Source organism: Henckelia pumila, chromosome 3, assembly GCF_033568475.1.
Source record: "Henckelia pumila isolate YLH828 chromosome 3, ASM3356847v2, whole genome shotgun sequence".
In the NCBI taxonomy this organism is placed as follows: Eukaryota; Viridiplantae; Streptophyta; class Magnoliopsida; order Lamiales; family Gesneriaceae; genus Henckelia; species Henckelia pumila.
Window position 1 is genome coordinate 115274919 of NC_133122.1, and position 72089 is coordinate 115347007.

Here is a 72089-nt window from a genome sequence, read left to right on the forward strand (position 1 = left end):
CATGTCCATTGGCTATGATCGGAAGCTCCGATCTGCACTTCGGAGGTTCCGATCTCCTGCATGTAGCTACATGTACAAACCCTAATGCCACATCCCGACTGATGCAAATCGGAAGCTCCGATCTCATGATTGGACGTTCCGATCTCTGACGTTGCTTCCGAACTGCTTCGTTGCTTCCGATATGATCGGACGTTCCGATTCTGGTTTGGAGGTTCCGATCCTATTTAGGCTCAATAAGCCCATTAAGCATTTTGCGGCATTCTGGATCCAATTCCTTGGTCCGTTAAATCATATTCAAATCCCTTTAATCATATTTTATTAACTTTAAACATTATTAGAAATTTAATCTTGTAAAATGGAACTGGGCAACTACACTTTCAAAAGCCCGTAATTATATATTACAAGATTTTAAAGTTTTAATCTAATAAATTAATGGGCTTAAAAGTTTTTGATTCAATTAAATATTAAAGTCTAGCCATTTGCCTACACAAATAAATAGTTTATTTTGTCCCTATTCTTCTTCAACCAATCTCATGACTACCATCATCCCTCATATCAGATTTCAGCCGCCTCACACAAACTTTCACACACTTTTTCACGTAGAGTTGAATAAAACTTGAGATTTGACGCCCCGTTCGTATCGAACAACGATCTACGCAACGGTATAGTATTTTCAAATGTATATAACGCAAAATCACGTTCTAAATCCCTTATTGCTCACCATTTAAATCATAATAAACTGATTTATGCATAAAATATCTGATGTTGCATGTTTATATGATTTTAGAATGAAAATCTCCATGTTCATGCAAAGACACTCACGTATTATTGACATTGGCACGTTTTAGCAAGTTACTGATCCAAGGGCTGCTCAAGGGGCTAACCAATGGTTCAAGGGTCGAGATAGGGTCCTTAGGTTCTGGTTTAGAGAGGTGTTTTGGCCCTGGTATGGCTGGAAAAAGGCAGAAACTAACCATGTACAGCAATAGCGCGCGCAGGTCAATGCTTGGGGTTTAGGGGCTTTGGCCGAGCCATGCAGGGATCGGCAAGGGCCAGGCCTGGTTCAACGGTTGTGCTGGGACCCTAAGAAGGTTCAGCCATAAGGGTTCCGGCCAGTGGTGGCTGGAACAGGTCGGAAAGTTAAGGTTTGTACAGACTGCTCAAGCTACGCGCAGGGTTAGGAAAGTGGATACTGTTTTGAGCCATGCAAGCCATGGCTTGGACCAGGGCCTTGTCCTTTGTGACCGGCAGGACCCTGGAAAGGTCTTGCCGATGGGGCTTCAGCCAGTGGTGGCTGGAGCACGGCGGTAGGAGGCGGAATTTGCAGGCTGTCGCGTGAGGGTTTGAAAGGGAGCTAGGGTTTTGGTTTTTGGGCAGGTTGGGCAGCTGGGTCAGGGGGCTCAGGCAGGGTGTTTTCGGGTTGGGTTAGGATGTTTCAGTGCCAAGTTATATGGGCACGGGTCCGTGTTATTTTATTTTGGGCTCGGTTAATTTCATTAGTTTTTTAAGTGATTAATTAATGGATCATGGGCTTGGTTGGTTTAAATGCATAATTGGGCTTAGATTAATGATTTAAGTGAGCTCATTAGTTTGTCATGGGCCTGGTGCTCCATGAGAATCATCGGGCAAAGTTATGTTGGACTAAGTTATTAATGGGCCAGACTAAGTGTTCACGGGCTAGTTTAAGTTATTAATGTGCTGGGTTAATTTAATGGGCCAACTTTAAGTTAATGGGTCATTCTAAGTGGTTAATGGGCTATTTATAATGGGTAAAGATTTTATTGGGTCAGTCTATAAATTTATGGGCTTAAGTTAAGGGAACAGCAGCTCGAACACGTTCTTGAAGAAAATATGTGATCTGTAAATATATATTTAATTCATGCATGTATTTCTATGATATACATGTAGCGACCCAACTCGGATCCACTACTAATCAAAGAATTAAAGCTTAATTAAGCATGCAATTAACACTAATAAGAAATACGCTGCGGAAAGATTAAATAAATGCTGACCGGAAGAATACATCCGGTTAAATAAATTTGATATACAATCCAATCAAATAAATATTAACAACAATAGAACCTACAACTAATCCTGTTGTCCTCTCTGGTCACCGACTACTCCAAGTCACTGAACGCACTACCTGCGCCTACACCTGCCCCGTCAAATGGGGTGTCTAGACATACAGAAAACACTGGACATGAGAGAATAATGCTCTATATGAAAGCAATTATATATAAACATATATGCAACATGTAAATGGATTTAAAACCCTGGTAAAATAGTCTGCTCAGGGGCGCCAATGAATTTACAGTACCGTGCTGGATAGCTTGTTCGCTGGGTACTCGTATACTCCCCTATCACTGTAGCGTCAATCCCCGCCGTTGCGGCATCTCCCGATGATAAACAAAACCATATGGGGCTGAGCCTCCCCTCATGACCCACATCCCAGGAGATGCTGTCGGATATAAATCATGCATGTGCTAAAGTAGTAAAACATGGAATACAAAGCACATACAAATACAATATATAAAAATATATATCATGTCGGCTATCTCGGTCAGTACTTACGTACCTCACTAAGGCAGTCCTAGAAACATCCATCTAGGTTCCAAGCCTATCATCCATTACTACAAGTCTACAGTGCAAAGTACCCATGCATCACTAAACATGCTCTCAAAGCCTTAACTAAGCTAATAGAAACTCCCTAATATTTTTAGGAAGCCAAAGCTATACCTACGTCCGTCGTCAGCCCGCTGATGGCGATAGTCCCAATACTTAGGCACAGCTCCGCTACTATTCCCGTAGCATCCCGCTAATTCTGGTTTTCCAATAGGATGCCTAGAAACCACTAAATGACTAAAATACTAGCTAGAATTGGAGAGGGAATTGGGACTCGGTGCACTCAAAATTGAGCCTCGGCACCCCTATTTATAGAGTGAGTTCGGACATTCCGATCCCACCTTTGAATCGTCTGATATCTGCATGCATGACATGTGTCACTGCCAGCACTTTGGATCGTCCAAAGATGCACTTCGGATCATCCGATCCCAATATTACATCATCCGTGGCGTCACCAATTCGGACACCTGGCTTGACCCTGTTCGGATCGTTCGAACCCTTACTTCAGAGTGTCCGAACTCCTACACCTAGCCAATCAAATTTTATTTCTTATCTTATCTTATCCAATGGAGATCGGATTATCCGATCCCTACCCCTCCAAACTAGATCAGGGCCTCCGAACTCCACCCCCTCGGACCGTCCGATCCTTATAGTTCGGACCTTCTGATCTCTCCGAGAGCTTGGACTCTCCCGGCCATTTTCAAGTGTTCTAGATCCATTTTTCAACTCCTTAGACCCGTTTGAAAATCTCTTAATAATTTTTTACAAAATCTAAACATGATTACTTAATTAATTACCACTTAATCATTAATTCTGAATACGGGTCACTACATTCTACCCCCCTTAAAAGATTACGTCCTCGAAATCTAGGGTAAACCAAGAACGTAACATAAATCTAAACTCATCATCTACACTGGTAGATCTGATTTGAAACATCGGGTCAAATAACTTTCAAATATTCAGACCTCGCTAAAACCTGCAATGGTCTAACCTTATCTGAGTCACATCACGACTTCTAAAGTCGGCTTAGAACTCAGTTTCTTTATTATAACCTCACATACATTGGCAATAATCTAGGATAATGCTGAATCCTACCTTATGACAATTGTCTTACCTTCCGCAATTTCCGCTGGAACTGTGAAACACCACTGACCACCGTCAGCAATTCACCGTCTATTGAAAACGATCTGATACCATCGACTGGTAATTACTTCAAAATCATGTGTCCGCCGACACATGAAAGGATCTTCTTTACAATTCAAGATATCAGTCTTCCTCTAACACGAGCTAACATGTCTAATGACTGATGCTGAATCTTGACACATTTCCAACCATGAGTCAGAAACGTCACTGTCTGCACAGTTATCGAAATTCTAATTCGTCCTACCGATTTCGCAAGATCATCTGAACTCTTATCAGATCACACAGGAGTTTACCTAGAACTCACTGTTCAACTAACTTATGTGATCTTAGTCACTAGTTGTGTAGTAATAGCTACTAGCTGGCTATTAACACAATCCCTTGGATATCTAACCCGAATATCACAAGGTTACTGTAGTCTCCTGACTACTCGTTGAATAATAATTCTGACTGCATCGCTGACTGCGAATCTTACTGATAACTCTTTTGCTAAGACCATAACTAGTCATTAACTATCTCTAGATACGCACAAACTCTTTCGCTGCCAAACGAGAAAACAAGAGACAAACACATTGTATCCCCAAATGGACTAATACTAACATCGCATCCCCGATGTTATCGCAATTGTTAGCCAACCGTCTAACAACTCTAATCTTAGCATTAATTACTAGAGATCCCTTATCAGAGTACTCACCCGAGTTAATCCCCTTCACTAAGGATAAAGTCTCGCTTCCAATCAGGAATATTTTGTAAAAAGGAATGGCCAATACCCTGCCACTCACTAGCAAAGTACCAACATTGCTGCATACAACTTTCTGTATCCGACAACCTCAGATTACATCTCTAGTGGTATGATCACAACTTGTGAAACACCCAACTGATCACGATCCATCTTGATCTGAATCTCGCTACCGGAGAGAGCATTCCAATCAATTACCACTGGTTATCCTGCCATGGATAACAGCGACCTTAAAACTCCCTAGAATCAGATTACGTACCTTTCGTACTTATCCCGCTCTATGCTGACTAATATTTCCCAAAAGAATATACCACGAAAACAAATGGCAAAACTCTTTGCCGATGAACACAAATTGTAAAAATTTCATTGTCCACAATCTCACTATAAAATTCTCAAGTCATCACCTCGAAAATACATTATCATCTCGCCGCACCTTAGATGGCTAACACCATCCTTGGCAGTGATAATCAAATGACTGCATCTGTCTCGTTCCTTGAGATACCATCTGAACTCATAAAAATGGTTATCCCACCATGGGTAACAAAAAACCCTTGTCAACTTGACTCACCACTGGAATGAACAAAAACTGTTTTACCTTGATCCTACACAAAATCCTCAATGCTTTTGACAATCCAGCTAACTCCTAGATCGATCCAATCCGATTCCATTATCTCAATGGCACGGCACATCCGAACACACTGAGAACTCAACGACAACAATCCCGCCAGACCCTGAAAACCAGGTCTCAGCTGTTGTCTCATCTCACAACTAAACAACTGATGTTAGTCCCACTAATGCTCATTGAAATCCACAACACTCGTCGTATCACAGCTCGATGGAACACTCTAAGACTATTGCTGGAAACACCTAATAAAAATATTAGACTGACAGTCGTCGAAAACTGTCGTTCACCAACAACATGGGTAATCGCTTAATCCCATCTCCACAACTAAATCACCCATTGCTAATTCCAAGCAATGCTCAGATCAAATATGTCCCTTCCTAACAAGAAATTACTTGTCCCCACGATCACTGATAACCTCAACAACGTTATCGGATTAGTCATGGCCACAAGAGTCACACCGTAACCACTTCCCGTGATCAGCAAAACCCAAAATTTATATCTCCTGCACCCTTGAATATCTCATATGACTAGGGAATTTTGAATGTACCTGAATCGCTTACCACTCTGAGGCATAACCAAGGAACAACTTCTAAGCACATCGGCTCATAGTACCGTCCCAAGTACCTCTCGATTCAATACATCCCAAGTCAACACTTATTGAAATAAACCTATCAATCACATTGATTCGATATGGCTTACGCTTAGCCTGACAGTATCAACCAAATTTAAGCAATCGCTCACCAGTCCTTGATTAATGACAACTTATATGGCTCGATCAACAACTATGATCTCGCTGCCATAAGTCTTCTAATCCCAAACACTTGTAATCATAATAATCACACCGGATTCAACACACCTTATCTCTGACAGAGTCATACAATAGTTAAGAGTAATCACTGGCAAAAATCCGCACCAGTCTGGGCATATTGCTAAATTCCTTGTCCATCTGAAATGAACACCAAGACTAGTTAAGCCCAAAACAGTTTACAATCCGCTACTTTGGATCATCCTATCTCAAGGAAACCCAATCGTTTCTCTGATTAAATCAGATTATACTCATAATAACCACTGGTAAAAGTACAACTACCTACTAGACCTTGTCGTCTAGTGATATCCCAAATATCAATGGTCAAAAGCCTATCTTCTCAGAACAATCACTTGTCAAGGAAAATCCCTCCCAAGACTAATTCTCATAGCAGAAATTCAAAACCTGCATCTCTGACAAAAAGCAAGACGATAACTAAACTCTCAATACCAAACCTGGTATCAATCCAAGGTAATACCCCGTTGTGACTGTTTCCAACCCCTAGACTGAAGTAGCCTTCCCCATACAGCCACTCTTGAAGCACTAAGGCTTCCAGGCCAACTTTGAAGTACGAAAGACTCCCAGAGTAACTGTAAAGCCCCGTTTTTATCTTAATTGAGCTTATTTGAGATAATCAGAGTTTCCAGAGTTAATGAGCCAACTTTTTATTGATCGGGGTCTATTTTGTAAATTTTGGAAATTTCAGGGACTAAAACGCAAAATTTGAATTTGTTATATTATATACTCTTGGAATTGGATTGACCAAGTCTCCTTTTCTCCTTCTTCTCCTTCTCCATTGGCTTCTCTCCATTGAAACGCCCCAAGCTTTCTCCAAGCTCCTAGATTTCAGTCCGAGCTCGATCCGTCCGTTGGAATTTATTTCTGAAGGCATATTATCGATCACTGCAGTGAGAGCTCTGTTATATCGTAAGTTCTTCTTCGATCCGATACATTCTAGTTTTTGGATGTTGTTAGAATCGTTCTAGATTCGAGTATGTTGTTCTTGACAGAATTCTGATCGTTTATTATCTGTCGGTTTTGAAATAGAGCGACGTTCGGAATTGTTATGATTTTTGGAAGCCATTTTCGAAAATCATGGTTTTGAGATTTGTTGGGTTTGCCTTGTTGTTGTTGTATTAGCATTGAATTGAGTTGTTATCGGTATTGAACTGCTGTCTGCGTTACCGGTTTGTTCAGTTTATAACCGTTATGCCGTCGGTTTGAGTTTTGGGGATTTCGAACCGTATTTGAGTTGTTGAACTAGACTTGTAAGTTGATCGTGGTTATTGATCATTCTTTTGTCTCCGTAACAGATTCTTTTGGAGGTACCAAGCCCAGAGTTAGCAGCTGTTTGATCGTTTCCGAGATTTGAACGAAGAACGGTATAGAGAATTTCCTTGAACCGTTGCCTCGTTGTTGTTAGATTGTATAGTTGTTGATACAATCTCTTTTGTAGCGTATCCAGAGTTGGGAGCTACTGCATTGAAAGGTAAAAGCAGTCATCATAGCGGGATAGCATACTCGGGACTGTGGTTCTCGAGTTTCCCCTTAGAAATCACATACTTGCATTTACACTTGTTCTAGCATGAGGAACTTGTGTCTTGTTTGATTGTATTGGCTTTTGTTAAATGACTTATGTGTTATGTTTATGTTATGCATTCATCTTGAGCCAATCTTGTTTTCAGCGGGCAGAACTGCCCTTTTTGTTTAGACGTTTGGGAACTATGATTGAGTGACCTAGGTCGTAGTCGTTTCGACTAGTGCTAGCATACTCATTATAGTTGCTCAAAGTCTAGAGGAGTGAGATACGTGGCACCACCTCGATTGGGAGAGTCGGTGAGTTGTTACTTGATCTTATCCTCGGGATCCCAAAAGCACAGCAGCAATCCCTCGTTTATCAGATTGATATCCCGGTTTAAAAGACATGCATTCATTATGTTGTTATTAAATTAATTGTTGTATTGAAAGCATGTTGATTGTTGTATTAATTGTTATGTTGCTTTTTCTGGGAATGTCGTTCTCACCGGTTATCCGGCTGTTGCTTTGTTTTGTATGTGTACTTGGCAACAGGTGGGGCAGGATCAAGTCAAAAGAGGCATGGTTAGCTCCGAGAGAAAGTTGTAGCAGTGAGACTCGGTTTAGAAGTCGTGTCAGCATGTCTACCTAGTGTTGTTAGAACATGTTTAGCTAACGAACTTCATTATTATGTTGTATTGTCATGCAAGCTTTGTCGTGTTGTTATCGTGGGATGTTCTATTTTGGAGTAGTTGTTAAACTCTAGAACTTCATGTATTAATCGGAGGAACTGCATTTATAATGTATGTGTTGATTTGGATTACATTGGAATAGTAATAGATGGAATTGCAAAGCATGTTTTCTGCTGTTCTGTTTCTGCTATAGGGGGCGCCCGAGCTGAAATTTTTAGCAGCCCGAGCGCACCCCACTCTGAGAAATCAGTAGCGCCTCTGTCCAGGGCGTGCTCGAGCGGCGGTTTTTGGCCGCCCGAGCGCGGCCCTCTTTAAAAAAAAAATTTTTTTTCCTTTGCTTTGCTTTTAGTTCTTAGATCTTGGATGTTTAATTATTGTTTACTCCTTAATTAGATGTTTAGAACCGAGGTCTCACATTAAGTGGTATCAGAGAGTTAAGATTCTTGGTTGAACTAGAGTGAGCGGGTAGATCGAGTCTGTGTATATTGGCTCCTCGCATGTGTTTGAATTATTTTAACTATGTACTTAATTCCATGCGAGCATGCTTTATTATTGAGAATTATTGAATTACATGGTTATGTGATTTAATTTATAAAGCATGATCTACTTGAAATATAATTGTTTCTGTTATCGACTGGTATCCGGTATTCCAAGCGGTTGTAAGGGCACTGATTGCAGCGATTGAGATATCTTGTGTCCTAACCTTTGATTATCAGATGGGTCCTCGTCGAGTGATAAACCGAAACACACCGCCAGTTATTCCTACGACTGAGCAAGCTAGCACTGAAGTTGATCAGTTGGATGCTTCAGCGACTCCTATGGAAACCTTGCTGAAGAGGTTTCAGTCGTTCAATCCGCCGTTGTTGATGGGTTCAGAAAATCCAGTTGACTGTGAGAGTTGGTTGGATGATATGGATCAGTTGTTTGATTCCATTGACTACACAGATGACCGCCGAATCAGGTTAGTAATTCATCAGCTGCGTGGTGGTGCTAAGAGCTGGTGGATCATGACAAAGAAAGCATTTGAGAGTAGAGGTACAGAGGTTACTTGGACTCTTTTTAAATCTGAGTTTTATAAGCGGTTTTTCCCTATCTCGTATCATAAGGATAAGGGAGCAGAGTTTGCAAATCTGAAGCAAGGGAATCTGAACATTGAAGAGTACGTGGCTAAGTTTGATAGTCTGTTGCGTTTTGCGCCGCTAATTGCCGGGAATGAAGAAGCTAAGGCAGATCAGTTCATCAATGGTTTGAACCCCGACGTCTTCACGTTGGTAAATACCAACAGGCCTAACAACTTTGCGGATGTCATGAATCACGCAAAGGGAGCAGAAGAAGGCTTGTGGAGGCAAAGAGGTAACCAGGTAGCACCTCAGCAGCAGAGGCAGTATCAGAACCCACCATCTCAGTATCAGAATTAGCCACCGCAGCATCAGAACCAGCAGCAGAGGTATGAAGGTGGAAACAGTGGGGGAAACAGAAAGGATGAGTACAAGGCAAGAGGTAAGCAGTTTAAGAGGCAAGGAAACAGTTCGTCCAGTTCCAGTGGTTCGAAGCAATTCGGTTCAGGACCGAGTTCTGGGTCATCATCCTTGTACTGCAGCAAGTGTGGAGGAAGACACTCACCGGATCAGTGTGTGGGAGTCTTTGGTAATTGTAACACCTGTCAGCAACCGGGACACTTCTCTAAGGTGTGCCCTCAGCGTAGCAGAGACAGAGCTCAGAGTGGGAGTTCGTCTAGACCTGCAGTTCAGCCGGAGAGGCAGTCGTCTACAGTGCACTCTTTCCAGCCTCAGCAGCAGAACAGACAGGGAGGTAATTCTAGTGCGAACCAGCCTCTGAGACAGCAAGCACGAGTCTTTGCTTTGACAGAGGATCAGGCTCAAGCAGCACCTGATGATGTTATAGCAGGTAACTGTTCGATTTTTGGTCATTCTGCTCATGTTTTGATAGATACAGGTGCTTCCCATTCCTTTATCTCTGAGAAATTTGTATTATTGCATGCTTTGCCAACTGAATTGTTGCCTACAGTAGTAGCTGTTACTTCACCTTTGGGTGGAGGAATTGTTTCTGTCAGATTAGTCAGGAATAGTGAGTTCTGTTTTGAGGGAAATTTTCTAGAATTCAACTGTATTGTGCTTGGACTGTCAGATTTTGATTGTATTGTCGGTATAGATGCTTTAACCAAGTACAGGGCAACAGTCGATTGTTTTCAGAAAGTTGTCAGGTTTAGACCTGAAATGGCAGACGAGTGGAAATTCTTTGGTAAGGGTTCTCGATCTAGAATTCCTTTGATTTCAGTGTTATCTATGACTCGTTTGCTACAGAAAGGTGCAGAAGGATTTTTGGTGTATGCAGTTGATGTACTGAAATCTAGCCCAGCTTTGGTAGATTTACCGGTGGTTAGAGAATTTGCTGATGTGTTCCCGGAAGATGTTCCTGGTTTGCCACCTATTCGAGAAATCGAATTCAGCATTGACTTAGTGCCAGGTACTCAACCTATTTCAAAAGCTCCTTATCGTATGGCACTTGTTGAATTGAGAGAGTTGAAAGAACAGCTTGAGGATTTGATTGCCAAGGGATATATCAGACCCAGTGTATCGCCTTGGGATGCTCCTGTTCTATTCGTTCGGAAGAAGGATGGTTCTATGCGACTCTGTATTGATTACCGCCAATTGAATCAGGCTACAGTCAAGAACAGGTATCCTTTACCCAGAATAGATGACCTTTTTGATCAACTGCAGGGTTCTTCTGTCTATTCTAAGATTGATCTGAGGTCAGGTTATCACCAGTTGAGAGTGCGAGAGGAAGATGTTCCTAAGACCGCTTTCAGAACCAGGTATGGTCACTTTGAGTTTATAGTCATGCCGTTCGGTTTGAGTAACGCTCCAGCGGTTTTTATGGGTTTGATGAACCGTATCTTTCAGCGTTATTTAGATGAGTTCGTCATTATCTTCATCGATGATATTCTTATCTACTCGAAGAACCGTACTGACCATGCAGAGCACTTGAGAATCGTCTTGCAGATTTTGCGAGTTGAGCAGTTGTTTGCCAAGCTGTCGAAATGTGAATTCTGGTTAGATCGAGTTGTCTTTCTCGGTCATATTATTTCTGAAGATGGGATTTCTGTCAATCCCAGCAAGATCGAAGCGGTTATGAATTGGCCTAGACCGACATCAGTACCTGAGATCCGAAGCTTTATGGGTTTAGCTGGTTATTACCGTCGTTTCATCAAGGGTTTCTCGTCCATTTCTAAACCGATTACCCAGCTGACTCAGAAGAATGCGCCTTTTGTCTGGACTGCAGATTGTGAAGTTAGCTTTGTTGATCTGAAAAGGAGACTGACCAGTGCTCCGATTCTTTCTATTCCAAAAGGTACTGGAGGTTTCACAATCTATTGTGATGCTTCTAACCGAGGTTTGGGTTGTGTTCTTATGCAGCATAAGCATGTGATAGCGTATGCCTCGAGACAGCTGAAACCGCATGAGACTCGTTATCCAGTTCACGATCTTGAACTAGCTGCAGTCGTCTTTGCACTGAAGATCTGGCGTCACTATCTTTATGGTGAGTCTTTCGAGATCTTTTCTGACCATAGGAGCCTCAATTACGTATTTTCGTAGGCAGAGCTGAATATGAGCCAGAGAAGATGGTTAGATCCGTTGAAAGATTTTGACTGTGAAATCAAGTATTATCCCGGGAAGTCAAATGCAGTTGCAGATGCCTTGAGCCGAAAGCTTTGTTCCTTATCTCTTTCTACTATTGTTGTTTCTCAGTTGATCGATGATTGTTGCACTTCTGGTTTAGAGTTTCAAACAGATAGGGAGACTATCAGAGTGTTTGCTATCCAGGCAGAGCCGGAGTTGTTTGTTGCAATCAGAGAAGCACAGAAGTCTGAGCCGAGCATTCAGGTTTCAGTAGAGAAAGTCAGATCTGGGCATCAGTCTGAATTCCAAGTTAGAGATGATGTACTGTGTGTGAATAACCGTATTGTTGTGCCTGATGTTGCGGAGTTGAGACAGCGTATTCTCCGAGAGGCTCATTGCAGTCGGTTCAGTATTCATCCTGGAGGTCGTAAGATGTACAACGATCTGAAGAGTCAGTTCTGGTGGAAGAGAATGAAGAGCGACGTAGCAAGATTTGTATCTCGGTGTTTGAATTGTCAGCAGGTGAAAGCAGAGCGGAAGCGACCAGGAGGTCTTTTGCACAGCCTATCTCTTCCTGAATGGAAATGGGATCACATTTCTATGGATTTCGTCACGAAGCTACCACGATCCGTTCGAGGATGCGATGATATTTGGGTAGTGATCGACCGATTGACGAAGTCTGCTTGTTTTATTCCGTATAGGATGACGTATCTTCACGATCAGATGGCTGAGCTTTATGTTATTAATGTTGTGAGATTGCATGGAGTGCCGAAGTCGATCGTTTCAGACAGAGACCCTAGATTCACCTCGCACTTCTGGCACAGTTTGCAAGAGGCACTTGGTACTCGTTTGCACCTGAGTACAGCTTACCACCCTCAGATAGATGGGCAGTCAGAGCGGACTATCCAGACGTTAGAGGATATGCTACGAGCGGTAGTGCTAGACTTTGGCACTAGTTGGCAGGATTCTTTGCCTCTTGTCGAATTCTCTTACAACAACAGCTTCCAAGCAAGTATCGGTATGGCGCCTTTTGAGGCATTGTATGGTAAAAATGCCGATCTCCGTTGTTTTGGGATGATTTGTCCAAGTCACCAGATTTGGGACCGGATATGCTTAGAGATATGACAGAGCAGGTTAAGATCATTCAGACCAGAATGAAGACAGCTCAAGATAGACAGGCAAAGTATGCGACTGTCAGACATCGACCTCTGAGTTTTGAGCAGGGAGACCGTGTTTTCCTTAAGATTTCTCCGTTCAGAGGCACAGTCAGATTCGGTAAGAGAGGAAAGTTATCTCCGAGATTCATCGGTCCGTACGAGATTCTCGAGAAGATAGGCGATCTTGCCTACAGACTTGCACTTCCTCCGTCTTTATCTGGTATTCACGACGTTTTTCACGTCTCTATGCTGCGAAAGTATCATCCAGATCCTACTCACATCCTTCAGCCTGACGAAGCCGAGTTAGACGAGACTCTGAGCTATTTTGAATGACCGATTCAGATCCTTGATTGGAAAGAGAAGCAACTCAGAACCAAGTTGATTTCATTAGTGAAAGTACAGTGGAGCCGTCACGGAGTCGAGGAAGCAACTTGGGAGACAGAGTCTGACATGAGACAGCGTTTTCCAGAGTTATTCAGTTGACGTGAGTTCTTCTTACTGTCTTTAGTTCTTTATTCTATCTTATGAGTTGTGGTTCTCGTTGATTTCGAGGATGAAATCTCTTCTTAGTGGGGGAGAATTGTAAAGCCCCATTTTTATCTTAATTGAGCTTATTTGAGATAATCAGAGTTTCCAGAGTTAATGAGCCGACTTTTTATTGATCGGGGTCTATTTTGTAAATTTTGGAAATTTCAGGGACTAAAACGCAAAATTTGAATTTGTTATATTATATACTCTTGGAATTGGATTGACCAAGTCTCCTTTTCTCCTTCTTCTCCTTCTCCATCGGCTTCTCTCCATTGAAACGCCCCAAGCTTTCTCCAAGCTCCTAGATTTCAGTCCGAGCTCGATCCGGCCGTTGGAATTTATTTCTGAAGGCAGATTATCGATCACTGCAGTGAGAGCTCTGTTATATCGTAAGTTCTTCTTCGATCCGATACATTCTAGTTTTTGGATATTGTTAGAATCGTTCTAGATTCGAGTATATTGTTCTTGACAGAATTCTGATCGTTTATTATCTGTCGGTTTTTAAATAGAGCGACGTTCGGAATTGTTATGATTTTTGGAAGCCATTTTCGAAAATCATGGTTTTGAGATTTGTTGGGTTTGCCTTGTTGTTGTTGTATTAGCATTGAATTGAGTTGTTATCGGTATTGAACTGCTGTCTGCGTTGCCGATTTGTTCAGTTTATAACCGTTATGCCGTCGGTTTGAGTTTTGGGTATTTCGAACCGTATTTGAGTTGTTGAACTAGACTTGTAAGTTGATCATGGTTATTGATCATTCTTTTGTCTCCGTAACAGATTCGTTTGGAGGTACCAAGCCCAGAGTTAGCAGCTGTTTGATCGTTTCCGAGATTTGAACGAAGAACGATATAGAGAATTTCCTTGAACCGTTGCCTCGTTGTTGTTAGATTGTATGGTTGTTGATACAATCTCTTTTGTAGCGTATCCAGAGTTGGGAGCTACTGCATTGAAAGGTAAAAGCAGTCATCGTAGCGGGATAGCATACTCGGGACTGTGGTTCTCGAGTTTCCCCTTTGAAATCACATACTTGCATTTACACTTGTTCTAGCATAAGGAACTTGTGTCTTGTTTGATTGAATTGGCTTTTGTTAAATGACTTATGTGTTATGTTTATGTTATGCATTCATCTTGAGCCAATCTTGTTTTCAGCGGGCAGAACCGCCCTTTTTGTTTAGATGTTTGGGAACTATGATTGAGTGGCCTAGGTCGTAGTCGTTTCTCCTAGTGCTAGCATACTCATTATAGTTGCTCAAAGTCTAGAGGAGTGAGATACGTGGCACCACCTCGATTGGGAGAGTCGGTGAGTTGTTACGTGATCTTATCCTCGGGATCCCAAAAGCACAGCAGCAATCCCTCGTTGATCAGATTGATATCCCGGTTTAAAAGACATGCATTCATTATGTTGTTATTAAATTAATTGTTGTATTGAAAGCATGTTGATTGTTGTATTAATTGTTATGTTGCTTTTTCTGGGAATGTCGTTCTCACCGGTTATCCGGCTGTTGCTTTGTTTTGTATGTGTACTTGGCAACAGGTGGGGCAGGATCAAGTCAAAAGAGGCATGGTTAGCTCCGAGAGAAAGTTGTAGCAGTGAGACTCGGTTTAGAAGTCGTGTCAGCATGTCTACCTAGTGTTGTTAGAACATGTTTAGCTAACGAACTTCATTATTATGTTGTATTGTCATGCAAGCTTTGCCGTGTTGTTATCGTGGCATGTTCTATTTTGGAGTAGTTGTTAAACTCTAGAACTTCATGTATTAATCGGAGGAACTGCATTTATAATGTATGTGTTGATTTGGATTACATTGGAATAGTTATAGATGGAATTGCAAAGCATGTTTTTTGTTGTTCTGTTTCTGCTGTAGGGGGCGCCCGAGCTGCAATTTTTAGCAGCCCGAGCGCACCCCACTCTGAGAAATCAGTAGCGCCTCTGTCCAGGGCGCGCTCGAGCGGCGGTTTTTGGCCGCCCGAGCGCGGCCCTCTTTAAAAAAAAAAAATTTTTTTTTCCTTTGCTTTGCTTTTAGTTCTTAGATCTTGGATGTTTAATTATTGTTTACTCCTTAATTAGATGTTTAGAACCGAGGTCTCACATTAAGTGGTATCAGAGAGTTAAGATTCTTGGTTGAACTAGAGTGAGCGGGTAGATCGAGTCTGCGTATATTGGCTCCTCGCATGTGTTTGAATTATTTTAACTATGTACTTAATTCCATGCGAGCATGCTTTATTATTGAGAATTATTGAATTACATGGTTATGTGATTTAATTTATAAAGCATGATCTACTTGAAATATAATTGTTTCTGTTATCGACTGGTATCCGGTATTCCAAGCGGTTGTAAGGGCACTGATTGTAGCGATTGAGATATCTTGTGTCCTAACCTTTGATTATCAGATGGGTCCTCGTCGAGTGATAAACCGAAACACACCGCCAGTTATTCCTACGACTGAGCAAGCTAGCACTGAAGTTGATCAGTTGGATGCTTCAGCGACTCCTATGGAAACCTTGCTGAAGAGGTTTCAGTCGTTCAATCCGCCGTTGTTGATGGGTTCAGAAAATCCAGTTGACTGTGAGAGTTGGTTGGATGATATGGATCAGTTGTTTGATTCCATTGACTACACAGATGACCGCCGAATCAGGTTAGTAATTCATCAGCTGCGTGGTGGTGCTAAGAGCTGGTGGATCATGACAAAGAAAGCATTTGAGAGTAGAGGTACAGAGGTTACTTGGACTCTTTTTAAATCTGAGTTTTATAAGCGGTTTTTCCCTATCTCGTATCATAAGGATAAGGGAGCAGAGTTTGCAAATCTGAAGCAAGGGAATCTGAACATTGAAGAGTACGTGGCTAAGTTTGATAGTCTGTTGCGTTTTGCGCCGCTAATTGCCGGGGATGAAGAAGCTAAGGCAGATCAGTTCATCAATGGTTTGAACCCCGACGTCTTCACGTTGGTAAATACCAACAGGCCTAACAACTTTGCGGATGTCATGAATCACGCAAAGGGAGCAGAAGAAGGCTTGTGGAGGCAAAGAGGTAACCAGGTAGCACCTCAGCAGCAGAGGCAGTATCAGAACCCACCATCTCAGTATCAGAATTAGCCACCGCAGCATCAGAACCAGCAGCAGAGGTATGAAGGTGGAAACAGTGGGGGAAACAGAAAGGATGAGTACAAGGCAAGAGGTAAGCAGTTTAAGAGGCAAGGAAACAGTTCGTCCAGTTCCAGTGGTTCGAAGCAATTCGGTTCAGGACCGAGTTCTGGGTCATCATCCTTGTACTGCAGCAAGTGTGGAGGAAGACACTCACCGGATCAGTGTGTGGGAGTCTTTGGTAATTGTAACACCTGTCAGCAACCGGGACACTTCTCTAAGGTGTGCCCTCAGCGTAGCAGAGACAGAGCTCAGAGTGGGAGTTTGTCTAGACCTGCAGTTCAGCCGGAGAGGCAGTCGTCTACAGTGCACTCTTTCCAGCCTCAGCAGCAGAACAGACAGGGAGGTAATTCTAGTGCGAACCAGCCTCTGAGACAGCAAGCACGAGTCTTTGATTTGACAGAGGATCAGGCTCAAGAAGCACCTGATGATGTTATAGCAGGTAACTGTTCGATTTTTGGTCATTCTGCTCATGTTTTGATAGATACAGGTGCTTCCCATTCCTTTATCTCTGAGAAATTTGTATTATTGCATGCTTTGCCAACTGAATTGTTGCCTACAGTAGTAGCTGTTACTTCACCTTTGGGTGGAGGAATTGTTTCTGTCAGATTAGTCAGGAATAGTGAGTTCTGTTTTGAGGGAAATATTCTAGAATTCAACTGTATTGTGCTTGGACTGTCAGATTTTGATTGTATTGTCGGTATAGATGCTTTAACCAAGTACAGGGCAACAGTCAATTGTTTTCAGAAAGTTGTCAGGTTTAGACCTGAAATGGCAGACGAGTGGAAATTCTTTGGTAAGGGTTCTCGATCTAGAATTCCTTTGATTTCAGTGTTATCTATGACTCGTTTGCTACAGAAAGGTGCAGAAGGATTTTTGGTGTATGCAGTTGATGTACTGAAATCTAGCCCAGCTTTGGTAGATTTACCGGTGGTTAGAGAATTTGCTGATGTGTTCCCGGAAGATGTTCCTGGTTTGCCACCTATTCGAGAAATCGAATTCAGCATTGACTTAGTGCTAGGTACTCAACCTATTTCAAAAGCTCCTTATCGTATGGCACTTGTTGAATTGAGAGAGTTGAAAGAACAGCTTGAGGATTTGATTGCCAAGGGATATATCAGACCCAGTGTATCGCCTTGGGATGCTCCTGTTCTATTCGTTCGGAAGAAGGATGGTTCTATGCGACTCTGTATTGATTACCGCCAATTGAATCAGGCTACAGTCAAGAACAGGTATCCTTTACCCAGAATAGATGACCTTTTTGATCAACTGCAGGGTTCTTCTGTCTATTCTAAGATTGATCTGAGGTCAGGTTATCACCAGTTGAGAGTGCGAGAGGAAGATGTTCCTAAGACCGCTTTCAGAACCAGGTATGGTCACTTTGAGTTTATAGTCATGCCGTTCGGTTTGAGTAACGCTCCAGCGGTTTTTATGGGTTTGATGAACCGTATCTTTCAGCGTTATTTAGATGAGTTCGTCATTATCTTCATCGATGATATTCTTATCTACTCGAAGAACCGTACTGACCATGCAGAGCACTTGAGAATCGTCTTGCAGATTTTGCGAGTTGAGCAGTTGTTTGCCAAGCTGTCGAAATGTGAATTCTGGTTAGATCGAGTTGTCTTTCTCGGTCATATTATTTCTGAAGATGGGATTTCTGTCAATCCCAGCAAGATCGAAGCGGTTATGAATTGGCCTAGACCGACATCAGTACCTGAGATCCGAAGCTTTATGGGTTTAGCTGGTTATTACCGTCGTTTCATCAAGGGTTTCTCGTCCATTTCTAAACCGATTACCCAGCTGACTCAGAAGAATGCGCCTTTTGTCTGGACTGCAGATTGTGAAGTTAGCTTTGTTGATCTGAAAAGGAGACTGACCAGTGCTCCGATTCTTTCTATTCCAAAAGGTACTGGAGGTTTCACAATCTATTGTGATGCTTCTAACCGAGGTTTGGGTTGTGTTCTTATGCAGCATAAGCATGTGATAGCGTATGCCTCGAGACAGCTGAAACCGCATGAGACTCGTTATCCAGTTCACGATCTTGAACTAGCTGCAATCGTCTTTGCACTGAAGATCTGGCGTCACTATCTTTATGGTGAGTCTTTCGAGATCTTTTCTGACCATAAGAGCCTCAAGTACGTATTTTCGTAGGCAGAGCTGAATATGAGCCAGAGAAGATGGTTAGATCCATTGAAAGATTTTGACTGTGAAATCAAGTATTATCCCGGGAAGTCAAATGCAGTTGCAGATGCCTTGAGCCGAAAGCTTTGTTCCTTATCTCTTTCTACTATTGGTGTTTCTCAGTTGATCGATGATTGTTGCACTTCTGGTTTAGAGTTTCAAACAGATAGGGAGACTATCAGAGTGTTTGCTATCCAGGTAGAGCCGGAGTTGTTTGTTGCAATCAGAGAAGCACAGAAGTCTGAGCCGAGCATTCAGGTTTCAGTAGAGAAAGTCAGATCTAGGCATCAGTCTGAATTCCAAGTTAGAGATGATGTACTGTGTGTGAATAACCGTATTGTTGTGCCTGATGTTGCGGAGTTGAGACAGCGTATTCTCCAAGAGGCTCATTGCAGTCGGTTTAGTATTCATCCTGGAGGTCGTAAGATGTACAACGATCTGAAGAGTCAGTTCTGGTGGAAGAGAATGAAGAGCGACGTAGCAAGGTTTGTATCTCGGTGTTTGAATTGTCAGCAGGTGAAAGCAGAGCGGAAGCGACCAGGAGGTCTTTTGCACAGCCTATCTGTTCCTGAATGGAAATGGGATCACATTTCTATGGATTTCGTCACGAAGCTACCACGATCCGTTCGAGGATGCGATGCTATTTGGGTAGTGATCGACCGATTGACGAATTCTGCTTGTTTTATTCCGTACAGGATGACGTATCGTCACGATCAGATGGCTGAGCTTTATGATATTAATGTTGTGAGATTGCATGGAGTGCCGAAGTCGATCGTTTCAGACAGAGACCCTAGATTCACCTCGCACTTCTGGCATAGTTTGCAAGAGGCACTTGGTACTCGTTTGCACCTGAGTACAGCTTACCACCCTCAGACAGATGGGCAGTCAGAGCGGACTATCCAGAAGTTAGAGGATATGCTACGAGCGGTAGTGCTAGACTTTGGCACTAGTTGGCAGGATTCTTTGCCTCTTGTCGAATTCTCTTACAACAACAGCTTCCAAGCAAGTATCGGTATGGAGCCTTTTGAGGCATTGTATGGTAAGAAATGCCGATCTCCGTTGTTTTGGGATGATTTGTCCGAGTCACCAGATTTGGGACCGGATATGCTTAGAGATATGACAGAGCAGGTTAAGATCATTCAGACCAGAATGAAGACAGCTCAAGATAGACAGGCAAAGTATGCGAATGTCAGACGTCGATCTCTGAGTTTTGAGCAGGGAGACCGTGTTTTCCTTAAGATTTCTTCGTTCAGAGGCACAGTCAGATTCGGTAAGAGAGGAAAGTTATCTCCGAGATTCATCGGTCCGTACGAGATTCTCGAGAAGATAGGCGATCTTGCCTACAGACTTGCACTTCCTTCGTCTTTATCTGGTATTCACGACGTTTTTCACGTCTCTATGCTGCGAAAGTATCATCCAGATCCTACTCACATCCTTCAGCCTGACGAAGCCGAGTTAGACGAGACTCTGAGCTATTTTGAACGACCGATTCAGATCCTTGATTGAAAAGAGAAGCAACTCAGAACCAAGTTGATTTCATTAGTGAAAGTACAGTGGAGCCGTCACGGTGTCAAAGAAGCGACTTGGGAGACAGATTCTGACATGAGACAGCGTTTTCCAGAGTTATTCAGTTGACGTGAGTTCTTCTTACTGTCTTTAGTTCTTTATTCTATCTTATGAGTTGTGGTTCTCGTTGATTTCGAGGACGAAATCTCTTCTTAGTGGGGGAGAATTGTAAAGCCCCATTTTTATCTTAATTGAGCTTATTTGAGATAATCAGAGTTTCCAGAGTTAATGAGCCGACTTTTTATTGATCGGGGTCTATTTTGTAAATTTTGGAAATTTCAGGGACTAAAACGCAAAATTTGAATTTGTTATATTATATACTCTTGGAATTGGATTGACCAAGTCTCCTTTTCTCCTTCTTTTCCTTCTCCATCGGCTTCTCTCCATTGAAACGCCCCAAGCTTTCTCCAAGCTCCTAGATTTCAGTCCGAGCTCGATCCGGCCGTTGGAATTTATTTCTGAAGGCAGATTATCGATCACTGCAGTGAGAGCTCTGTTATATCGTAAGTTCTTCTTCGATCCGATACATTCTAGTTTTTGGATGTTGTTAGAATCGTTCTAGATTTGAGTATGTTGTTCTTGACAGAATTCTGATCGTTTATTATCTGTCGGTTTTGAAATAGAGCGACGTTCGGAATTGTTATGATTTTTGGAAGCCATTTTCAAAAATCATGGTTTTGAGATTTGTTGGGTTTGCCTTGTTGTTGTTGTATTAGCATTGAATTGAGTTGTTATCGGTATTGAACTGCTGTCTGCGTTGCCGGTTTGTTCAGTTTATAACCGTTATGCCGTCGGTTTGAGTTTTGGGGATTTCGAACCGTATTTGAGTTGTTGAACTAGACTTGTAAGTTGATCATGGTTATTGATCATTCTTTTGTCTCTGTAACAGATTCATTTGGAGGTACCAAGCCCAGAGTTAGCAGCTGTTTGATCGTTTCCGAGATTTGAACGAAGAACGGTATAGAGAATTTCCTTGAACCGTTGCCTCGTTGTTGTTAGATTGTATGGTTGTTGATACAATCTCTTTTGTAGCGTATCCAGAGTTGGGAGCTACTGCATTGAAAGGTAAAAGCAGTCATCGTAGCGGGATAGCATACTCGGGACTGTGGTTCTCAAGTTTCCCCTTTGAAATCACATACTTGCATTTACACTTGTTCTAGCATGAAGAACTTGTGTCTTGTTTGATTGTATTGGCTTTTGTTAAATGACTTATGTGTTATGTTTATGTTATGCATTCATCTTGAGCCAATCTTGTTTTCAGCGGGCAGAACCGCCCTTTTTGTTTAGACGTTTGGGAACTATGATTGAGTGGCCTAGGTCGTAGTCGTTTCTCCTAGTGCTAGCATACTCATTATAGTTGCTCAAAGTCTAGAGGAGTGAGATACGTGGCACCACCTCGATTGGGAGAGTCGGTGAGTTGTTACGTGATCTTATCCTCGGGATCCCAAAAGCACAGCAGCAATCCCTCGTTTATCAGATTGATATCCCGGTTTAAAAGACATGCATTCATTATGTTGTTATTAAATTAATTGTTGTATTGAAAGCATGTTGATTGTTGTATTAATTGTTATGTTGCTTTTTCTGGGAATGTCGTTCTCACCGGTTATCCGGCTGTTGCTTTGTTTTGTATGTGTACTTGGCAACAGGTGGGGCAGGATCAAGTCAGAAGAGGCATGGTTAGCTCCGAGAGAAAGTTGTAGCAGTGAGACTCGGTTTAGAAGTCGTGTCAGCATGTCTACCTAGTGTTGTTAGAACATGTTTAGCTAACGAACTTCATTATTATGTTGTATTGTCATGCAAGCTTTGCCGTGTTGTTATCGTGGCATTTTCTATTTTGGAGTAGTTGTTAAACTCTAGAACTTCATGTATTAATCGGAGGAACTGCATTTATAATGTATGTGTTGATTTGGATTACATTGGAATAGTTATAGATGGAATTGCAAAGCATGTTTTCTGCTGTTCTGTTTCTGCTGTAGGGGGCGCCCGAGCTGCAATTTTTAGCAGCCCGAGCGCACCCCACTCTGAGAACTCAATAGCGCCTCTGTCCAGGGCACGCTCGAGCGGCGGTTTTTGGCCGCCGGAGCGCGGCCCTCTTTAAAAAAAATTTTTTTTTTTTCCTTTGCTTTGCTTTTAGTTCTTAGATCTTGGATGTTTAATTATTGTTTACTCCTTAATTAGATGTTTAGAACCGAGGTCTCACAGTAACACTGGCATATGGTCGCGCCTCCTCATGTCTAGTTTAGATCACATCTCACAACTCTTGGTATTACTTTACCTGGTACCCTGATTAAACACCCATCAACATATGGCAATAACCCTAGAAGGTCAAACAACCAACTATTCTAAGAAAAACAACCTAGAACAATACTTATGCTCCTGATGAATCACCTCATCTCTGGCACTAACCATAGTCAAAATACTAACTAAATCATCCTAGGAAAACACCTAGATTCAACCAACTGCAAACATGCAATTTCCAAACAACCACTATAGTTGAACACGGATCAACTACACACTGGACTAGTCCCAAAGATCAAATATCACTAATCCAAGTATTTTACAATCTTTATTAAAATCTCATGTAATTACAAAAACCCAATTACATCGAAAAAGTACAATTCCATTGATACAACAATCATTTGGAATCATTAACACTAATGATTCAATACTTACAGCTGAAATACTTTTTACAAACAATCTTAACACATTATTTAAACATATTTGAATCGTGGTACACATCTTGATTTTGAGCATGATGTTTCTCATCTGTCCAAGCATGAATACAAGCATACTGGCCAAACTCTTCCGCACGATCTCCCGCAAAGACCTCCAGTAGATTCCTTCCAAGGAATGATCTGTGCTCATTTACTAGCCTTCCTGTTATGCTCCGTATCAATGCATGTCAGCAGACCTCCTTTACCCAAAATCTAACCTCTAAGATTTGCCCGCATCAATTACATTATAAATGGACTACTCTCTGGCGAGATCTTTATGACAATCTCTCCAACTACTAGTGGAAAATCTTCAGAGGATTGTTATCATGGTCGAACGGAATGTACGCAAGCATCAAGTGTGTCCCAACCAATCCTCTGTCAGTGCCTCTGACATCTGGTACTCGATCCAAATCTATGATTCACATGAGTTGAAATTTCGATAACTCAGACACGATCCTTCTTTCTTGCCTGATTTAGCTGAAATTCCATAAGACAAATCTTTAAAAATCCTGCCGATGATTATAGTCTTCGAGAAACCTAATTACCTCATCATCATCATATTTAAGGTTTCATCATTCCTACAAGGACAACCCAAAGTCTCAATATTATGTCCCAAAAGTCTCTTTGCATGCTCTGATACCGATAAACGTAGCGACCCAACCCGGATCCACTACTAATCAGAGAATTAAAGCTTAATTAACCATGTAATTAACACTAATCAGAAAATACGCTGCAGAAAGCTTAAATAAATGCTGACCGGCAGAATACAACTTGTTAAATAAATTTGATATAAACCTACAGCTAATCCTGATGTCCTCTCTGGTCATCGACTACTCCAATTCACTGAGCTCACTACCTGCACCTGCACCTGCACCTTCCTTGTCGAATGGGGTGTCCAGACATACATAAAATACTGGACGTGAGCGACTAACGCTCAGTACGAAAGCAATGATATATAAACATATATGCAACATGTAAATGGATTTAAAACCCTGGTAAAACAGTCTGCTCATGGGCACCAATGAATATATAGTACCGTGATGGATTGCTAGTCCGCTGGATACTCGTATACTCCCCTATCACCGTAGCATCAATCCCCGTCATCGCAGAGTCTCTCAATGATAGACAAAACCATACGGAGCCTCCCCTCCCCTCCTGACCCACATCTCAAGAGATGTTGTTAGATATAGATCATGCATGTGCTAAAGCAGTAAAACATGTAATACAAAGCTCATACAAATACAATATATAAGCATATATATCATGTCTTCTATCTCGGTCAGTACTTACGTACTTCACTAAGGCAGTCCTAGAAGCATCCATCTTGGTTCCAAGTCTATCATCCAGTAGTACAAGTCTACAATGCAAAGTCCCCATGCATCACTAGACATGCTCTAAAAGTTTTAACTAAGCTAATAGATACTCCCTAATATTTTTAAGAAGCCAAAGTTATACCTGCGTCCGTCATCAGCTCGCTGATGGCGATAGTCCCAAAACTTAGGCACAGCTCCGCTACTATCCCCGTAGCATCCCCCTACTTCCGGTTTTCCAATAGGATGCCTAGAAAACACTAAATGCCTAAAATACTAGCTAGGATTGGAGAGGGAAGAGGGACTCGGTGCACTCCAAACTGAGCCTAGACACCCTATTTATAGAGCGAGTTCGGACTGTCCGATCCCACCTTCGGATTGTCCGATCTCTGCATGCATGACATGTGTCGCTGTCAGCACTTCAGACTGTCCAAAGATGCACTTCGGATCATTCCATCCCAATATTACGTCATCGGTGACGTCACCAATTCGGACACCTGGCTTGACCCAGTTCGGATCGTCTGAACCCTTACTTCGGAGCGTCTGAACTCCTACACCTAGCTAATCAGATTTCATTTCTTATTTATCTTATCCAATGGAGATTGGATCATCCGATCCCTACCCCTCCGAACTGGATCAGGGCCTCCGAACTTCACCCCTTCGGACCGTCCGATCCTTATAGTTCGGACCTTCCGATCTCTCTGAGATCTTGGACTCTCCCGACCATTTTCAAGTGTTCTACATCCATTTTTCAACTCCTTAAACCCATTTGAAAATCTCTTAATTATGTTTTACTTAATATAAATATGATTACTTAATTAATTGCCACTTAATCATTAATTTTGGATACGAGTCACTACAATATAAGTATGATTTTTAAGAAAATAAATTAAATATATATTTACGGGTAAATTTTCATGAAATAAAGAAATAATGATGATTTTTAAGTTCATGAATCATGTAAGAATTTTTAATGTGAATTTTAAGGGCATGTTAAGAAAAATAAATTTTTAAGGAAGTTGAAGTGAAGGTGGAAAGTGATGTGGTTGGACGTCGGGATATCTGGGCCCAGTGACCTTCTTGTTAATGTGATAATGAGCTTATGGATCCAACGATAAGGGCTGGTGAAGTGGCAGTAAAGAGGTGGAAACCTCCACCGCCACGTATCTCGGTTTATATGATTGATCAATCGTTAATGTTTATGGCCACCAACATGGATAAAACCTATAATGTTTTAAGAATGTAAGACATGCCATATCATGAGATGTATTAAGTATAATGTTTAGGATGAAGTATGATGATATTGTTTATGATTCAGTAGTATGTAATGTTTTTAAGATCATGCATGTATAAGTATATTCACGATATTTTATACGATATGTGCTTGCATATGGTTTCATGTTGTTATATATGGATAGAACGTACTGAGTCTCTAAGCTCACTAGATTTAAATGGTGCAGGTGAGCATGAGTCAGTTGATGATGATGTCGTTCCTACTGGCAGTGAGGGCATATGAGCATTCAGGCAGCTAGTACACCCGTGGCCATCCCATGACTGATGATAAATATTTTTATGCTGTATTTTGAAACAATGTTTATAAATTATTATTATTATGGATTTGGCAGTGAGGGCATATGAGCATTCAGGCAGCTAGTACACCCGTGGCCACCCATGACTGATGATAAATATTTTTATGGAGTATTTTGAATCAATGTTTGATTTCCGCACATGTTTAGAAATTATTATTATTATTATGGATTTGAGGATTTTGACATATGTATGATATTTACGTATGCATTGATTTGATGAGAGAATATTATTTAAGTTTTATGTTATGAGACTTCCATGCATGGATATAAATTTTGTTTAAGTATTTACTTTAATTTAATTTATGTGCATGTAAAGCATTTATCAGGTATTATATTTTATGGAAAATTATTTTTTAAGTATATTATATATATATGTATGAGTGTTTATGTAGTATAAATAATATTTTAAAGTAAATGAATAAAATAAATTATTTAAAAAAAATTCAGTAGTGAGTTTGGGTTGTTTCACTATGCATGTTGCCTTGACTGACATGACGACTGATCCAAGTCAACTGACCAACCGCTTACAAAACATAACTCTGGAAGATGACGGTGAAGATGATGTCTGGTTAAGGACACTTCAGTCTATAGAACCTGATGTTGTAGATCAACCAGTTGATCAAGTTGACCACAGTCGCTCCAACAATCGATGTACAGGCAGCTGAGGAGATGTTGACTGATGGACATTTGACTGATGCCAATCGAGTCGAAGAGATCAACTAGGGGTTTAAACATGTCGATTCGAGTCAAGTTGAGTATCATACTACTCAAGCTCGACTCGACTCATATTTTGTCTACTGAAGCTCGAGTTCGGTCGAGTAATGAGTTTCAAGCTCGAGCTCGGTCTCTACTATTGATGATTAAAAAGTTGGCTTCAGTCTCATCTTCTTTGGCGTTTTCAAAACTACATCCATTGCAAGGTCTTTCGTCAAAGGGTCCGCCAAGTTAAGACTCGACCTCACATAGTCCACAGTTACGACACCCTCGGTTATTAATTTTCTAACTGGACTATGTCTCAATCCAATATGTCTCGACTTCCTATTATAGTTATTGTTATATGCCCTTGATAGTGTAGCCTCACAATCATAGTGTGCAGAATTATTTCTCACTCAGATTGTATTGTGTGTTCGTGTCATGTTGGAATGATGATTGATTCAGTATTTATAATGACTGAATTATTTTCTATGATAAGACACGTCCATTTGATGATACACATTTGTTTGAATCGTCAAAAACCGTCAAAACCACAAAGGGATGTCATGAGCAGACGTCTCTCTTCGTTTTAGACTCAAAAAAACTTCACATCATGATGTACCGAGTTATTAGTTCCTTCAGTCTAGTTCTCCCACTTTGGTTCCCTAGTTCCTTTAGGTTTCTTTTGGCTCCTTCAGGTACCATCTATCATCCATGAGATCTTCCATTTTTATGGAAATCTTCAACTCATTTATAGTCCATATGATGTTACAGTTCCAATTTTGATACGGGAACTTTAATTCGAGGCCTAACAATTTGTAACAAATTTTCAAAAAAAAAAAAAAATACCCTTGCATGATAGGAACATAAATTAAAATGACATATAGTCTAAATTGAAAATCGCCCAAAACAGAATTTCGTATTATTACGGAAAATTTTGTGTTCCTAAATTCAGCACAAGAGATGAGATGATGTACTATGTTTAATAGAGATACGTCCGTTACTCACGTTTGAGAAATAGTAATAATCGAGGTCATTTCTAGGTCAAAAAGTTCATATCATTAACCAATAATATGATCATATAGAGAATCTATCTTCTGTTTACAAAGTAAATTATGCACATCAACAATTGTAATTCAAAACAACAGTCCGGGTTGAATGGGAGAACAATAGGCCGCCTCTTTTTGCAACATACAACTGGAAAGGGAACATGGAGCTGAGCAAGCACCGCAGCGCTCCGGCAGCCGAGGCCACACCCTTTTTCCCCGAAAATTTCTCATTGTCCCCGTTATTGTTGTACACCAGCGTGGTCGTCTGCATTGCTCGAATCAGTAGCCTCATTTCTTGTTTTGCTTTCAGTAGGTGCCACAGCATTACTGGGTGTCCCCTGTCAAAGTAGAGTCTCGATCATTTTCTCTTTAACCCTCAGAGAACATCCGAATGATTCAGCATAAACAAGGAGATAAACCCCAAACGTTACATGCAATGCCACTGATGTCGCAACGTTTAGTTATAATATATGAACCACAAGCCAAAAAACAGCCCGCACAGTTTTGTGAATTTTTAGAAATGTTTGGTTTTCTTCCCTACCATCTTTTTAATGTTGAGCGAGTCAGTCATTTTAATGTTGAGCAAGCCAGACAGATGCTACGCTCATCTGCTTTCTCCTCAAATAAGTCAGACATCGACACTACAATTCAACTGCTTTCTCATTTAAATTCGTGAGTTCGTTGCTAACCAATTCTAATCAAAGTGACTTGTGAACTCGTGGATTTATGGTATGTTCATGGCCCTCTCCGGTTCAAATTTGATCGAGTATTCAACATTATGACTACATACGTCCACTTCCCATGGCTTTAGGAACAGTGTAAAAGGAAGAGTTACATATCATTCGAGAACTAGTTATATACCTTATTCCGATCTCGCCAACCGAGGCCAAAGGAGAGCAAACCTGTCTTCCTTGTGGATACATCGTGCGGAGATTCTGCACGCCCAGGTCTATAATACATTTCACCTTGGAATAAATATATCTTTCCAATAAAAGGTGAAACTTTATGGAAGAATGTTCCAAATTATGTAGTTTACTCTCACCTTGGGGAAGACAACGCTTTACTTTGCCCTGATTCGTACTGCAATGTAGCTTCCAGCATCGATTCTGCCATGACAGCCCTCCTCTCCATCTCAGCAAGGGAGTTCATGGTCTTCTCATACTTTTCCTGCATAAACAAAATCAAAAGCATTCACCTTCCCAAATATCAGCCATGAATCATCTCAGAGAACCATAATTTATTATTCAATGCTTAGCCTTCTGCCTGCAGCAGATACTAACTTATGGAGAAAAAGGAATAAGCTTAATATATCATTAGTATCTCAGATCAGTTGACAGGTCTACAGCAAGCCCCAGTACTCACAATACCTCTGTTGCCACAAGACCGCTCATCAGCAATATGCTGGTAAAAATTAATTAAATGGAACACAAAATGCATGAAACAATTTCTTTGTCGTATTTCATTTACTGAAACCTAGACTCACAAACACGTTCCTGCATTTGCAACTTCTTTTTTACCGTGGCTCTGCATGCAAGATTTATGGAAACAGAGAAACGGTAAAAGCCTAAAGTTTTGCTAGAGAACTTTGTCTGTGTAGCAGAGTACGGACAAATGGGTAGTAAGTAGCGTCAAGCAGGGTTACTCACCCACGACATTTCTAACCTGTTAAAATCAGAAGATTTGAAATTCAACTACTGTCATGAACAGAACCTGAAGGACATGCACTGCATATTTCTGAGCTGCTGAATCCTGTTCAGCAAATAGCCGAGCTTCTTCAGTCACCTTCTGTTCTTGCTCAACTTTAATTAAAACCTAAAACAAATTGCTAGAAAATATAAATTGAAAAAGAGATCAACCAATTCCACCTAGCTATAAGTTGAGATGAAAAAGTGGGAAAAAAACCTGAAGCATGGCTTGCTCCTCTTCTTTCTTCTCAGCCAGAGCTCGCCGTAGTTCAGCAATTTCTTGCTCCAATTGTTCAACCTTCAGGATATAACATTTAGGTCATGTTCGAAACTTGGCTAAACTTTAAACCAGATCTATATTTTCTGTCTCCTATATATTGATAATGTTGCCTAAATAGGGGGGAAAAAAAAGGATAGAAGATGATTCTCAACTAACCAAGGTGATGTGTATTACTGAATCAGGAAAAAATTGCTGCTAGGTAAAATACAGAAGAGTTTTAAAATACCCTTGCGCTCAATTCCCTTCTGTTATCTTGTTTGACCATCTCCATAAGAGCAGCTTCCAACTCTTCCGCCCTAAAAAAGATGACCATCATTATATTGATAAATACAGATGTATGTATCGTTTGAAGAGGCAATTTTGAAGGAGTTCATATCAACCGAACTGTTCAGGTTTGTCATGAACTCTCAAACAAGTATGACGGAAATAAAATTTCAATTGGAGGATTCTGTTTCAAGGACTTGGATATATATTTTTCTATCAATAACCTGAGCATAGCTGTTCTCTTCTCCTCCAGCAATCTACACAGCTCAACCTTCAACCAGACCACCTGAAAAGAATCTATTAATAATTGAATCTCTAGAAGGGCGACCTGATCAAGTCTAGTAATTGATCATAAAAACACTCAATTGTTGAATTCTTTGATGTCCACGAGATACCTAGAATATCGAATTGCACATGGATGGCCATAAAATAAACAAAAGGGATAAGACGTTGGAAAAAAATATCATTTAACTGATTACTACAACTAAATAGGAGTTCTAATTGGACAGTCAAATGGATGGTAAGCTACCTGTTCTTGATGATCCGGAAGAGAATCTATTTCAGAATCAACGGTTATGCCCTCTAGAAAAGCATCCAGGTTTCTAGCAGGGGATTCTGCATCTGACATTTCACCTACCACTCTCTTGGCACTGGGCCAAGCTTTATTCTTGCTTTCTTTTACAATCAATTCAGGATTGTGCTTAAAACTATACAACTTTGTCGCAAGACCTTTAGGATCTTTAAAAATTCGACCTACTTTAGTCCTTTCCTCAACAGCTGTAAGTATCGCTGGCCGATGCTTCTCTCTGAGTTCTAGCAGTCTATCTTCAGTTACGGTCAAGAAACCCATGCAAGCAGTCAAGACAAGTTGACTACTATCAAAGGTAGAACCAGCAAGTGTTTGCAATAATGTGATAGCATCTCCTGCATCCTTGGTTGTAACAACAGCAGGACCTGCAAAACATGGTACGAATAATGCAACCCGTTCTCCTAGTGGAAGCATTGGTTGATAGATTGCTAGTGATATTACCATATAAGTCCATCAAAGCAAGTGCTGTCCGAAATAGCATGACACGATTTCCTTCAAATAGAAGTACATCCCACACTCGAAGAACTAAAGCCAAGAAAATGGGTAACTGTTAATGATGTGTAGCCAAAAATACCAATGGGGCATGCAAAGTACAACTTCGTTGAATAATGTAGTCAGTTGCATAAGACCGAACCGCTTTCCCAGGGAAGCATATTTACAAAAATTGAAAGGAACCAGGGCCCTGATATCCAAGCGACCTGCACTCCCAAGTAATCAAGATGATTGACTGCAGAGTATGACAACAATAAAGTACTTTATAAATTCAGTATAATTATAGCAGCAAAGAAGAGAAAAATTATAGCATCAGACAGACCTAGTTTGGGAAATTTTTCACGCATCAAGTCCTCAAAAACAAGCTGGTCAACCTAAAATGACGAATAAGTAGAAATGTGAGGTTCGGACGAGCATAAAATATTTCCTACGTAGAATTGAAATACTGACCTGTGATTCAATCATTTCTTGTGAGAAATAATCTTCAAAATAGTCATCAATTAAACCCACCAAAGTCCTGAAAGGTTTGGAACTAGCTAGTTTATAAGTTAGCTAATTTGATACTGTTTGCTTCATAAATAATCATGTTATCAAAAAGGATCTCATTCATTTAAAGAAAAGAAAAAAAGAATGTTTGCATTAGCTTTCAGTCACTTAATCATTTAAACAACATTTGAATAATTACGTAGGAAACAAATTTCTGAATCTGGCCAAGACAGCATTTGGATAACATAATATAGAGCAACCGAGATACGACAATCAATATCACATTCTGTTGGATATTTTGGAGAATATAACGTGAAGCAAGGAATTGAGAAAGCCAAAAGAATAATTTTATTGTACAATCTATCATCTATTTATACAATATAATTAATATAGAGTCCTAATGAAAATAGAATATATAGAATCCTAATCAAAATAAAGTGTATAGAGTCCTAATAAAATAGTAAAGCTTCAAGAGTCATCAAATCTTCACTCCTCCTTGGCTCGGAAGCTGCACACACCAAGTTCCTGCCTTAAAAATTCAAATCTGATTTTTGGAAGAGCCTTTGTTAAAATGTCAGCATGTTGATCTTCTGTTCTGCAATAGATCAGTTGCACTTCTCCTCCTTTTTGCACTTCTCTCAAAAGATAAAACTTTATTTTGAAATGTTTTGTTTTACCATGGAACACTGGATTATTTGCAATAGAAATTGCAGCTTGTCCACATTTAAATCTGTGCCTTCTAGTGGTTCCATATGCAAATCAGCCAGCAATTTCCTGATCCAAAGTGATTGATTTACAGCAGCACAAGCAGACACATATTCTGCTTCTGCGGTGGACTGTGCTATAACTCCTTGCTTCTTACTGCACCATGAAAAAATTCCAGAACCAAAACTAAAACAATAACCTGAGGTGCTTCTCATATCATCAGCACATCCAGCCCAATCGCTGTCTGAATATCCATGAAGTTTGAAGTTTTTGACTTGGCTGAACTTTATTCCATAATCAAGCGTGCCTTTAATATATCGGAGAATTCTTTTCGCTGCTTGAAAATGAATTTCACTAGCACAATGCATATACCTTGATAACAAACTTACTGCGTGCATTATATCTGGTCTGGTTGATGTTTGATACATGAGGCATCCGATCAAGCTTCTATACAGTCTTTCATCCACTTTCCTAGCTCCATCTTCTTTGCAAAACCTCTCCTTTTGGTTCATTGGTGTTTCTGTTGGCTTGCACTCGTCCATATTAAATTTCTTGAGAACTTTCCTTGCATATTTTTGCTGACACAGAAATATTTCATTCTGTAGTTGATACACCTGCATACCAAGGAAGAATGTCATTCTCCCAAGATCTGTCATTTCAAAGGCATCTTTCATCTCTTCTTTGAACTTTTCAATTAATGCCTTGCTACTTCCAGTGACAAGTAGATCATCGACATACAAGGATACCACAAGTACTTTTTCATCAGATTTCTTAATGTATAAAGTGGATTCACTTAGACTTTTTTCAAAGCCCAAGTTCACCAAGTGCGTATCAATTCTACTGTACCAAGATCTTGGTACATGTTTCAAACCATACAAGGCCTTTTTCAATCGATATACCTTCTCTTCTTATCCTAGTAAAGCAAATCCATCAGGTTGCTTCACAAAAATTTCTTCCTCCAAATATCCATTTAGAAAAGCGGACTTAACATCCATTTGGTGTATAATCCAACCCTTTTGTGCAGCAATAGCCATTAGCATTCTTATGGTGTCCATCCTAGCAACAGGGGCAAAAGTTTCTGAAAAATCTACTCCGAACATCTGGGCATATCCCTTGACAACAAGTCTTGTCTTGTACTTGTTTAAAGAATCGTCCGGATTTAGTTTAGTCCTGTAAACCCACTTCACGCCTATCGCTTTCTTGTGCTTGGGTCTGTCCAACAACTCCCATGTTTGGTTTTTATCAATCATCTTCAGCTCTTCCTTCATGGCATGTATCCATTTCTCATCAGTTACAGCTTCTTCATACCCTGCAGGTTCCAAAACAGCAACATTACACCTTTGATAAATGTCAGAGAGTAATCTAGTTCCTCTAGCAGGTTCATCATCTATATCAGCATTCTCCTCCGGAACCTCAAGCTTCTTATCATCCTCTCAGCTCCACTTTTTTGACTCAAAGAATTGCACATCTCTACTAATAATCACTTTCTTATTTTGAGGTTGATAGATCCTGTAGGCCTTTGAGGTTAAGCTGTAGCCTACAAAGATTCCTGGTTCTGCCTTTTTGTCCAATTTGTCTCTCTTAACGTGAGGAATGTAAGAGAAACACAAACAACCAAATATCTTCAGATTAAACACCTTTGGTTTGTAGCCATACCATGCTTCAAATGGAGTCATATTTTGCAAAGCTCTGGTTGGCAATCTGTTTAGAAGAAAAACAGACGTGTTTGCTGCCTCAGCCCAAAACTCCTTTGGCAGCTCTTTGTCATGAAGCAAACACCTTGCCATCTCCATTATTGTTCGATTTTTCCGATCCACAACACCATTTTGCTGAGGAGTGTATGGTGCTGTCAATTGATGGTTAATGCTGGCATCTTCACAAAATTTATTAAATTTTTCAGAGGTATATTCTGTCCCATTGTCGGATCTGATCATCAGCATTTTGCAACTGCTTTGAGTTTCAATCCAAGCCTTAAACCTTCCAAAGATATCATCTACTTCAGATTTAAACTTCATGAAATAAATCCAACACATCCTTGAGTAATCATCAATAAAAGCAATGTAATACAAACTTCCATTTAAAGATGGCGTTTTCATTGGTCCTCCTACATCTGTGTGGATTAACTGTAGCTTAAGTGCAGCCCTCCAGGCTTTACTTTGTTGAAAAGGAAGTCTCGTTTGTTTCCCAAACTGACAAGCAACACACGCAGGGAGTTTTTCATTCAATTGTGGTAAACCTTTCACCATATTGTTCTTATTCATTGAAAATACAGCAACATGGTGAAAATGCCCCAATCTCTTGTGCCAAAGTACGGTATTGCTTTCAGCTTTGAGTACGGCAGCTTGTTCCTCATTCGTTAAATCTAGAGCAAAACTTTTACCTCGCATTTTGACTTTAAATATCTCTATATCTTTAGCATCTTTGATCACACAATTTCTATCTTCAAAAAACACTTTATATCCTTTCTCCAACAGTTGAGTAACACTCAAAAGGTTCTGATTAACTTCAGGTACATATAAAACATCAGAAATTAACTTGAAACCTGAGTGTCCTTCAATTGCTACAGTTCCTTTGCCTTTCACTCCAATATATGCTCCGTTTCCAATTCTTACTTTCGAAACAGCGGTCTCGTTTAGCACTTTGAAAAGAGCTCGATCATAGGTCATGTGGTTTGCACAACCACTATCTATTAGCCAACTTTCTGTGAAGCTGCTGGTGGCAAAGCATGATACCACAAACAACTGCTCCTCTTGAGGTTGATCCTCGATAACCTTTGCTTCTCCTGGTTGTTGTTGACTCTTGCATATCCTTTCCACATGCCCTAACTGACCACACTTGTGATATCTAGCTTCTGGACTCCACCAACACTTACTATGTGGATGATTGGTTTTTTTGCAATTGGGGCAGGGTGGAAAGACTTGAGTATTGATATTGTGGTTGTTTTTACTGTTGCTTGCATATCCTTTAGGCTTGTTATTATTGTACTGTTTTTTCTTGTTCTTGCCACCAAAATTGTAGTGTGATTTGGCTTGTAAAGCTCCATCTGCATATGCTTCTTGCCTCATAAGCCTTCTTTGTTCTTGTGCCAGTAGTGCATTCAACAGTTCTGCCAAGGTAATACTTGACATATCCTTCGAATTTTCCAAGGATGAGATTGTAGCTTCAAACTTTTCCGGAATTGTGACGATGATCTTTTGAACAATTCTAGAATCAGAAAAGTCAGTACCGAGTAATCTGATTTTGTTGACAATACTAAGAAGCTTCTCAGAATATTCCTTGATCGTTTCTGATTCTTTCATCCTTTGCATCTTAAATTCTCGAAGCAAATTCAGCACTTGCATTCCTTTGATCCTTTCGCTTCCTTCGTATTCTTTTTTCAAAAAATCCCAGATTTCCTTGGCTGTTTTCAATGTCATGATCTGGTGAAAACAGAGGAAGAGACTGCTGTAAATAGGATGGCCTTTGCTTTTGATTTTTTTTGCTTCTTCTCCTTTTGATTTTTGATTTGTGCCATCGTTGGGTTTTCAGGCAGATCTGAAACATCATATTCTCGTTCAACGGCTTCCCATAGATCGTTGGCATCTAGATATGCTTCCATTCTAACAGCCCATACTTGATAATTTGTTTCATCAAATACAGGAGGTGGAATTGTGGTGAAAGAATTTTCTGAATTCATTATGAAAATTTGATCTCACAGATCTCTCAAGAACGCGGCTTTGATACCAATTTGTTGGATATTTTGGAGAATATAACGTGAAGCAAGGAATTGAGAAAGCCAAAAGAATAATTTTATTATGCAATCTATCATCTATTTATACGATATAATTAATATAGAGTCCTAATGAAAATAGAATATATAGAATCCTAATCAAAATAAAGTGTATAGAGTCCTAATAAAATAGTAAAGCTTCAAGAGTCATCAAATCTTCACATTCATACTCGATAATCAACACAAAAGTATTCAACCAACCCACACCTCTGCAGAGATATACATGTAAACAGCAATGCAGCTGTTCTTATTTTTCTAAAAAGAAAATGATAAGGTTTAGCGGCAATAGTGTGTTTTTGAAATTTAATATAGCTTACAACTAACAGTATATTGTTGTCTAATGTAACCAAGTGGAGAGAAAACAAGGTAGAGAACACAAGAGTGGTCAACAAATAAAGACTCAGAATAAACAAGTGGTAAACAAATAAAAGACAGAGATATTCATAAAATATGTCAGTAAAATCTGAAGCATTCAATGTTTGAGGCAAAGAAACATGGAGACAACTAACTGTCAGCTTCCCTAAAAGATAATGCGACACAACTAACTGTGTAGAAAACCGCAAAGCAATAAAGCTCCACCCCCTTTGGCCATCTGGTGTTAAGTGGAGGCAGATTTGTGAGCATTCTCATAAAACATAGAATTTATAAAATATTTACACAATTTTCATTTAAAAATCTAGGATAAGTCAGATGCCAACTGCTATAAATTATTACCGGATGGATTATTGTAGAAGAAAAAAGAACAAAGAATCGATCCAATAAAAAGAAGAAGAAAGAAAACCCACTATTTAGCTTTGAGTTAGATTTACTTGAACCTCTTTTGAGGATTAGTGGATCACTGGTCCACATTTGTAATTTAACTATTTTTACTATTAATAATATTTCTGTTTCTGATCAAAAAAAAAAAAAAAGAAAACCCACTAAGCACACTGGTTTTTATAGCCATGGAAAAGACATTATTTCATATGCTAAATGACAAATGATCTGCTGCTGAAATAATTTTGCAAGAATGTTGGCTTTGATTTTGAGTTGCCAAGGTTTCAATGGCATGCTGTCCAAGGGCAAAGAGCAAAAAGTGTCACGTCATCCAAATATGTGAATCTGAACTAGACTAATACAAAAGAACAGAAGTAACAATCCTTTTTGCATGGCAATGAGTTAATGGCGCGAAGTTCAATTTATATTGTAAAAGTATCTGGGACTCAGAAAAAAGTGATTCAAGTCATTTTTCATATTTTATGTTTCCTAAAGTAAATGAGCCACCTAACAAATACCGAATTGACTACATGATTGAAATAAAGGAAAATTCAGAAGTAAGAATGTCAATTACACACAAAACTTGACACTAATTGATGTTTCCTTCCAGTGGTTATCCTCACAAATTTGTTAAGAAAGCAATGTGGGTTCAAACAAGGGGTTGCTAGGTGAAGTTTGAAACTTACCAAAAGGCATTTTCCTCGGGCATCATTAGAAGTAACAAACCAGCAAAGAAATTCATTGCCTGCGTGTAGGTTGAATAAAAAAAAGGATAAAATGTTAGGAATTTATGTATCAATATAGTTCAACAAGAGAGCATGAGATAGCATGAACTGTTGTCATCAAATGGATATTGAAGTAAGAGTCCAGTTTCCTACAGCTGCAAGTTGTATTTGCTTATATAGCTAAATTATCCTCTCTTTCCATTTAAGTTTCAAAAAATAATAATGCCTGGACAATTTCCTTGTATTTTCCAGCTTCCAGCAATGCGTGAAACTTTTCACTACCAAAGTAATAAACTATAGTCTATGGTTTGCAACTTCCTTTGTCACACTACCCAAGAATGGTCAATGCATTCTTAAACAATTTCGTGCATAATTGATGCAAATTTCACTTTCTAAGCCATCAGCCTAACTGCTGGATATTCTTGCTTCCAGTGGGAAATTTAGCCAATTGAATGAAAAGATCCTGGTTTGTAGTTTATCCTCAATGCTTCAAGCTTTATAGTAAACTGCAATATCCAAGATTAGACCAGAGGAATGAAAAGACTGAAAAAGAAAAGGAAAACAAGAAATTCCTTACCTGGCAGTATCCAACAGAAGGATTATGCCTCGCGTATGCCATAAGAACTCGCCTGAGTGAATTTCTTCCTTTCTCATTTAAGGCAGGATGCCCTGGAAATGTCCTGGGAAGATCCTGCAACAAGTCGACAATTATTTAGTTTGTTGAGAGGTCTTGATAAATTTCAAAACCAAATATCCTTGGGTATAATATGACATGTAGGGGCATTTTAGTAAATGTGAACATAATGAGAGGAAGGAAATCAATGGCAAAAACCAGGAGACTGACAAAAGAAGAGTTGTACAACAAGTGAAAAAGTATGACTATCAATCAGGCAGATGGTCATTCACAGTGAAAGATATTCTATCAACAAGAAGCAATATGAAGATTATCTGTTGAATGGAATATCAAGAAGCTCAAGGCCACTCACGAACATGCAATTAATCGTGCAAGATAAAAATGACAATTGAACAACGATTATTTAACATAGCATTTTAGACAATCACCCAAGATGAACCCTAAAAGAAGTAGCACCTACAAATTAAAAAGATTGAAGCCATGCATCTAATGACCTTCTCAATCTGCTTTTTCCATTTATCTGGTGAATCAAATCTCTTCCCATTTTGTTGTGTTTTTTCATTGCCTGACAGAAAATTATTGTGCTCTTGATTAGCTTCAATATCATTAGCCAACAAATCCTGGTAATATCTTTCCACTCGACGTGTTTTGACACCAACAAAGGCTTGCCAAACCTGCCACATTAAAAAGAAAACACAGAAGAAACTTCAATGTCCGACAGGGGAATTGCAATAATTTCTTCCCATGGTAATCCAGGACCACACCTCTCCTCGTAGATCCTTTGGCACTCCTCCACGAACAAGAAACTCTAGTTCTTCTTTCCAAGGGAAGAAAGGTTCCGAGGACATTTTATCACCAGCAAAAGTGTTTACTTCAGAAGCATTTGGACTATCATCAACTATCTCATTGTCGTAGAATACATCATCTTCATTATCTTCAGAATCTTCTCTCGAGGACCGAGGCTCAGCAATTGATTGAAGCTTATCATGGGATCTTACAGTTTTATCCTTAATGTTTTTCCTCTTCTTTATACGTATGCTAGTCATTTGTTCAATAGAACTCAGAGATGGGTTAATTTTAGCCCATGTCTGCACGTCACAAGATTTTGGGTGTTGGGTCGTTGGAGCTTCATTGGTGCCAACACTTTCCTCCTGAGCGCAAGAAATATACCTCTTTTCACTTGAATCATCCCCTTCTCCACTCAACCCTTCAACAGGCTCAGTTTGCTGAGCTTCATGACCACCAAGCCTTTCCTCAGTTAAATCCCTCCCTTCTTCATCCAATGACAGAGCATGAGCAGGTTCGTATGGCAGCTTTGAAATGTCCGAAAACCCAAGCTTATTATTATCTTGGTCAAAATCTTGTGCACTCGTAGGCTGTGGTAGCTCCTTGAGAAAATCCCTCCACTTCTGCAATCTCTCTTCTTCTTCTTCCTGAAAGTTTTTGAGTCAATCTAAACCAGATAGGCATACACTTTTTTATAATTCTTCTTTATTTTGATCAGAAAAAAAGTATGTATGCTCGCCCTACCCTCTGTTTTTCAAAAAGCCAAATTTAAGTTCATTTTAGGGAGAAAGAAGAGAATGACATAATTGGAACATCGAGAGATAGACAACAGAAGTTTGCTAACCTATAAATTTTCAGATTCATCAGAGAAGGGATCAAATAAAGGGACAAAGGATAAGCAAGAGACCCCATCATTGAATAAAGTACGTAAAGTATAATTGAATATGGCGTAGAAGTAGCAATTACCCGGTAAATATCAGCGTACTCTCGATATCTATGAAGATGTTGAGGTCTCACAGTAAATCCATATGTATCCCTGTAATAATTTCAGATTTTGCAACACCAAGAATCACAAATCCATTCAGTATCTGAAATGTAGTAATATTGCATCTCCATAATGAAGCTTCTATAAACAGACAAGAAAGTTGAACGAAAAGCTATATCTGTAAAACAAGATATTGTTACTGAAATTACCTGGAATCATCTTGCAATGTACGCTTACTCAACAAGGACAACAACATAATTCATAAGATACCCAATTACACCTCCCATATCGATGTTCTTTTGGGTTAAATCAGATTCCATTCATTTTTTTGTGTCAAAATTCCTAATACACCTCAATTCTAAGATACTAAAATACTTGTGTCACTATAGCTACCACAAAATCCCCTAAAAGAAGAAGAAAAAAAAAAACAAAAACAATGATCATTTATTCAAAAAGGAAGGCGATCTAATGGTGTGACTCTCAATCAAATGTACGATAACTCCAATCAATCAACTACGTATCCTGATTCGTGAGTAAAACTTGGCAAAATGAGTTAACTCGGTAGCTCATCATTAATCAGAAGAAGAAAAATTCCTCGAATTTCGGATCCTAACGTCACAACCCAAGCTCTCCCTCACTGAATTCCACAAAACATCGACCATATCTACACGTGTTAAGCTCAGAAATCAAAGAATCCGCCGTGCGTCAAAACAATAACAGCCAAAAACACTAGCGGAAATCTCGAGTTTATGCGCAGGTGTCACAGTTATTACCGTTTAGGCTCGTAGTTGAGGAAAACTTGGGAGCCTTTGACCGTCATCTGCGGCGGCGGAGATTGGATCAGCGTTTATCGGAGAATGGAATGGCTTCTCCTGGATAGTAGCTCAACAGAGAGCTGGATTTCCCATAATTTCTCTGCATAGATTTGGTCACGTGTATGTATAGTTGACCGCGAACCGGGGGATCACGTGCATGTTGCTTAGCGCGGGGTAAATGCTCAAGTTACCGGCCGGTAAAAATACTGGCATGTGACTGTGTCGGTGACAGCCCCGTTATATGGATTGATGAACATGTATTAAATGAGATGGGTCATATTGCTTTGGACAGGTAGGTCCACATTATTATTATTTTAAATTTTAATCATTATATTATGTGTTGACTATTCTAACAACACTAGTTTAAACTATTTATTTCATGAATAAGTCTCACCTATATTCATGAACCATTAATCACATTTTATTTAACATGAAAAATAATATTTTTTTATAAGTAGATCAAAAAATATGTCATACATAATGATAGATCCACATATTTAGCTCGGGTGGCCTTATTTTTATAATTTTTTTTATTAATTTTAGAGAATTTTAGTTCGGGTGACTCAAATCAAGAAATTAAAGGATTTCAAATTTTAAAATTCTAATATTAGTATATTAATTGTTGGGATCGAAAAGGTGTGTGTAGAAGAGTGAATACACACTTTTAAAATATTTTGACCTACAATAGCTCGTTCTTGAAATGTTCATAAATGAACCAAGCACCAATAGACTATATTGAGTTTGGTTATAAAATCAAGCAGAAGACACTCAACATAACCCTATAAAAAATCGATTAAGCATTTTGGAAATCGTTTAAAAAGATTGCAATTTAAAATAAAAAAAAACATTTTAATTGAAATATTTTATCACACTTTGTATGCAAAATTTTGGTATTTTAAATAACACATAAAATGCTTCAAAAAATAATCCAAAAACAGTAGAAATAAGTAAATGCGATGAAAGAAAGAGGCATGAATTTGTTTATGAAAGTTCGAAGGTCAAATCCTTCTAAATCTCCGCTTATTCCGGTTGTTAATCTCCGCTTCTTCCGTTGTCGGAATGATTTCACTAGAATACTTTGGTTTTATAACTCTTTCTAACAACTCACTTCAACTTTAGGACTTACACATCGACTAAATCGAAACTTCAAGCATCTCTTAACTATGGTTGGACAATAAGTTTCACAACCAAATACAAAGATTATACATTCTTTAATGTCTTTGTGCAAAGACTCTCACTCAACTATTCTATGAAATACATCTCTCTTTTGTGTGAGTGGACTCTCTTCAATTGACGTTTTCTTCAATACTTGTGTTGGGTATTCAACCAAAGTCCCACATTGGAAGATCAAGATAAAGATCATGGGTTAATATATGGAATGATATATCCATTGATATGTATTCTTTTGGGTGAAGTCCAAAAGCAAAACCATGAGGGTTTATGCTCAAAGTGGATAATATCATTCCATTGTGAAGATATCTCGGTTCCGTTGCTCAACAAGTGGTATCAGGGCCATGGTCTAGATCGAGCGATGTGGGAGGAATCCTCGGAGACTTAAACGAATGAGGTAAAGGCTCCCGGTAAAATCCGTGATAAGATCTCAAGAGACTGATGCTCCCGGTATTTTATGTAAGGCGTGTGTCCCAACGCAGTGACGAGGAGTGACCTCGATTGGAGCATGGATTGAGGGGAGGTCCGGACAATCTGAATAATGGCGGGACTTCGTTTGAAGGAAGGATTGTTTGGAACGATACCAAAGTCTAACATTGAAAGATCAAGATAAAGATCATAGGTTAATATATCTTCATTGGTATGAGGCCTTTTGGGTGAAATCCAAAAGCAAATCCATGAGGGTTAGGCCCAAAGTGGACAATATCATACCATTGTGGAGATATGCAAGTTCCATTACATTACAAATGGCGCCGTACGTGGGAAAACAGGTCATGGTCTAGATCAAGCCATGTGGGAGGAACCCTCGGAGACTTAAACGAAGGAGGTGAGGGCTCCCGGTAAAATCTGTGATAATTAAGCTCTCGAGGCGGTAATGCTCTCGGTATTTCATGTAAGGCGTGTGCTCAATGCAATGAAGAGGAGTGGCCTCGATTGGAGAACGTATAAGTTTGAGGGGAGGCCCGGACCATCGGAATAATGCTGAAATTCGTTTGAGGGGAGGATTATTGGATATTCAACCAAATTCTCACATTAGAAGATCAAGATAAAGATCATAGGATAATATATGAAATGATATCTCCACTGCTATTAGGTCTTTTGGGTGAAGTCCAAAAGCAAAATCATGAGGGTTTATGTGTCACGCTCCGAAATCGAGAATCGTCATTGGTGTAGTTTAACAATTCAAAATTGTGAAACAACAAGCCACATACATAAAATAATCGGTCTATTAGATAAACTATAATTGTTTTTATAGTAAAAACACAAGTACTAATTGTTATTTAATGATATCAGCCTTTTGGAAAAGCTTGTTCATTTCTTCTATTTATTGTGTTTGTCAAGAAGGGGGAAATAGAGAAAAGTTTCAGTTTATTAGCTTATCAGTTTACCTTAATAGTTTACTGATAAATGCATTTTGTATGCATTATTTTGTGATAGGTTTATGTCTATTTTGTGTGCATTAATATTATTTTTATGTGTTTTTATATATTTTAGTGCATGTGTGTGTATTTCACTCCTCGGGTTGATTTTGTAGGAAAATGAATTGTTGAAGAGTGAATTACGGAGCAGCTTTGTTCAAAAAATCAAATTTAATTTTAGGAAAATCCAAATCCGATCTCCACCAATCCGATTAAAGTTCAAGATGTTTTGAAGCTGCTGTCCAAATTTCAGCCCGATCCGACGGCTAGATCTTGAGATATGAATTTTTGAAAATCGTCGCTCGATGTAGAAAATTTGTACTGCGCGCGCGAGAATCAAGCTCGCGCGCGCGTGAGTCGGAGTTCCAGACCTCAGTTTTTATGTGCTGCGCGCGCGCGTGTTTCGGGGTCAGATGTGTTCCGAAAAGTCCTATTTTGTGAAGGAAATTAACTGGTAGGCATTTCGGACCATATATATACAAGATATAACATATTTTAGAGGGTTCCAAAGTTCCAGAGCGCAGACAATACAGAGGAGGCGGCAACTATTTGTTTGCATGTTAATCGATTCCAAGTCGACAGAGGAGAAATTGATTTTGATCACTCTGATAATTAACACATGGTAAAATCGACTAGAAATAGAATTCGGTTTCAATGTGCGGTTTGGGTGTAAACTGAATTTTCATAAATATTTAATGCATTCAAATTTGATTAGAATTACGAAAGATTAGTTCATCAATATTTGAATAGGTTTGATTGTTCTAGAAATAGTCCTTTGAACAAGATAGGAGAATTCCCGTAAGTTAAGATTAAATCTGAGTCCTGCATCGACTACTTGTTATATGATTTGTTCGGTACCTACGTGTGTCTTGGTTGTCTCGTTTTAATTATTTTTATCTTCAGATATTTTAATTCTTATTTCTTAACCAGTTTTTATTTTAAATTCTTATTTTATTTAAATCAAATTGCTCTTATTGATTTTGTCTAGATTAAGTAAAATAATTAAATCTTGAGAATTGACAACAGTCTATGTGAGATCGATACTTGGACTCTCTGTCCATTTTAATATTACTTGACCTAGTGCACTTGCTAGTTGATACTGAATTAAGCGGTCATTTACCTCGGATAAAAGAAAAACAAAACTGAAGTTATGTCTTGATGAACCTAAGTTTTGTCAAACATCGAAAAGGGAGAAATTGTTGGAGATTTTAGTTGAAGATTTTAAGTTTCGGTGTTTTGCAATCGCAGAGCTAAACTGAACAATCAAATCGCTAAACTGATAACTTCGTAAAATTGAAAGTGGCTTAGTAAACTGCTCGCGCAATCAACTGATTAAAGCTTACAAGCAGTTTATCTATCCAGACTGAGTACCCAAGTGGATCAACTGCTATTTATCCTACTATTCTCAGTCTACTTTTTTGCCACTCAACTTCATCGTCAGAAAACTGAGTTCGCACAATCGGTTTAACCATCACTCAGAGAATATTCAGATTGACTCACTCAATTTACCTCAGCGGATAAAGTTATCCATACAATGACATTTTGCAACGACCGCCGCATAATCAGAGCGTACTTTTTTGCAGAAAATGTTGACATGACATATACAAACAGTGCAACGGGAAGTTCTTGAGGCTTTCAGTGAATATTTACAATTATAACCGTTGACACCCAAGCCTATAAATAACACTTCGATCAGTTGAGGAAACCTCTCTTGAACACTCTCTCTTTTTGCCCTTATATTGTACAAGCAGCTTTCAAAGTATTTCAAGCTAAACTGATCAAAAAACACGAAGCACACACTCAAGATTTTATTCGATCATTGAAAGATCAATTTGTTCACTTGTAAATGAGTTGTAATCTTGTTGTGTCATATTCAGTCGAGGACTGTATTTTGTGTTGTTGTAACTAGGAGTTCTGAGATAGGCGATTGTGTATAAGTCCTAGTTTTGGAGTAGAGTTTTGCAAGTTGTTGTAAAATTCAAAGTCTTTAAATGATATCCTTCCGAGGAGGAAGAATAGGAGACGTAAGAATCTTTGAAATCTCCGAACATCCAGAAACATTTGGCTGTATTTTTCTTTCAGTTTACTTCATTCATTCAGTCTCGCATTTATTCCTACACTCAATGTTCAGAATCTAATCGTTGACATCTTTCCGCACATCACACTTGTTTGTCAACTTACATAGACACCAAGAAAGCAAGAATTCAGTCGCTAACCCGATTGAGTTCTAACAATTCACAGCTGAGAAATTTTTTTGTTGAATACTAAAATATGAAAAGTTATCAAGAAAATAATTAAAAAACATTAAAAATTATAATTTGTATAAGTAATATTAATAAAGGGTAAATTTGGAATTCTTTTAAGATTTTTGGAATAAAATTTTTTAAATTAATTTTTTTTAATGTTGGAAGTAGTATATGTAAGATATATAAAAATTTCAAGGGTAATAGATGAGGTACATTTAACATAAACAACACATAAACATATTGCTAATAACAGCAATCATATACAGGCTAATAGCAACACACTGAACACATTAATCTAAGTACATCACAAACGAGTCGACGATATTGAAAGATGACAAGTCATAACTCTCAGAAAATATTCAACCACCACCATGTTACAGATTCTGACTGACGTTTCGCCATGCTTATTTAACTCGAGGTCTACAAAGGAGGAAAAGTATGCACGTGAACCAGTATTATTTCATCCAAAATCATCATAAGCTAGAAGGAAATGTTAAGTCAGTGAAATACTGTTAGGGAAAAATGTTAAGTACCATGTATCGGCTTTTGTAAAGCTTAATAAGAAATTCAGGATCACACTTTGTGTGTTTATAAGCACCGATCTTGTTTAGCTCCTGCACAAGATTTTGCTGCCGATTATGAGATTTTGAACACAAGAACCACTTTGCACCCCAACGTATGTGTAGACGGGGTGGGCAACCTGTTTGTGAGTAGCTCACTGGTGGCCTAGTGAAGCTCAAGCTGAGCTCGAGTGTAAACAATTCACTAACTAAATCTCAACTGCTCTCTTGGACATAACTTGGCCACATTTGATATTTATTTCTCGTAATATTGAGTGTTGCATGTTGTACCAAACATTATAATTGGTGGTACAACGCTACTCAAGTTTCATAAGCTATACAAATAACATATGCGTGCCACATCTCTTGTAATTTGAGTTTGATCAGAGGGTTGCTAGTTGAGTGGAGCTTGAGTAAAACATTACTGGAGCTCAATTTGACTATGATATAGAATCAAGTACCTGTATATAAGCAGCTAATTTTGGCCTGCCGGATGTAATATCATAATTCCATACTTCATGTAAAAAGATCTGAAACCTTTCAATAAATGGAACATAAGCAGCATCCATCTGAAACATACCGAGGAAAAGCACACGGAGGATTAACTCAGAAATCATGCTTCTATGAACTGAGGCGAATCCAGGATCTAGAATGAGCAAAACCAACATATTAGAAACATTTTCCTTTTAAGAGTGGAGATTGCTATGCCAAGAACTCACTAACCTGACTGAATTGACCAAGAAAGAACGGTCCATCATCAAATTTTTCAAGAGATTTTTCCAAATAATCGAATTCACCACCTGAAAGTCGTAGTAGATATGGTAAAACTATGTCTTCCTATTAGCAAAACCAGATATCAGGCTGTGAAGTAAATTGCACAAAGTTGAAGCTCACCAGCTTCTTCCCCAGGCTGATTTCCTCTGAATGAGGTGAACACATTTTTCAAAAAAGTGTCCAAGTAACTCATCATCTCTTCAGCGAAGTTCTGCTTGTTGTGATCCTAAAATATGTAATTTAACATTTTCAAAACGAATCAGCACAAAAAAGGAAGTAGCGGAGAGTGCAATACAAAAGGCACGTTAAATTTTGCAACATACATCGGGGACCAAAGATGGTCCTTCAAAGCTAGTATCTATGTATTTTATCAAATCCAAACTTTCTCCAATGACTTTGCCATTGTGCTCCAATGCTGGAACCTAAAAAGGACAAGTGAAGAACAAGATAAAGGCAAACAAAACTTCAAAGAACCGAAGTTTAACCTTTTAATATATAGCCTTTGGCGGGTAGAACTTAGGAGACAATAATATGTCATGAAGCGACTCTCAAATTTAAGATACCCTTTGATCAAAAACAAAGTTGATCCTCAATGTTGTGAGGGGAACAAATTTGATTTCTACTGTTGTCAACATTGGCATTACATATTTAATTCATAGCGGTAAAATTCGCATATTTTGTATGTTGCTGACAGAAAATTTGGATTCATGCACCTGCTTTTGGTCCATAAAAAGTTTACAAGTTAAGTGAATCGTGTCCGTCATATTTCACAAACAACAAAATTATTTTTAACCTTAATTGAGATGATTGTTAGAATGAGTTGCACAGTAGAAATATGTCCAAAATTTGCTTCATAAGAAAAGCCCAACCACATTTAAAATGCTCAAATTCAACCCCGAAAATGTATTGCCATCAGGATTTAAACTAAGGTCATGATGAGATAAAAATTGTCCAACATTGATTAGCCGAGGGATCAAATCTGTAATCATAAAACATGGAGCATTGCAAATGTAAGTGATGAAACCTAATAATATATTCAACCTAGATAAATTAGTTTTCTGGGATGTTTAGTCCTAGCGTATTCAGTACTGCACTCAAAGAAGACAAAATTACCTTATTTTCAGGATATACTTTCTCCTTGTACCAAGCAGGTTTGTCTTGAAGGTGAATAGCGACCAATTTAATCTTGTCTTGTAAACCCTGAATAACAAAAATCAGCAGCAAACATAATTATTATTTTCCGCAAAGCTTGTTTTATCTTCTGCACATCTAGAAAAGGAACAACAGATAAACGAGAATGAGGACATAGCAGAGCAAAGATTGATCAGCTAACCTTGATATTCCTCACAATCCACACACGCTGGCAAAATGGGCACTCGTAATTGACATACAACCTTACATAATAAAACCAAGCTCAAAAATATCAAGATCATAAAGTAAAAAAACTCAGAATTCGGGGAGCATCACCAGCGAATTTACGGGTAAAAATGTGCAAGTGGAAAAATCTTACCTATCTTCTCAACACCAGTTAGCCGAAATGTTCACTAAACCATTAATGTTGTTTTCCTTTACTTGCTCACCAGTCGGTAAGTCAGAGTTAATCCTTCAGTATTTAGGAAAATTACATAAAACTTTTACCAACTCTATAGACCTTCTCCTTCATTGATCAAGTCAGAATGTATTTTTTTCTTCCTGGATCTTAATTCATTGATCACAACAACTAGAGAAAAAATATCCGCAAAACCGGGATAGTTCGAAATATAACCTCCAATAAAAAATCTATAACCTTCCTCGATACAAAAACATATCCAGAATTCCCCAGCAAAAACCCATGTGAAAAAACTGCCAAAAGCTCCATCTCGTCCAATGATGTGATCGAATGTCCAACTATTTTGGCACATTTATATGATATTTTGATGGTTTTATTTAAATTCAAGTATAACTCATTACTGTACTAAAACCATTCGTTGACTTTTTGTAAATTATACACATGAATAACAGAGAAATATCCATTAATCGCTACTTTGACACGAGTGAAAAAGCGCATTTCAACCAGAATAGGAGCAAACAATAACTCAACAACAAGAATGATGCACGGACTAGGCCAAAAATCAATTTTATCAGATCGAAAATCGAAAGATCCACAAACTAGAACACAAATTTACAAACAAATACACAGCAGAGAAAGAAAGACAGAGTTAAACAGTACCTAATGGTTCCATCAAAAAGTGGAGGCGGATCAGCAGTTGGTTCCAAGATTGGAGGAAGAATCTCTGGCACACTATTGAAATTTTCACAACCCTTTTAGCAACATATCCAATATGTAAACACCAAAATAGCAATACCCCAGAAATCTCTGAGCTAACGACACACGAACTTATGAAACAACAACAAAAAAAAAGCTTATTTTTAAGTGAAATTTAATAGATTTTGACTCATGGGAAAGTGGATGAGGGGTTGAGGGAGCTTACAAGGAAGCCATAATCGCGGGAGATCGGCAAGAAGAGAGTTTGCTGGTGAAGAATTTGGTGAGATGTGTGGAACGTATTCCTCATTTTATATATCCATATTCGTCGCTTGAAGCTTGAAAGTGGAGCACTGTATTCACATTATTCATGCCATTAATCTTTATTTATTCCATGAAAAGAAAAGAATTTAAAAAACACTAATAATATGAGGGAAAAGAAAAGCATTTTAAAAATCCTAATAATATGAGGTAACAGTTATATATTAATATTATGAAATTATAATTTTACAAGTTGACCATTTTGAAACCATGTTTCATTATACAATTCTGTATTACCATTTAATGGATAGATTTTGATTTTCGTTTTGTTGTTTATACTTAAATATAAGATCAAATCTTAAATTTAAGACTTATGTGCATGTTAGTAACACTGAGTCTAATTGATTCAAAATGACATCATTATTTCTCTAAATAATAAAATACATATAAATAAATAGATTTGAAAGTCATAGATTTGAAATCTATCGATCTAAGGTGAATTAAAAAGGAAAATAATTATAGTTTTAAAAAATTTAAAATAAAGATTGAATTTTTCTTTAGTCTTAAGGTTCAATCAACCCAACCCAACAATATCTCCGTTATTTGTGACACATTTATTTTAATATGTTTTTGGTTAATCGATAACAAAACGAACTTAGACCACTCGGTATATCTTTATAATACAAATAATAATGGAATTACCTTAGTAAAAAAAAACATATCAAAATGGTCGATTTAATAAGAATGTAATCTTCTTAGACTGCGTTTACTTGTCTTGATAAATGAAGAATAACATAGATAATACCAACTAATCTATGTTTACTTGCAAAATTAAAAAATGGTATAAATCTTTAGGCCCGTTAATGATAGGATTGAGAGATGATTTTTAGTCCTAATTTTTTAATGAGATTATAAATATTATGGAGTGAGAGAATGAAAAAAAATCAATTATGTCATTCCTTTTTATCTTCCACCTTCTTCTTTCTTTGCCGAACATATGATTATTAATTTATTATGATAGCTAAAGGGTGAAATCGTAATTTGTTCTTAAGTATAATTTCAATCACAAAATTAATCCATACAACTAAACATATTATTATTTATCCATAACCACTCTCTATCCTATCAAATTATATTAATAATCATACTTTAATCTATCTTTACCCAATCTCATCATTCGAAGTAAACGTAGTCTTACAAGATTTATCTCCAACATATACTAGTTGTAGAATAGCTTATCATCTCTCAAAATTTATGTGATAAAAGATAACTAGTATGATTAAATATTACTAAAACTAAGTTTAGGAAGTAAAAAAAACTATGAGTTTAAATAGTGCATGTTGAAAGATAATGATTACGAGTTATCTCACGAAAAAGGCTCGTTAAATAATTCTGTCAGCTTATTCATTTTTCAATATTGTACTGATGCGATTATCATAAAATGGATTCCCGGGTAGTGGGTAAGGCCCTGGGCAAAGAACTCGCAAGCTCCCTCGTCCTCTTGGAGATGATATTTACGCACCAAAAAACAAGAAAACTCGTAAGTGGGGATCCGGAAGGGTTTCTGGCATCGCCACTCCGATGCTTAAGTCAGGTTAAGATGTATGGAGTGTGCTTAGAGATTTGAGAGAATGAATGTGTGCGAAATGATAGTGATAAGTGATAATTTATGTACCTTGGCCAAGCGCAGGAGCCTGGTGAAACGACTCAATCTAATAAAATGCTAGAATTTTTTTTTTTTAACATTTAAAAATACTTAAAAATAAATAATACTAAGAATACATATATGCCCATACATATATGTATAAATACTTAAAATACATTTAATAAGAAACTTGACAATTAACATAACTGAGTATCAAATAAAATAAAAATCTTGTAACATACAATACTCCAAATAAAATCTCAAACCATCATTCAACTCGCCAAGCATACATAATAAAAATAATATTTTGAAACCACCATAATAATTAAATATGGAAGACTTGATTAAAAGAACTCATAAAATCTCATGACATAAAAACAATGATAGCATCGGTCACGGGTGCCGCCTGCGTGTGAACTCATAGGCCCTCACCGCCGGTCGGAGCTATTGTGTCATCATCATACTCACATGCACCATATAAGCGTAGTGAGCATAGAGACCCAACATGTTTTATCTCATAATAACAATGTTTAAAATCATGCAAACACATAATCATACTAATACATATAACTTATGTGAACATGCATGCATGATCTTAAAATAATGCGTCATAAAAAAATATGTCATCATCAGTCATACATACATCATAACTAATCATACATAGCATAATTGAGCATGTCATAATCATAAAAACTGAGTATGATCATATCCATGAAACTAATAACTATGCCGACTGATGAGTCTAAAAGAACCAATGTACGTGACGGTGAATAATCACCTCTATGCCGGTAGTAAACTACCTCTGTGCCAGTGGTAAAACCACCTCTATGCCGGTAGTAGAACTACATCTGTGGTAAACCACCTCTGTGCCGCCACATCACTTCAATTTTCATAAAAATATTTTTCATGCTCAATTCTCAATCATAAACATATCATAAAAATATTTCATGTATGCATGTACTTAAAATATGCCCGGAATATATATTTAATTAATTTTTATAATAAATATACTTATACTTAAAATAACTTCATGCATAAAATAAATCAAATATATATTCCGGACTTAGTTATTTTTCATGGGATTGTCCAAACTGCTGGTCCCCTAGATTTAAGCCCACAAATTCTAAGACTGACCAATTAACTTAATTTAAGTCCAAACATCATAATTTGACCTCAATAAAATACTTAAACATAACTGGGCCAAAGTAAAATATTTAAGCCCAATAATTTAACTAATCCCAATATTAATCACTGACAGACCCAAAATTCACAGACTGACCCAATAATTCCCATGGGATCCCAAGCCCAGAAAAATTATTGAGCTTACTTAAATAAATATTTTAAGGCTTAATAAATTAATTAAAAACCCAAATAATATTTATAATAATTAACTTAGCCCAAATAACACACTTAAACTAATAGTTACTTAAAATTAAAAACACCCGAGCCCGACTAACATAACTCGGACTCAGACCCACTAACTTGACCCATGACCCGATGGACCCAACTCGGATCCCAGACCCGACCCGGCCCGCCAGAAAATCCAAAACCCGAACCCCCATCTCTCACCTCTCTTGGCCGTGAGCAGCAGGCCTTTATGGCCTTTTTCCGGCTGGCTCCGGCCGCCCCCTGGCCGGAGCATCACTGCCACTAGCTAGCTCACTTCGAGACCTTTCCAAAAAACTAAGAACCAACCCAAACCATGCAATATAGGTGGAGAACTAAGCAAAACAATACAGGCCTTGTTTCTGCTCACGCGCAGAACGCGACCGCCGCCTTCAGGCCGTTCTTCCGCCCCGATCCGACCACCACCGGCCGGAAAAATACCTGGAATACCTTCCCTAAGGTCTTGGGGTTCTAACCCAATTGAAATAAACTTACAACTCACCCTGTGGACCTAGAACGAGCAAATCTCCCAAGCCCGCTCATTCTGCGCGATCTGCTGCTTCCAATGCATCTCCGGCCTATACCAATGGCTAAGTGGCTGGAACCACCATCCGAACACAACCCTAGGGACCTAACCTTGACCATAAAACGTTGAGCAACAAGCTGGAAAGTCCCATGACAGAAAACGTGAGATAAACATGAAAGAAAAGCACAAAAACAAAGCAATACCCATGCACATGCGTAATCTTCATAAATATTTTGTGATATATCATACAAGATCAAAAGTTTCTGATGTAAAACAAAATAATAGCTTATATTGTGGTAAAAAAGAGAATTCTACATGCCTTTCAATTTATTTTCGAATATAGACGCGTGTACAAGCTCCGGGACGACGGATTGATGAAGACCTCTAAAAATCCTTGAAGGAAACGGCTATGGAGTCTCTTGTCTGTTGTGGGGCATGGGAAAAGAATGGAGAAGGTGTTGAAAGAGATGAGAGTGTCGGCTGGGTTGTGGTTAGGCATGGTATTATTAAAATAAAATTTAAAATCCTAAATACCAGAATTAAATTTGATATTAAATCCTTATATCCGAAATAATATAATAGGGGATTTTTAAAAATCTTTAAAATTCATTAAAATGACTTATTTTGGGTAAAAATGAGCACATATATAAATATATTAATAAATACTACAATTTTTTGTGAAATAATACCTTAAAATAATATTTTAAGCCTTCTAAAAATCTCATAAAATATTTTGGGTGAAAAACTAATATCTCGTCCGTCCACGGTCCCGTTTACACGATAAAATCAATTAATTACTCAAAAATCCAAAAATCACGCAATTGCGGGTTAAATGCTAAAATACTTTAAACCATGCACATAAATCACATAAATATCATTTAACCCACATTCCTAAATTTTTAAATAATTATTTTTCCTAATTATGCATGAAAATTTACGTATTAAAAATTCCGGGTGTTACACCTGGTATTTATACCCGCCTGCCTGGGTTATTAATGAGTACCTGGTATGAGCCATCTGACAACATTTAATGTGATGGGACGGTTACCACGTGTGATTAGACACCCCATAATCTCAGAAAAAACCCATACCGTTGAAACATAAATATTAATGATTTGGTCCGTGATAAGGGCCTGAGACACTCAAAGTAGGCATGGCCGGGTGGTAGTTCCCCTAGATCAGGTGATCGATGCATATGCTGCCCCGGGGTCTCAACCTGGTAATTGCTTTTGCTTTTATTTTCTTTACCCTCTTTAATTTGATTGGGCTTATGCATGTTATGCTTGTTTGCGTCTTTGCCGCAGATTCGTCCAGCATTCTGAGGGAAGAATTTGTGAAGCGGGCAACGAAGAGACAAGCTGCTAAGGAAAAGGTCCAGGCCCGGACAGAAAGGAGAAAAAGGGCCAGGGTGGAGGAGGGAGGCTGTACCTCCAAACCAGCTTCTCAGGAGAAACAGAGCTCTCCTCCCCCGAGTCAATCCATCCTTCTTCTGCTGCCACCTCCCCAAGCGAACATTGAAGTCCCGGAGACCAGAGCCGTGACATTGGCTCCTCCCTCTCTAGGGTCCCAAGTCCATCTATCTCTTACTGTAGAGGACTTGGAGGATGAGATCCCCCTCTCCCATCGAAAAAGGAGAGCCACTCAGGCACCAGAGATGGTTATACTGAGTGATACAGAGGAGAACTTGTACAAGGAGACTCCACTCCCTGCTGCTTTGAATTCGTCTACGGTCCCCCCTGTAGCATGCTGGGAAGTGCATGCCCCCACCAGCGGGCAGGCTAACTGTACCTGGGGTGGTCAGATGGATGCCACCACTTGGGGTTCTTGATACCCCTTCTTCTTGACTGGAACAGCTTCCTCCAAGGTGGCCACGATCCAAATCCTATTGACCTCCGAGGACCATTCTCTGCTATCAGCCCGGGGCATTACGTCCAAACTCTCCGAGGGCATATCCCATACTTACACGATAAGCTTTATACTTCTTTAGATTATAAATACCAGCCTATATTTTATCCTCTGATCGCTTGTGCACCCGGGTACAGGGCTTATGCATGCTGGTCAATGCCTTGGACGAGGCAAATTTAGGGCTTATCCGGGAGGGTGACAGAAGTAGCTCCATCGAGGAATGTATTGCTCAACTCTGTCAACAGATGACCCATATGCAAGAGATCCATGAAGCAGAACTTCAATCCTTGCGGGGAGTGCTGGAGAGCTCCCAGGCAGATATGGCTCGGTGCAAGAGGCATGGAGGCTGAAGCTGGCTAAGGTTCAAGATCGCCGATCAAGAGAGACGCAGACCCTTCAGGCCCAAGTGGAGCAAGCTACTGAGGAAGTTCACCTGGCTCAAGAGGAAAAAACCCGGGCTCTAGAGGAGGAGAAGAAGATCCGGATAACGGCAGACATAGTGCAAGATAAATTGATTATGGCTCATACAGAGGCTGACCTGTACCATTCCCTATCCATGGATGCTGTCACTACTCTGGAGGAGCGATCTAGTTTTGAAACCGAGTGGAAGGAGTCTTTCCTATCTTATAAGGAATTTGAGAAGATAGTTATAGACAGATCCTTCGACTTCTTTGCTCAAGGTTTCGAGCTGTGTTCTGTCCAATATGAAGAAGCCGGGCTACTTCAGGAAGGAGTTTTGGATTTTAATCAAGCTATTGCCTCCCTTCCCGTGGGTCCTGCTGATGACGAAGGAGCTCCTCTAGAGACAAGGCCTTCAGAGCCTGGGCCAAAAGCTGATTCCCCCACTCCAGCACTTTAGGCAATAGATTAGGGCAGTTTTAACTTGGTGTAACAATTCGAATACTGTTCGTGCTTGTCTATTTTTATAATAAGATTTTCTTGCTTTTCATTATAATGTTTCTTGTGTTTACTCTTACGAAAGCATTCTGATAGAAAAATCATAGGGTCCCACACAATGAAAAAAGTTTTTAAGCACTCAAAGAATAAACAACAATGTATTACTCGTGCTTATAGTCGCCAGGAGGAAGGGTTGCCTGGGTTTAGATGCCACGGGGCTGCCATGGGCTTTAGGTGCCAGGGTGGTAGGTCACCTGGGCTTAAGTGCTCATGAATTACCATGGGCTTTGAGTACCAGGGTGGTAGATCGCCTGGGTCTAAGTGCCATGGGGCTGCCATGGGCTTTTATAGGTACCATAGTGGTAGATCACCTGGGCTTAGGTGTCATGAGGTTGCCATGGGATTTTAGTACCAGGGTGGTATATCGCCTGGGTTTAAGTGTCATGGGGCTGCCATGAGCTTTTATAGGTGCCAGGATGGGAGATCGCCTGGGCTTAGGTGCCATGAGGTTGCCATGGGCTTTTAGTACCAGGATGGTAGATCTTCTGGGCTTGGGTGCCGTGAATTACCATGGGCTTTTAGTATCAGGATGATAGATCGTCTGGGTTTAAGTGCCATGAAGTTGTCATGGGCTTTTATAGGTGCCAGGATGGGAGATCGCCTGGGCTTAGGTGCCATGAGGTTGCCATGGGATTTTAGTACCAGTGTGGTAGATCACCTGGGCTTGGGTGCCATGAATTACCAGGGGATTTTAGTACCAGGGTGATAGATCGCCTGGGTTTAAGTATCATGAGGTTGCCATGGGATTTTAGTACTTACAATGAAACAAAATATATCTTTATTCGCACAACAGTAAGAAATACAATTTACAAGGGAGCTTATGCTAAGAATAATAAGACTTAAGATGCACCATGTTCCAGGGCCTCTGCAGGGCTTTTCCATGGCTGTCTTCTAGATACCAAGCGTTTTTCCCAATCCTTCGAATGATTTTTTAGGGTCCTTCCCATTTTGCTTCCAGCTTTTTCACCTCTCCTGCTGGGTTAACCTTTTTTTACACCAGGTCTCCTATCTGAAATTCCGGGGCTTGACCTTTCGGTTGAAAGCCTTCATTATCCTGCCTCGATAAGCTTCCATTCGTACAACGGCCTTTTTCCTCTTTTCCTCAATCAAGTCTAGCTCCTATGTTCAAACAATGGTTTCCCCTTCCTGGTAGGCCTGCACTCGGGGGGATATTTGTCCGATCTCTACTGGCAACAATTCCTCAGATCCATACACTAAGCTGAAAGGTGTCTCTCCCGTGGCCTTCCTTGGGGTAGTACGATAAGCCCATAGTACACCAGGGATCTCCTCCACCTAGCATTTACCAGCACCAAAAAGTCGGGTCTGCAATGTAGTAGCCCGTACCCTAATTGAGTAATTAAAGGAATTGATCATAATTACTTGGGTAGAGTTCGGAAGCTCCGAAGGTGAGATCGGAAGCTCCGATCAGGATCGGAAGCTCCGATCAAATATTACGTCAGGCATGACGTGTGGCTAGATCGGAAGCTCCGATCAGGACCGGAAGCTCCGATCACCCCTATCCGGAGTCAACAAGTGATATTTTGACACGTGGCAGATCAGGATCTTCGGAAGCTCCGATGGCAGGATCGGACGTTCCGATCGAGGTTCGGACGTTCCGATCAAGGATCGGAAGTTCCGATCGTTGTCTATAAATAGAAGGTCGAGGCTTCACTTTCATTTGCCAATTCCGAGTTCTCCTTTCCTTTCTAGTCCTTTTGGAGCTGTTCTAGTCTTCTTAGGCTTGGTCCGGAGGTCGGCGAGGCGTTCGATAGTCGTAGCGGAGTTGTGCCCAAGTTCTGGAGGCATCGACATCAAAGGGCTAACGACGGACGAAGGTATAGCTTTTGCTTCCTATAAATATTTAGGAGTATGCAATAGCTTAGTTAAGGCTTTTAAAGCACTTTAATGATAGTAGTATCATTTGGCAGTGTACAGCAGACTATAGGCGTGGACCTAGAGTTGGTAGAGCTTGCACTGTTTTGAGGTACGAAAGTACTGTTCGAGATATCCTGACTGAGTATGCATGTATTATGTGACTGCATGATTTATATGCCATGATATTATGCTGCATTCATTTGCATCTTGCTGTATCTCTTTCGAGATGTCTGTTAGTAGGGTTGTACCCTATCCTGTTAGTGGATGGACTTCCATCGATTTGGGTCCGGCGTATCCACGGTTATCTCGGTATGGGAGCCACCTCCTGAAGCGACGGCACAGCGTGCTACATACCAGGGCCCGGTCTGTCTCTATTATCTGATCCTTGACCTCGAGTCTATAGGGAGTTCACTTTGCATGCATGTATACTCATACTCTCGCACTGAGCGTTTTATGCTCACGTCTCGTACTCTGTATTTTCTGGACACCCTATTCCATGGGGCAGGTTTGCGATTGGACGAGGAGGGTGGATCCAGGAGGGGCTAGTCAGTGGTTGGCCAGCTGGAGCTTCGCTTAGGTTTTATTACTGTTGTTTGGGTTTATACAGCTATTCGATTTGGTTGTATATTATTGGATAAATTACAGATTCCTTTACTTGGGGTTGTAACTATTTATGGTTTCCGCAGTTTTATTCTGATATCTGTTTAATTAAGTTAATTGCATGCCTAAGTTCTGTTTAGTAGGTGATCTGGGTAAGGGTCACTACATTTATGGTATCAGAGCATGCAAAAGAATTCTTGGGATTTAGTCTCATCTTGAGGTATTTTTGTAGATGTCAAATCGTGACGACCAGAGTTCTCATGGCAGTGTTGGTGGGCGTTGGGGTGATGCCGACCGGGAGCCTCGTCGAGAACGGCGTCATCGTCACCATGACGACGAGCGTTTCACTGTGCGTCAATTCTTAGCTATGGGTCCTAAGCCCTTAGTTGAAGGTGAGTCTCCGGAGGATGCGGAGAACTGGTTAGACCGCATGGAGACGACTTTTCAGACTTTCCAGTGCACCGAGGAGCAGAAGGTGGAGACCCTTGGCTATCTTCTGGATGGGCGTGCGCGCAGGTGGTGGAGGTTTACTTCTGCACCTTTTGTTGCGGCGAGAGGAGTGGCCACCTGGGCCGAGTTTCGCACAGCTTTCCAAAAGCGGTATTTTCCTCCTGCACTCCGTCAGTCGAAGGCAGGCGAGCTACTGAGTCTTCGACAGGGAGCCATGTCTATTGATGAGTATCAGCAGAGGTTCTTTGATCTGCTATCCTATTGCCCCGATATTGCTGATAGCTCAGAGATGAAGTATAATCTGTTCCTTCAGGGCCTTAACCCTGAGATCCATGACCGTGTGGCGGTTGGCGACGACATGTCCTACGAGGGTTTGGTGAGCCGTTGTCACCAGGCGGAGGACAGCATTCGGCGGAACAATTCCTTCTCTCAGTCGAGACCTGCTAGTTCTTTGGGTCCCCATGCCCAAACTTTCAAGAAGTCTGGATCTTCTTCTTCCTCTGGTTCTGGAGGTGTTGTCCGTTACGGTAAGAAGGACAAGTGTGATCACTGTGGGAAGAACCATCCATCCGACAAGTGCCGTAGAGCTTCTGGAGCTTGTTTCCGTTGTGGAGAGACTGGTCATATCCGGAGAGATTGTCCACTGTCTGGGGGAGGCGGTTCTGGTTCTGGTTCAGGATCGGGTTCTCAGGCCACCGTACAGCAGAGGTCGCAGGGACAGTCTGCTGGGAGTTCTCATTTGAGGCCACGAGCTTCTGGCCAGGTGTTTGCCCTAAGACATGATCAGGCTGTGGAGGAGAATGAGAAATTCATCGCAGGTACATTTCTGCTTTATGGTATACCTGCTCTTGTACTTATTGACACTGGTGCATCTCATTCCTTCATTTCTGCACGTTTTGTTAAGAGGCATAAGTTACCATGCATTGCACTAGACGTAGTGATGTCTGTTTCTACTCCGACGGGCCAATCTGCTTTGGCTAAGCGTCTAGTGATGGGTTGCCCTTTAGAGTTCGAAGGGAACATTCTGTTAGCGAATCTCATGGTCCTGGCGATGGACGACTTTGATTGCATTCTGGGAATAGATATGCTGACTACCTATCGAGATTCAGTGGACTGCTATCAGAGATTGGTACGCTTTCATCCGGAGGGGAGTGAGAGCTGGTTTTTCTATGGTGAGGGAGCGCGACCCCCGATGCCTTTGGTATCAGCTTTGAGAGCCTGTCGAGCTCTAGAGTCTGGCGGGGAAGGCTACCTTATCTATGCAGTTGATTTGTCCGCTGAGAGTATTGGGATAGAGAGCATTCCTGTTGTGGATGAATTTCCAGATGTATTTCCTGATAAGATTCTGGGTTTTCCTCCTACTAGGGAAGTCGAGTTTGGCATAGAGTTGATGCCGGGTACTTCGCCTATTTCTAGAGCACCGTATCGTCTGGCTCCGTCAGAGATGCGTGAGTTCAAGAATCAGTTACAGGATCTTTTGGACAAGGGGTACATTCGTCCTAGTGTATCTCCTTGGGGAGCTCCTGTTCTCTTCGTGAAGAAGAAGGATGGGTCGATGCGGCTGTGCATTGACTATCGGCAGCTTAATCGAGTCACTGTGAAGAACAAGTATCCGTTGCCTCGTATTGATGACTTGTTTGACCAGCTGCAGGGCACGTCAGTTTACTCCAAGATTGACTTGAGATCTGGGTATCATCAGTTGAGAGTCCGTGATCAGGACGTAGCCAAGACTGCATTCCGTACTCGGTATGGGCATTACGAGTTCCTAGTGATGCCATTTGGTTTGACTAATGCGCCGGCTATATTCATGGATTTGATGAACCGTGTCTTCAGGGAGTTTTTGGACAAGTTTGTCGTGGTCTTCATTGACGACATCTTGGTGTATTCATGTAATACGGAAGAGCATGTTTCTCACTTGCGGTTAGTACTACAGACTCTTCGAGATGAGCAGTTGTACGCCAAGCTGAGCAAGTGTGAGTTCTGGATGGATAGAGTGGTCTTTCTTGGCCATATCATATCCAGGGAGGGGATTTCTGTTGATCCAAGAAAGATTGAAGCGGTACTTAATTGGTCGCGTCCGACGACAATTGCTGAGATCCGTAGTTTTCTGGGTCTAGCAGGGTATTATCGTCGCTTCATTCTGAACTTCTCTCAGTTAGCTCGACCGTTGACGCAGCTTACCCGCAAGGGTGTGGATTTCGAGTGGTCCTCCGAGTGCGAGGAGAATTTCCGTGAGCTTCGACGGCGGTTGACTTCTGCGCCGGTGTTGGAATTACCGTCAGGATCTGGAGGGTATGTAATTTACACGGATGCTTCTCTTCAGGGGTTAGGTTGTGTCCTGACTCAGAATGGGCATGTGATCGCATACACTTCTAGACAGCTGAAGCTTCACGAGGACAACTACCCAGTCCATGATTTGGAGTTAGCAGCCATTGTGTTCGCTTTGAAGATCTGGCGTCATTATCTGTATGGCGAGAAATTTGAGATCTTCACCGACCATAAGAGTCTCAAGTATTTGTTCACTCAGGCGGAGTTGAACATGAGGTAGAGACGTTGGATGGACTTGCTTAAGGACTATGATTGCGAGATTAAGTACCATCCGGGAGCTGCTAATCTCACCGCTGATGCTTTGAGTCGCAAGGTGCGATTATCCGCACTTCACACTTGTTCGATGTCTAGTGCGATCAGTGACTGTTGTACTTCAGGTTATACCTTCAAGCATAAGAAAGGTATGCAGAGTATCCAGATGTTTGCGATATTATCTGAGCCAGCCTTGTATTCGCGGATCCGAGATGCTCAGATGTCTGATTCGAAGACCCAGCGTTTAGCTCGTCTAGCTAACGAGGATAGCTCGTCTGGATTTCATTATCAGTCAGATAGCTTTCTGTGTCTGTCTGGTAGGCTTGTGATTCCGCAGGATGAAGAGTTGCGAGAGGAGATTTTTTCTCAGGCGCATCGCACTAAGTTGAGTATTCATCCTGGGAGCAACAAGATGTACAAGGATCTCCGTACTAGTTTCTGGTGGAAGGGAATGAAACGCAGTGTTTATCAGTTTGTTTCGAGATGTTTGGTGTGTTAGCAGGTCAAGGCAGAGCACCGACGACCTGGAGGATTGCTTCACAGTCTGCCTATTCCTGAATGGAAATGGGAGTTTATCACAATGGATTTTGTGACCTATTTGCCGGTATCCCCGAGGAATTGTGATGCTATCTGGGTTGTGGTGGACCGACTCACCAAGTCAACGCATTTCATTGCCTATAGCCGAGAGTACTCTGTGGATCGCATGGCACGGATGTACATTCAGGAGATCGTCCGACTTCATGGAGTGCCTGTGAGCATTGTCAGTGATCGGGACCCCAGGTTTACTTCTAGATTCTGGGGGAGTGTTCAGCGTGCGATGGGTACTACTCTCAGTTTGAGTACAGCCTATCATCCGGAGACTGATGGTCAGTCAGAGCGCACTATCCGTACCCTAGAGGATATGCTTAGAGCGTGCGTCATGGATTTTGGTTCAGCCTGGCAGGATCATTTGCCGTTGATCGAGTTCGCTTACAACAACAGCTATCACACTAGTATTGGGATGGCACCTTTTGAGGCGTTGTATGGGCGACGTTGTCGTACTCCACTCTTCTGGGAAGAAGTGGGGGAGAGACAGGCTGAGGGACCGGAGTTTATCCAGCAGGCGATAGACATTGTTGATCAAATCAAGAAACGGATTAAGACTGCACAGGATCGTCAGGCCAGCTATGCTAATATCAAGCGTAGGCCTTTGCAGTTCGAGGTCGGGGAGAAAGTGTTTCTGAGAGTGTCACCTTTCCGCAAGATTCTCAGATTTGGCCTTAAGGGCAAGTTGTCTCCTAGATTTATCGGTCCGTTTGAGATCTTGGAGAGCATTGGCGATTTGGCTTATCAACTAGCTTTGCCACCGCATCTATCCAGTATTCACGACGTGTTCCACGTATCTCTGTTACGACGGTATGTGGCGGATGAATCTCATATTCTGCAGCTGTCTGAGGTTCAGGTAGACAAGGATTTGACTTATGTTGAGAAACCTCTTCGTATCCTGGATTATAAGGATAAGGTTTTACGGAACAAAGTCATTCCTTTGGTTTTAGTTCAGTGGCAGCGCCGAGGCACTGAGGAAGCTACTTGGGAGCTTGAGGACAGGATGCGTAAAGACCATCCTGAGTTGTTTTGATTTCATTCTTTGAGTTGTATTCAGTTGCAAACTCTGTAAACGTTTGTTTTGAATAAAGAATGTTTCCGATTTCTGTATTTTGCATTCGGTACTTAAGATCTGATTTCGAGGACGAAATATCTTAAGTGGGGGAGAATGTAGTAGCCCGTACCCTAATTGAGTAATTAAAGGAATTGATCATAATTACTTGGGTAGAGTTCGGAAGCTCCGAAGGTGAGATCGGAAGCTCCGATCAGGATCGGAAGCTCCGATCAAATATTACGTCAAGCATGACGTGTGGCTAGATCGGAAGCTTCGATCAGGACCGGAAGCTCCGATCACCCCTATCCGGAGTCAACAAGTGATATTTTGACACGTGGCAGATCAGGATCTTCGGAAGCTCCGATGGCAGGATCGGACGTTCCGATCGAGGTTCGGACGTTCCGATCGAGGTTCGGACGTTCCGATCAAGGATCGGAAGTTCCGATCGTTGTCTATAAATAGAAGGCCGAGGCTTCACTTTCATTTGCCAATTCCGAGTTCTCCTTTCCTTTCTAGTCCTTTTGGAGCTGTTCTAGTCTTCTTAGGCTTGGTCCGGAGGTCGGCGAGGCGTTCGATAGTCGTAGCGGAGTTGTGCCCAAGTTCTGGAGGCATCAACATCAAAGGGCTAACGATGGACGAAGGTATAGCTTTTGCTTCCTATAAATATTTAGGAGTATGCAATAGCTTAGTTAAGGCTTTTAGAGCACTTTAATGATAGTAGTATCATTTGGCAGTGTAGAGCAGACTATAGGCGTGGACCTAGAGTTGGTAGAGCTTGCACTGTTTTGAGGTACGAAAGTACTGTTCGAGATATCCTGACTGAGTATGCATGTATTATGTGACTGCATAATTTATATGCCATGATATTATGTTGCATTCATTTGCATCTTGCTGTATCTCTTTCGAGATGTCTGTTAGTAGGGTTGTACCCTATCCTGTTAGTGGATGGACTTCCATCGATTTGGGTCCGGCGTATCCACGGTTATCTCGGTATGGGAGCCACCTCCTGAAGCAACGGCACAGCGTGCTACATACCAAGGCCCGGTCTGTCTCTGTTATCTGATCCTTGACCTCGAGTCTATAGGGAGTTCACTTTGCATGCATGTATACTCATACTCTCGCACTGAGCGTTTTATGCTCACGTCTCGTACTCTGTATTTTCTGGACACCCTATTCCATGGGGCAGGTTTGCGATTGGACGAGGAGGGTGGATCCAGGAGGGGCTAGTCAGTGGTTGGCCAGCTGGAGCTTCGCTTAGGTTTTATTACTGTTGTTTGGGTTTATACAGCTATTCGATTTGGTTGTATATTATTGGATAAATTACAGATTCCTTTACTTGGGGTTGTAACTATTTATGGTTTCCGCAGTTTTATTCTGATATCTGTTTAATTAAGTTAATTGCATGCCTAAGTTCTGTTTAGTAGGTGATCTGGGTAAGGGTCACTACATGCAAAGATTGGATGATTGTCCGGTTGGTTACTTCGGTTTGCCCGTTGCTTTGGGGATAAGCTACCGATGTAAAGTCCTGCTATACCCTCATTTCAGCACACCAATCTTTTATCCTCCGTCCCTGGAATTTCCTTCTATTGTCTGAGACCAGCTTCCGGGGTAAACCAAATTGGCAGACAATTTTCTTCCAGATGAAACTCAACACAGCTCCTTCAGTGATTTTTGCCAAAGGCTCGACTTCCACCCACTTAGAGAAATAATCCACCGCAACCAATAAGAACTTATTTTTCTTGGGTCCTATAGGAAAGGATCCCACAATGTATAGGCCCCACTGATCAAATGTTCAAGACGCCCATACTGCCTGCAGTTCTGCTGCCGGTTTGTGAGAAAAGTTCCCAAACCTTTGACATCCTTCACACATTCTGACCGTCTGCCGAGCATCTTGCTGTAGAATAGGCCATCAATATCCTGCTAAAAAAATACGCCGAGCGAGGCTCAGAACCCCCCGTGATCTCCACAGCATCCTTCATGTACTTCTCGGAGTATATAACCCACTTCCTCCTTAGGCAGGCATCTCAATAAAGGGCCCTGAAAAGATCGCCGATATAATTTTCCATTGAGCAGGGTAAATCGAGTTACCTGTCTCTTGAGCTTCCGGGCCTGTACTTCTTCTTTGGGAAGGATCCCTGTTTGTAAGAAATTGATGAGAGGAGTCATCTAGGATTATTCCAAGGCTACCTTTGTCCCTTCTTCTATGGCCATCACCAACCCCGTTGTTGTATCACTTCCCGGACATTGATACTAGTCAGAGAGGCTGCCATTTTGGCCAAGGTGTCTGCCTCAGAGTTATGCTCCCGGGGAATTTTCTCTATGCTCCAGCTAGAGAATTCCTCTCCTTGTTGTTTGACGAGCCATACATACTCCTGCAACCTCTTTTCCCTGATGCTAAAGGTTCCTTGGACTTGCTGTACTACCAACTGGGAATCGGAATATACAATTACATGCCCGGCTCCTGCTTCCCAGGCTAATTTCAACCCTGTGATTACTGCCTCATACTTTGATTCATTGTTAGATTTAGAAGGTTGTAGTCTTACTGTCACCATATTTTTTTCCTGGCTGGGAGAAATCAAGATCACGCCTAGCCCGCTTCCTTCCAGACCGCTGACCCCATCCACAAAGACTCTCCACACCTCCTCCTAGCCGAAAGTGATAACCTCTATCAAGAAGTCTGATACAGCTTGCGCCTTGATGGCTACCCGAGGCTGGTATTCTATGTCGTATTCTCACAAATCTACCGCCCACTTGACCAGTCGGCCTGAAGCATCCGGATGAGTCATCACCCGACGCAAAGGGCTATTGGTCAGGACCGTGACCAGGTGAGACGGGAAGTAAGGTCTGAGCTTCCGGGCTGTAAGAATGAGTGCCAGGGCCATTTTTCCCACCTCACTGTATCGGGCCTCAGGTCTCTTCAAGGCATGGCTCACATAATAAACCGGCTTTTGATCCCCTCCTTCTTCCTTTATCAACACTGTTCTCACGGCGTACCGAGTTGTGGAAATATTAAGCCACAACCTCTCTCCGGGCTCGGGTTCAACTAGGATTGGCAGATTCTCCAGGTGTTCCTTCAACTCTTGGAAAGCTCGTTCACAATCTTTGCTCCATCCAAACTTCTGACCTTTCTCAACACCTGAAAGAAAGGATGACCCCGATGGGCAGACCGAGCAATGAACCGAGACAAGGCGGTGATTCTCCCGGTCAACCGTTGTACCTCCCTGATAGATGAGGGCGAGGGCATTTCTTTTAAGATCTTTACTTTCTCCGGGTTCACCTCTATTCCTCTCTCGGTTACTACAAACCCCAAAAACTTCCCACTCTTAACTCCGAACACACACTTAGCTGGGTTAAGATTCACCCCGTACCTTCGCAAGGTACCAAAAGTTTCTTCCAATTCAGAGATAAAATTGCCCTGGGTTCGGGACTTTACCAAAATATCATCCATGTAGACTTCCACGTTCCTGCCCAATTGGCCTCGGAAAACTTTGTCCATCATCCTCTGATACGTGGCTCCTGCATTTTTTAACCCGAAAGGCATAACCACATAACAAAAAGTTCCTCCAGAAGTGACAAAATTGACCTTATCTTGATCCTCTCAAGCTAAAGGGATCTAGTGATATCCCTGATAAGCATCCATAAAGCAGAGCAGCTCGAATACGAAAGTAGAGTATACTAATTGGTCAATCTGAGGAAGTGGATAACAGTCTTTGGGACATGCCTTGTTCAGGTATCGGAAGTAAATACACATTCTCCATTTTCCTGTGCTTTTAGGTACCAACACCACGTTAGATAATTAGGAAGGAAATTGAACCTCTTTGATGTGCCCTGCTTCCAGTAGCTCCTAGACTTGATCGACAATGACCTTATCCTTCTCTGTCCCAAAATGCCTTTTCTTTTGCTTAATAGGTCGGGATCCCGAGATGATATTTAGCTTATGCTCGGCCAAGTGAGCCGGGATCCCAGTTAGCCCTTTGGGAGACCAGAAAAACACATCTATGTTCTGGGCAAGACAGGCCTCTAGCTGCTTAGCCAAAGTGAACTCCAAGTCCCGAGCAATCCTAGAAACCTTCCCTGATTGTCCGGGAACTAACTCCACCTCCTCATATTCTTCTTTCATTTCTCCCACCGCGCATACTTCCTCCCGCCTAGGACCATACCTTCCTTCTTTTCCCCGAGCTCTCTTATTATCCACCCGGACGGTATCAGCATAACACCGCCGGGAAGAGTGTTGATCTCCTTTTACTTCACCAACTTGATTGCCCACCGGGAATTTTATCTTCTAGTGATATGCAGAGGCAACAACCATAAAAGCAATTAGGGCTGGTCTCCTTAATATGATGTTGTAGGAGGATGGGGCTTCTACAATGGTGAAGAGAGTCATAACGGTCTTCTTTATGTCACCCGATCCCAAGGTTATTGTTAACCATACCTCCCCTTTAGGCCGGACTGTGTGACCCGCAAACCCATACAAAGACTTCTTTACAGGGTTGATCTCACACCCCTGCAAATCCATCTATTCGAAGGCCTGCTGGAAGATGACATTCCCGGAACTCCCGGAGTCTACGAACACTCGTCTTACATCATAGTTGGCGACTCGAGCTCGAATGAGTAAAGCGTCGTTGTTAAGTAAACATACTCCTTCCAAATCCCCCAGTCCAAATGTGATGACAGAACAGGGATCTAGCCTCCGAGTCTCCACTCCTAGGATTTCTCTTTTAATCCAAGATTTCCAAGCCCTGTTAGAATCCCCATCCGTGGATCCCTCTGAAATCATGTTAATAACCCCCTTTGAAGGTTCTTCTTGGGATTCTTTGTCTGGTCCTCGAGGTGTAGCATCTTAGGTCTTTGTGGGGTCAGACCTATTGAATCGTGGGGCGATAGGCCTTGGTACCCAGGGGGATCCCCGACGCTTTTTCTCCGCGTGCCTTGTCTCCTTTGGTACAGGACGTTCTGGTCCCATTATGAGCCTCCGACACTCACTGGTATTGTGGGTGTTCACTGGATGAATTGAGCAATATTTTCCCGATCTTTTTTGAGGTACCTATTGGGTATCTTCCTCACACAGATGGACCCCTTGATCTCGGGTTATCCTGTGATGAGCATAGGCTGAAAGCCTCCCCGGTTGATCCTGCCTTCTTCTTCCTTGACTACCCTGGCTTCACCTCTCCTTATTCCCTTCCTTTCTGTCTTTTTCCCTCTTCAGCCGTTGGGCTTCCTCCATATTGATATACTTCTCGGCACGAGCCAAGAGTTCCTCAAAGTACCGAGGAGCCCTCTTGACCAAAGACCGAAAGAATTCCACTTCTTTGAGTCCCCGTGTGAAAGCGGTGATTTTAGTCTCCGGGGCACACGCAGGTACCTCCGGGGCTATCTTGTTGAATTTCTTAATATAAGCCCTCAAAGACCCTTCACTCAGCTTCTTTATCTCAAAAAGGCTGAGAGTGGTCTTTTTATACCGCTTGCTGCTGCTGAAGTGTTGTAAGAAGACTTCCCGAAACTCTTTGAAAGTTTTGACACTACCCTCCTCCAAGTTCTCGAACCATCTTTGAGCGGAGTCCACCAGGGTGGTCAGAAATACCTTGCACTTGATTTGATCGCCATAACAATGTAGCATGGCCACATTTTCAAATCGAGTCACATGCTCCTCTGGATCGGTACTGCCATCATACTCCTTGATTTTAGCAGATTTGAAATGGACCGGTAATGGCTCCTTGATGATCTCTGGAGAGAAGGGGAAACCTAATCTTTTGACCCGAGAAGTTTCCCGCGGGTCCGTATTCTCCAGCTTTTGTATCTTTTGCTTCAACACCTCAAGTTCTCTCGCCATAGTAATATTCACAGACCCCGCATATGAATTCCCCTCATCTTCTACATTTATGTTGCTTTTTCTTTCTTTGTTCTTCTCTTTTTCCGGCCTCGGCTCCTGTTCTTTTTCTCCTTCTAGTTCTTTTTATTTCTCCTTCCCTTGGCCATCCTTTCCTTCTTCTTGTTGTGCAGCTAAGACTCTTTGCACTGCAGCATCTACCATAGCATTCATTTGTTCTTGCTTTGCGGCAATCACTCGATGAAAGACTTCTGGATCATCAATGATAGTCATATCTACGTCTTGAACTCACTTTCACACAGACGATGCCAATGATGCAATTATCATAAAATGGATTCTCGGGTAGTGGGTAAGGGCCCGGGCAAAGAACTCGCAAGCTCCCTCGTCCTCTTGGAGATGATATCTACGCACCAAAAAACAAGGAAACTCATAAGTGGGGATCCGGAAGGGTTTTCGGCATTGCCACTCCGATGATTAAGTCAGGTTAAGATGTATGGAGTGGGCTTAGAGATTTGAGAGAGTGAGTGTGTGCAAAATGATAGTGATAAGTGATCATTTATGTACCTTGGCCAGGCGCAGGAGCCTGGTATTTATACCTGTCTGCCTGGGTTATTAATGAGTACCTATTATGGTCTATCTGACGGCATTTAATGTGATGAGACGGTTATCACGTGTGAATAGACACCCCGTAATCTCAGGAAAAACCCATACCGTTGAAACGTGATTAGTAATGATTTGGTCTGTGATAAGGGCCTGAGACACTCAAAGTAGGCGTGGCCGCTTCCTGGCCCTTAAAATAGAAAGTTTGGGTCCCACCAACTTTCTTCTTCTTCTGTCTTTCGGGAGCCTATTTCTGAATGCACGGCTCCCGCAATTTACCCGAGCTCCCCTGATCACCCGGGTCATCTTACCAGAATATCATGTACGTTGCTATTATTTTTTTAATCGTGTATCGCTTCGCACTAGAGAAGGTGAATGACATTATTTTGTACATTAGGGAATCCTCGTTCCTTGGAATTTCAACTAGGGAACCTTATAAAAAAGCAGGACAACTTGTATGACTATAAATAATGGAATATTTTATTTTGAGAGTACGTTTACCAGCTTTAATTTAAATGAGTACTATATACATTTTTTATTTTATTATATATATATATATGATTCCATATTATGTGAATTTTATTAACTATTAATTCCATAGCACAATCAATGTTATTGACTTATTGTTGTGTTAAGACTCGGGATTGGTTTGTCGAATCCTAGGCCCCATCTTGTCTCATTTTTAGAACCATCCCAAACTGGACGGGTCCAATCTAGTAACCCATTAAGCATATATATACATATATATGTATATATATAATTTTTAATTCTAATAACACATTAATTTTTTTTTATTTCCTTAATTTCTTGAACAACTATTGAAACTAACAATCAAAGTACATGAGATCTATATGTAACATAATAAACACTACAAAAAAAACACGTCAAATGCGACGGAAAAAGCGTCGCAAAAAGCGTTGCAAATGAATTTTTGCGACTGTTTTGTGACAATTTCAAATTGCGTAGGAAAAAACGGTGTCGCGGTTAGTTTGTGATGGTTATTTATAACCGTCGCAAAAATGTGATGAATTTCCTATAGTTTTTGCTACAGTTTAATAGAACAGTAGATAAAATTAGCTACGGTTTTATAAACATCGTCGCAATGTGTCTACATACGTTCGAACATACAATTTGACTTCTGACGGTTTAAATAAAACCATAGCAAATATTGCAACGGTTTATTAAAACCGTCGCAAATGACACTACGATTTTTGATAAACCATTGCAATTTAAATTAACATTTGCATTTGTGAAATGGTTTTTAAAAACCGTAGCTATAATATTGCTACGGTTTAGAAAAACCGTAGCACTATTTGCAATGATTTTTAATAAACTGTAGCTGTAGTGACCCAACCCGATTCACTTATTAATCAAAGTTTAAGCATGAAATTTACTTAATCCAATTAAAAACAACAGATACAGCGAAAACATTTAAATAAACATTCTTACAATCTACCAGCAGAACAACCGGTTTCTCAAATAATAATATAACCCAATCAAAACTTAATTCTAAAATCTCAATATAGAAAACCTAAAACGATACAATCCTCCCTGCAGATCAACGACCGCTACCACCTGGTCTGTCCAACCTAAATCCTGCCTCGTGGAATGGGGTGTCCAAAACAAAACCATGAACGTGAGCATAAAACGTCAAGTACGAAAGTATGAGTATATAGGTACTATGAATGCAATGCAAGTAAAGGTATAGGAAACATATCCTCAAAAGAACTCTGCTCAGTCAAAGGCTCCATGGTATGTAGCACACTGGGCCGTCACATCAGGAGGTACTCCCATACCATAAACCGTGGATATATCCAGGTCCAAAACTATGGTTCCCATCCACAAAATATAACGGGGTTGAGCGACCCCTCTACTAGTAGTATCAATGAAATACATGCTCAACGTGTCAATGCATGCATCATAATATCAGTTACATAATAAATGCACATATAATTAATGCCACAAAAAACATACAAACATAGAACATGAATATTCAACCAAGGTATCTCGGATAGTATGTCCGTACCTCTATCCAGACAAATCAAGCACCCTAGCAACCTAGCAGTTCAGGTACTCAAAGTCCAATCCTATAAACAATAATCATCATATCACTTATAACGCTCTAAAAGCATTAACTAAGCTATTGCATACTCCCTAATCTCTATAGGGATCCAAAATTATACTTGTGTCTGTCGTCAGCCCGCTGATGACGAATGCCTCAAAACTCAGGCAATGCTTTGTTACTACCCCCGCAGCGCTCCGCCACTCTCGGCCCTCCAGTAGGACGCCTAGGAACCCATAAAAATGACTAGAAGAAGCTAGGAACGAGAGTGATAAGAGGAAATGGGCGAATAGAAATAAACCTTGGCACCCCTATATATAGACAATGATCGAAACCTCCGATTGCACGATCGGAGCTTCTGATCCATGCTTTCGATTTCTCTCCGCCAACCACGTGTCTTGCTTCTAGGGGCTGCCTACCGACAGTAGATCGGAGCTTCCGATACCACTTCGGAGCTTCCAATCTCACTGAATTCACTGCTTACATAATATTCCAGACAACTGGCATTAAAGATGTTCGGAGCTTCCGATCCCACTTCGGAGCTTCCGAACTCACCAGATCTTCCGAACCCAAAACTATGGCTCCGATCACTTCGGAGCTTCCGAACTCTGTTCGGAGCTTCCGATTCTCCCGAAGCTCGGTCTATTCTTGATCGCTCTGGATCCATTTCTCAACTCCTTAAACCCAT

General features: G+C 40.5%; 3 protein-coding genes across 5 annotated transcripts; all 3 read right to left on the reverse strand.

Moving 5' to 3' along the window:
• Positions 1-27711: 27711 nt before the first annotated feature.
• LOC140892305 (uncharacterized) lies at positions 27712-40846 on the reverse strand. Of its 3 annotated transcripts, none has more exons than XM_073301151.1 (18): positions 40634-40842; positions 39842-39911; positions 38854-39522; positions 38584-38763; positions 38033-38146; positions 37417-37475; positions 31465-31546; positions 31337-31388; positions 31157-31249; positions 30964-31047; positions 30463-30887; positions 30158-30219; positions 29896-29965; positions 29607-29687; positions 29415-29516; positions 28747-28871; positions 28566-28653; positions 27712-28042 (listed from the first exon to the last, which is right to left on the reverse strand). In XM_073301151.1, exons 1-18 carry the CDS (start codon positions 40678-40680, stop codon positions 27944-27946), a joined length of 2502 nt encoding a protein of 833 aa, XP_073157252.1. In that variant the 5' UTR covers positions 40681-40842; the 3' UTR covers positions 27712-27943. The 3 variants fall into 3 exon arrangements, 2 of the variants coding, with proteins under 2 accessions (XP_073157252.1, XP_073157253.1); XM_073301152.1 differs by having other exon boundaries at positions 31465-31531; positions 40634-40841; XR_012152799.1 differs by lacking the exons at positions 27712-28042; positions 28566-28653 and having other exon boundaries at positions 28825-28871; positions 29415-29529; positions 40634-40846.
• A 4861-nt stretch (positions 40847-45707) lies between these two features.
• Positions 45708-49453, reverse strand: LOC140890412 (glutathione S-transferase L3-like). Its single transcript, XM_073298177.1, has 10 exons — positions 49315-49453; positions 49053-49124; positions 48177-48237; positions 47957-48043; positions 47167-47265; positions 46964-47069; positions 46793-46869; positions 46531-46638; positions 46043-46123; positions 45708-45929 (listed from the first exon to the last, which is right to left on the reverse strand). The coding sequence occupies exons 1-10, from the start codon at positions 49323-49325 to the stop codon at positions 45918-45920; spliced, it is 714 nt and encodes a 237-aa protein (XP_073154278.1). The 5' UTR covers positions 49326-49453; the 3' UTR covers positions 45708-45917.
• Positions 49454-68073: 18620 nt separating this feature from the next.
• LOC140889335 (uncharacterized) lies at positions 68074-68742 on the reverse strand. Its single transcript, XM_073297052.1, has one exon. The coding sequence runs from the start codon at positions 68740-68742 to the stop codon at positions 68074-68076; it is 669 nt and encodes a 222-aa protein (XP_073153153.1).
• Positions 68743-72089: the final 3347 nt, after the last annotated feature.

What these genes read in the sequence shown, in the direction of transcription:
- LOC140892305 (XM_073301151.1), bottom strand. Translation starts at nt 40,680, where the DNA reads ATGACGGTCAAAGGCTCCCAAGTTTTCCTCAACTACGAGCCTAAACG. An exon ending in CTTCTGTTGGATACTGCCAG is followed by an intron (nt 37,476 to 38,032) that starts GTAAGGAATTTC and finishes ACCTACACGCAG; the next exon opens with GCAATGAATTTCTTTGCTGG. An exon ending in TGCTTTGATGGACTTATATG is followed by an intron (nt 30,888 to 30,963) that starts GTAATATCACTA and finishes CATGTTTTGCAG; the next exon opens with GTCCTGCTGTTGTTACAACC.
- LOC140890412 (XM_073298177.1), bottom strand. An exon ending in GACCATCTTTGGTCCCCGAT is followed by an intron (nt 47,070 to 47,166) that starts GTATGTTGCAAA and finishes TACATATTTTAG; the next exon opens with GATCACAACAAGCAGAACTT. An exon ending in TCAGCCTGGGGAAGAAGCTG is followed by an intron (nt 46,870 to 46,963) that starts GTGAGCTTCAAC and finishes TACGACTTTCAG; the next exon opens with GTGGTGAATTCGATTATTTG.
- LOC140889335 (XM_073297052.1), bottom strand. Translation starts at nt 68,742, where the DNA reads ATGGCGAGAGAACTTGAGGTGTTGAAGCAAAAGATACAAAAGCTGGAG.